Raw genomic sequence first — 70,134 nt, 5'->3', positions numbered from 1 at the left:
GCTTGGCAAGTCTCGGTCCAATCCGGAAATGTTTAATCCCCACACACGAAAGAAAGGTAGAATTGACCACCGGAGGAGAACGAAGCGCCGGAATGCAAAACGGACAACGGGGAAAATGCTCGAATGCATGAGATGAACACGTATGCAAATGCAATGCACAAGATGACATGATATGAGATGCATGACAACGATACAACACACGGAGACAAAGAACCCGAACCCGAGAAAATAAAATAACTTAACGCCGGAAACGGCAAGAGTTGGAGTACAAATTGGGAAAGTTACATCCGGGGTGTTACAACACTCCACCACTACGAAAGGATATCGTCCCGAGATCTAGGACTGAAAGAACGCCGGGTACTCAGAACGGAGGTGATCCTCGCGTTCCCAGGTAGCTTCACGGTCGGAATGGTGTGACCACTTGACTTTGAGAAATTTGATTGACTTGTTGCGAGTCTTGCGTTCAGTCTCTTCAAGAATAGCAACTGGGTGCTCACGATAAGATAGATCTTCTTGGAGCTCAATATCCTCGAAGTTGATAGTGCGGTCAGGAGTCTTGAAGCACTTTCGAAGCTGAGAGACATGAAACACATCATGAACATTTGCGAAGTTTGAAGGAAGCTCGAGTTGATAGGCGAGGTCGCCTCTCTTGCTGACAATCTTGAAAGGTCCCACGTATCTAGGGGCAAGCTTCCCTTTGATACCGAAGCGACGAGTACCTTTCATAGGAGAGACGCGGAGATAAACATGATCTCCGATCTCGAAAGCCAAATCACGGTGCTTACTATCATAGTAGCTCTTCTGGCGGGATTGGGCTGCTTTGAGGTTATCACGAATGACTTTGCACATTTCTTCTGCCTCTGTGATTAAGTCATTACCCAAAAGCTGACGTTCACCGGTTTCAAACCAGTTGAGAGGGGTACGGCACTTCCTTCCATACAGAATTTCAAATGGGGCCTTGCCCGAACTTGCTTGAAAAATGTTGTTGTAGGAGAATTCAGCATAAGGAAGACAATCCTCCCACTTCATGCCTAAGGAGACCACACAAGCCCTGAGCATATCTTCAAGAATCTGGTTGACACGCTCGACTTGACCGCTAGTTTGAGAATGGAAAGCTGTGCTGAAGCGGATGTTGGTGCCCATGGCCTTCTGAAAAGAATCCCAAAACTTGGATGCAAAGATGCTTCCACGGTCTGAAGAGATCACTTGAGGAATACCGTGCAGAGAGACAATACGAGAGGTATAGAGTTCTGCCAATTGAGCTGCAGTGATCGACTCTTTGATAGGCAGAAAGTGAGCCACTTTAGTGAGTTTGTCGATGACAACGAATATAGCATCATTGCCACACTTGGACTTTGGAAACCCAGTCACGAAGTCCATTTCAATGTGGTCAAACTTCCATTCTGGAATGGCAAGAGGTTGGAGGAGACAAGATGGCCTTTCGTGTTCTGCCTTCACTCTTCTGCAGACATGACATTCATTCATGAATTGAGCGATCTCGCGCTTCATTCGAGTCCACCAATAAGCTTGCTTAAGGTCCTGATACATCTTCGTACTCCCAGGGTGGATGGAGAGGAGAGAATTGTGAGCCTCGTTCATGGTCACCTTACGAAGTTCACCTTTGGGTACAACAATACGATCCTCGAAGAAGAGAGTGTCCTTGTCATCAAGGCGGTAGCACTTGTACTTGGGTTGACTCTTGGCAATCCCAATCTTCACCTTTTTCACCATAGCATCAAGTAGTTGGGCTTGGCGAATCTGGTCTTCCAAGGTAGGAGAGACTTGAAGGTTGGCGAGGAAACCTTGAGGAACAACTTGCAGATTAAGTTTGCGGAAAGCTTCACAAAGCTCAGGTTCATAAGGCTTAAGAATCAGACTATTGCAGTAAGCTTTCCTGCTCAATGCGCCAGCAATCACATTGGCCTTGCCTGGAGTATACTCGATACTCGGATTATACTCTTGAATCATTTCGACCCATCGAGTTTGCCTGAGGTTGAGATTAGGCTGAGTGAAGATGTACTTGAGACTCTTGTGATCAGTGAAAATGTCCACTTTTCTTCCCAATAAAAGATGTCTCCAAGTCAAAAGAGCATGCACAACTGCCGCCAATCTCGAGATCATGAGTGGGGTAGTTCTTCTCATTAGGCTTCAACTGGCGAGAGGTATAAGCAACAACTTTCTTCTCTTGCATCAATACTGCGCCAAGACCTTGGAGAGAGGCATCACAAAAGACCTCGTACGGCTTGGATTCATCAGGCGGAGTTAGAACTGGAGCGGTGATCAATTTCTCTTTCAAAGTGTTGAAAGCAATATTACACTCCGGAGACCAAACGTACTTGACGTGCTTCTGAAGAAGATTTGAGAGAGGATTCGCGATCTTGGAAAAGTTTTCAACGAATCTTCGGCAGTAGCATGCGAGACCGAGGAAGATACGGAGTTGCTTCACGTTCTGAGGAGGTTCCCAATTCACAATTGCAGACACCTTCTTAGGATTCACGGCAATGCCCTTGGCAGAGATGATATGACCAAGATAAAGAACCTCATCGAGCCAAAATTCACACTTGGAGAACTTGGCGTAGAACTGGTGTTCCCTGAGCTTATCAAGAACCAAAAGCAAGTGCTTGGCATGATCTTCCTTGTTCTTCAAGAAAACCAGAATGTCGTTGAGATAGACCAAAACGAAGTCATTGGTGTAGGCGTTGAAGATGAAGTTCATCATGCGAGAGAACGTCGGAGGAGCGTTGACGAGACCAAAAGACATGACAGTGTATTCATATGAACCAAAGCTTGTCCTGAAAGCCGTCTTGGGAATATCTTGCTCACGGATACGAATCTGATGATAACCCATACGGAGATTAAGCTTGGAGAATACTTGGGCACCTTTGAGTTGTTCGAACAGCTCATTGATGTTGGGAAGTGGGTATTTGTTCTTGATGGTCTTCTTGTTCACTGGACGGTAATCAACACAAAGTCGGTCCGTTCCATCCTTCTTCTTCACAAAAAGAACACCACAACCCCATGGAGAAGAACTAGGCTGGATGAGACCCATTTTCTCTTGAGTATCGAGTTGCTTCTTTAGCTCCTTCAACTCTTCAGGTCCGAGCTTGTAAGGACGCTTGCACACAGGTTCCGTGCCAGGCTCAAGATCAATAACGAATTCAACTGGCCGGTGCGGAGGCATTCCTGGAAGCTCTTCTGGAAAGACGTCTTGATATTCACAAACGACTGAAATTTGCGAGATGGCATCCAATTCACCCTTCTCATTGAGAGAAAACAGACGGATGGTATCATCACGAGTGGCAAAGACAATTACATCCTCGGACGAATGAGTCAATTGAATCTGCCTGGCTGCACAATCAAGCTGAGCCTTGTGCTTAGAAAGCCAATCCATTCCGAGAATAAGATCAATATCCGAGTTGCCAAGAACCACCGGAGAAGAGAGAAACTTGTAATCACCCAACGTGATAGAGACATCCGGAACGCAATTGTTAGAAGTCATTTGCTTGCCTGGAGACACAATCTTCAACGGAACAGGAATCCTTTCGGTCACAAAATCATGCTTGGCTACAAATGGAGTTGAAATAAAAGAAAGTGATGCACCAGTGTCAAAAAGAACTTTTGCAGGAACATCGTTAACAGGAAGGTTACCCATGATCACATCCGACGAGTCCTCTGCCTGAGCTGCATTCATCAAATTGACCTTGGCGTGCTTGGGATTATGCTTGACCACAGCTGTACTTGCCGATCTGACAGGAGGAGGAGGAGGAAGACGCCTCTGGTTGAAACACTTGTTGGCATAGTGACCCTTCTGTTGGCACTTGTTGCACGTGACCTCTGAAAGCGAACGGTGATATGGAGCACTCGATCTTGGAGCTTGAGATGAAGTCTTGTTCTGAAAGCCAGGGTTGGGTGGGTGGGAAGAACCACTGCCACCTTTGCTCTTCTACTGATACGGCTGACGAAACGGAGGAGGAGGAAGCCAATACTTCTGCTGCTTGGCCAGTTGGGTAGAAGAAGGAGTAACATCTCTGACTCGCTTCTTGGAAGCATCACACTTCAACTGAGCAGCCTCTTGCTTCAACGCCATGTTGTAGAACTCATCGTATCTCAAGGGCTCAAAGAGAACAAGAGCTAGCTGAATTTCTTCTCTGAGACCACCCCTGAACTGGTATATCATGCTCTTCTCATCAGGGACGTCCTGCTTGGCAAAGCGGGCGAGCTTCTGGAACAACTTGTTGTAGTCATAGACAGACAAAGAGCCTTGCTTCAGGTTGCGGAATTCCTCACGCTTGCTTTCAACCACGCTCTGGGGAATATGATGAGCTCGGAAATCTCGACGGAATTCATCCCAAGTGATAACACGTCCACCTCTGGAGTCCTTGTACTGCTGGAACCATTCTGCAGCTTGATCTTTGAGTTGGAAGGAAGCGAACTTGACAAAGTCCTCAGGCCTGACGTTACTGCACTCGAAATGCTTGCATAGATCCACTAGCCAATCGTCAGCATCGGTTGCCTCAACACAATTGCTGAATGTCTTTGGCCCGTTAGTAAGGAACTGGTTGAGTGTAGCAAAGTGATTCTGATTGCTGCCTTGATTCCCTTGGTTGCCTTGATAGCGCTCTTGAAGAATTTGCATGATCAACTATGTGTTTGCATTGGTTGTGGCCATCATAGATTGCCATGCCTCCGGAGGAGGTGGAGGTGGTGGCGGATCAGGATTCAGAGTCGTGCGCGTTGGAGGAGCCATCCTGAAGAGGTTGACATCCATTAGCACATTGACAGATAAATATTGAAGCTGAATCCAACGGAATGACAATTGCAACATATAGTCTTCACATCCGAACAAAATGAACGAATGCATTCCTCTTGAAATGGTCACATATCCATAAATTGAGAAGCCACGTAGAATTAAGATAGAGAAATAAATCAACAAGGTACGGATGAAGAACGAATAATCAGTAAGAAATCCCAATCTCAAACCAATATCCATGGAAGAAGAACTAGAGCTACAAGAATTCCCACCTATGAAACTCCCGAACCTTTCTGGTTATGCAATCAGGTGTTGGGGATACAGGGGAAGCATAGTATCTCACCCAAACTAGCAAATCCTACATCCAGCTGTATCCATCCTTTAACACATAACCAAGAAACCTTCGGAAACCATCTACCTCAACCTTCGAAAAGCATCCGTTATACAAGTTATGGCGATACTCTCGAACTCCCGCCCCAGTACTAGGTGGCGTCGAGGTTATCTCACCAACGAACTTCATAAAAGAGATTTTCGATGTCGGCGTACTAAACTCAGGTATTCCAGAACTGCAACGATAAAATTATGATGACAACACCTCAGAGCTCAACTCCCTGGGACACTTCCACTAAACCCCTGACAGGAGGCCCCAAGACAATGTTATCATCATAAAACCATCGGAATGATTCCAAGACACCCGCGTGATCCTAAAAAAAATTTAGTGAAATTTGAGAAGAGAAGAGTCAAAACTCTACGTCAGGATGCCTTACCAGAGCGATGAGGAGACTGGGAAGTAAAAAGAATTCCTAAACTCTCCGATATATAATTCCTAAATGACTCAAAACATTTTTCTAGACACAACTCGGCCGCTAAAAACGATCAAGCAATGGGGCTCCTAAGGTCGGGGAAGGCTCTGATTACCAACTTGTAACACCCTCGATGCGACTATATCTCCCACATGTCGAGGCACGACTTAGAGGCATAATTGCATTGAAGGCATATGTCGCAAGTTAGGCAATCTTCACAACATCCCATGTAATATATAATAAAAGGGGAGATAACATAGTTGGCTTACACTCGACACGTCAATCAAGTACATAAATAACATTACATCATCCAAACACTCATGGCCCGACTACGGTGCCAAAATAAAAGATAACCCAACATGCGACATGGTCCCAATCACCCCCAACTGGGCACCACTACTGATCATCAGGAAAGGAAACATAGTAACGTTGAGAGTCTTCGTCGAACTCCCACTTGAGCTCATACGCGTCTGCTGGAGCGGAATCATCAGGCCCTGCATCTGGTGTAATAGTAATCTGTGAGCCACAGGGACTCAGCAATCCCGCACCCTCACGATCAAGACTATTTAAGCTTATAGGTAAAGGCAAGGTGAAAAAATATGTGGAGCTACAGCAAGCGACTAGCAAAATATGGTGGCTAACTTATTCGCAAAAGAGAGCGAGAAGAGGAGGCAAAGCGCGAGCGAGAAACTAGAGAACAACCTGCGCAAACATTACTCCAACACCGTGTCCACTTCCCGGACTCCGCCGAGAAGAGGCCATCATGGTAACAAACTCAGTTGATTCATTTTAATAAAGTTAAGGTTCAAGTTATCTACAACCGGACATTAAAAAATTCCCATCTGCCCATAACTGCGGGCACGGCTTTCGAAAGTTCAAATCCCTGCAGGGGAGTCCCAACTTAGCCCATGACAAGCTCTCACGGTCAACGAAGGAATAGACATCCTCCCAAGACGTTTCGATCAGACCCGGTATCTCGGTTCTTCAAGACACTTCGACAGGTTAAAACAAGACCAGCAACACCGCCCGACTGTGCCGACAAATCCCGATAGGAGCTGCACATATCTCTTTCTCAGGGCACACTCAGATGAACACTATGTACAACTAAAACCAACCCTCAAGTTGCCCCGAGGTGGCGCTGCAAGTGGCTCTATTTGGACCAACACTCAGAGGAGCACTGGCCCGGGGGGTTTAAATAAGATGACCCTCGGGCTCCCGAAACCCAAGGGAAAAAGAGGCTCGGTGGCAAATGGTAAAACCAAGGTTGGGCATTGCTGGAAAAGCTTTAAACAAGGCGAAATATCAAGGGGTTCCCATTATAACCCAACCGCGTAAGGAACGCAAAATCCGGGAACATAACACCGATATGACGGAAACTAGGGTGGCAAGAGTGGAACAAAACACTAGGCGACAGGCTCAGCCTTCCACCCTTTACCAAGTATATAGATGCATTAAGATAACATGGCAATATAATGATATCCCATCAAGTAAATAAATGTTCCAACGAGGAACGGCCTCCAATCTTCACCTGCAACTAGCAAAGCTATAAGAGGGGCTGAGCAAAGCGGTAACATAGCCAATCAACGGTTTGCTAGGACATGATGGGTTAGAGGTATGACATGGCAATTTGGGAGGCTTGAAAGCAAGTGGTAGGCATCATAGCAATGGCACTGCAAAAGAGCGAGCAAACTAGCATAGCAAAGATAGTAGTGATTTCGAGGGTATGATCATCTTGCCTGCACAGTTGTCAGAGTTGACTGGATCCTCGAAAGAAAACTCAATGGGATCCTCGTTAGAGAACTCGTCTCCCGGCTCTACCCAAACAAGACAACAAGCAACAAGGGCACCATCAACCACGTGCAAACTCAAACAACACGATGCGAAGATGATATGCTATGCGGGATGCGATGCGGGATGCAAAATGCAAGATATGACAGGAAATGCAAGAACCTGGCCTCAACTTGGAAATCCAAGTGTGCCACTGGAAAGATGAGATGAAATCACTTGAAAACGATATAAAGAACGCCGGAATCGGAGTTACGGTTTGGAAATGGCAAGCGATTCAAATATGACAGCGGTCTGCGATTTACAGCAAGTAGCCATCTAAATGCAACGAGATGAACATGCTACAGCACCCAAACATGACAACAAAATACATGGCAGGGATGCATTCAAGATGCTTAACAAAAGTCTAGCACTGAGCTACAGCCAATTCATCCATTAACAGGTTCAAACAATCATGGCAAAAATGCATATGACAAACGGATCTCAGACTTAGTGAAATTAACACTTGTCTGGAATTTCAGATCAGGTAGCCCACTTCGGAGCAGTAAAACTACATGCTACAAGACCTGAACATGGCAAAGTAAAGCATGTCATGGAGCTATTCAAAGAGCTTAACAAAAGTCCCTTAGTGACCTTGAGCCAAAAGGGATCAGAAAATACAATTGCAAGCATATGAACATAGCAAAAACATAATCAGTTTTCAGACTTAGTGAAAACTGGCACATGCTGAAACATATCTCAAGTGGGCATGTTTACGAGCTCGATGCACTCACTACGGAGCAATTCATGGCAAGACAAGCATACACCCATCAAGAACACACAAAATGCAAGCTAGACATGGCAAGAACAATAACATAGCATGCTCGGATCAACTACAACATCATCGGCAAAATTGCAAACAAGTTGACAATCTGCCCAGATTCACAAAGTAGCAAAAGTAGAGCTCGATTGACTCAAGTTAGGGTGCTCCATAATTGCAAATAAAGGCATGAATGGATAGAGCACTACAAGATTAATAAAACTCCCTTACTGATCATCCTAAAAAGAGGCAGGGATCACTAGGAAACAACATGAACATATGGCAATATGAGATAAACAGATCAAGGACTTAGTGGAAATGCTAAGTCCCTGAAGACAGTATTACTGAGTGCCTCACTTTGTAAGCTTGCACTAGTCACCACACTCATCACAAAAATGCGTGGGTTGCACGTCTGGAAAGATGACAAAACCCTTAACAAAACATATGTAGAACTCATGGGCATAGCATGCACACATTAATCATGGAAAAAATGACAAAAAGCTAAATGGAGTAGCAGATCTAACAATTAACTCAAGTAGCCCTCTTCTAACAGCATTTAGGGAATCAAGATGAACTCAAATGAAAATGATGCAATGGAATGAAATGATGTACTCTCTGAGATGAACATTTTGATATGCTATATGCATGAATCGGAGCTACATATGCAAAGTTACGGTGCTATGAACATGAGCACTTGGACTAGAAAATCTCCGGGACTTGGTGAAAAAAAATCACCCCGAGATCTAGGGTTTGACCCGGCGCGGTCGGGGCACTGTAGCCGGCCGGATCCGAAGCTCGCCGGAGGAGGGCGCAGGGCGGCGCCGGAGTAGGAGGGAGAGGCCGAGGCGAGGGAGCGGCCGGGCCCGGCGTCGGGGAGGCAAGGGCGGCGCGGCCGCGGCGTTGGGGAGGCAGGGGCGGCGTGGCCGCGGCATTGGCGGACGGCGACGATGGCGGGCGGCGGCGCTCGTGGTGGAGGCGGCGGGGCGCGGCGCCGGCTCGGGAGGAGACGGCGGCGGGGCGACGCGGGTGCGGGCGGCGGCGACTGGGCCCGTGGGGCCGGCCTTGGGCTTCTCGGGCCGCGCGGTGGGAGGCGGCGGCGTGGACACGTGGCGGCGTCTGATAGGCGCGGGCGGGCGGCGGCGGCATGTCCGGCCGGAACGGACACGTCCGGCGCGGCGCGAGGTGGATTTTTAGGGTTTCGGGGAGGGGGGTCCGAGATTTTCGAGGAGGACCTATTTATAGGTATAGAGGGAGCTAGGAGAGTCCAAATGAGGTGCGGTTTTCGGCCACGCGATCGTGATCGAACGCTCTAGATGATGCAGAAAGCTTAGGTGTGTTTTGGGTCAAATTGGAGGGGTGTTGGGCTGCAACACACACGAGGCCTTTTCGGTCCCTCGGTTAACCGTTGGAGTATCAAACGAAGTCCAAATGGTACAAAACTTGACAGGAGGTCTACCGGTAGTAAATCAAGGCCGCTTGGCAAGTCTCGGTCCAATCTGGAAATGTTTAATCCCCACACATGAAATAAAGGTAGAATTGACCACCGGAGAAGAACGAAGCGCCGGAATGCAAAACGGACAACGGGGAAAATGCTCGAATGCATGAGATGAACACGTATGCAAATGCAATGCACAAGATGACATGATATGAGATGCATGGCAACGATACAACACACGGAGACAAAGAACCCGAACCCGAGAAAATAAAATAACTTAACGCCGGAAACGGCAAGAGTTTGAGTACAAATTGGGAAAGTTACATCCGGGGTGTTACAGCTGGCTTGCTGCAATAACTCCACCACCTTCTTGATAATGAGCATGTATAGTAGGTTTTGTTGTAAGACTTGCTGAGTACCTTTGTACTCATGTTGCTTTAATTACTGTTTTCAGACGACAACACCGCCCCCTCCGATGGGTTTTATGTAGACGTCGATGTCGATGAGTAACTTGCCTCCCAGGTGGTGATTCTGGCCATGGAGGGCCCTATGTAGATAGTCAGGCTTCGCAAGCCTTCTTTCTTTCTAGTGTCTGTACTCAGACTATTTGCTTCCGCATGTGCTTGTATTCTTGTATGCTTGTATGACTTGAGTGTCGGGTCATGTGACCCCTACCTGTATGAACATGTTATGTATGGCTCTCCGGAGCCTTTAAATAAAGTACTTGAGTTATAGAGTTTTGTTGTGATGCCATGTTGTATTTGCACATATCGAGCATATTGTGTGTATGATTGAAATGCTTGGTATGTGTGGGATCCGACAATCTAGTAGTTTATCCTTGGCAGCCTCTCTTATGGGGAAATGTAGTCTAGTGCTCCTTGAGCCATAGTAGTCCGCTACAGCCCGGTTCACCGGAGTCCTGCTAGCCCAGCACTACTGCTCAAGACACTTGACTGGCTGGCATGTGTTTCACTTCGTTCCTATGTCTGTCCCTTCGAGGAAATGTCACGCGGTGACATACGGAGTCTTGCCTAGCCTGCTACAGCCCGGGTTCCCCGGAGTCCTGTTAGCCCAGTGCTACAGCCCAGATTCACTCGCTGATGACCGGCATGCTTGATGTGATTCATGTATTCCTGTCCCCGTAGGTTAGTGCCGCTTTGGGTTCACGACTAGCCATGTCGGCCCGGGTTCTCTGTCATATGGATGCTAACGACACTATCATATACGTGAGCCAAAAGGCACAAATGGTCCCAGGCCATGGTAAGGCGACACCCATGGGGATACCGTGCGTGAGGCCGCAAAGTGATATGAGGTGTTACCGGCTAGATCGATGTGACTTGGAATCAGGGTCCTGACAGCGTTGGCATCAGAGCTGGACTGCCTGTAGGTTCGTTGAGCCAAACTGGTCGATGTCGAGTCTAGAAATGCTTTAGTTATATGTAGGGGAATTGATTGTGGGAGGGAACGTAAGGCTCTTTTACTCCTTTACCTTATGCCCTCTGATCTAAGTCATTCTCTTCTTTTTCTACATGGGTTAAGGACTAGGCTCTCTTCCTTCTATCAGGTTCACGTGTTACTATTCCGTAGTAGCTTATAGGATTGTTGTTACAAGCCTCAGTACAGTTTCTACTACTTTTAGTATGTTGTCAGTGAACCAGAACCTTGATATGATGTTGTTGAGTGGTATTGCAAACTGTTGTGGATGTCTCAAATATTTTTTCTGAGCATTTACAACCGTTATGCTGTCCGATTTCTCCTAGGAAATTCTAATGCCTTTGCATTATTCTGTGCTTTCAGATGGCCACCCGTTCCCAGAACCAAGTGGTTCGTCTGACCCGGTGCCTCGATGTACCCGGTCATACGGCCATGTTGGTTCGAGTGATGGTCGAGTCAGGCTATCGGTGGTATCCGGAATATACCGTCGAGGAGCAGTTCCGAGACTTCAACCAGAGCCAGTACCTTTGTACTGTTAGGATATATCCCTCTTATCCTGGAGCCACTGAGCCCGTTCACTTTTCCTATGGACTTGGGGTCACTATTGAGATGTCTGTGCAGGATGCAGCTTACTCAATGATGACTATCATTTGAGCCAGGACTACCTTGCTTCAGAACACCGATTTCCGCTACATGCCAGCCTCACTTCCTGGAGCACAGGGGTACTATCAGGCTTTGTACTATGACTCTACACATGAGGAGTCACTACTCCGCACCACTGCCGAGATGCTAGAGTATAAGGACCACGAACATTGGGCTTTGCGTATGGAGCTTTTCAACTCTCGTGCTGATCACTGGGCCACTTTGACTCGGTTTGCACCTGCGGTGCAGGCATGATACATGGACCTGAGGGACCTATACCCTATACGGTCTGGATTGCTAAATTGTATTGAGTGGCATGATGTAGGAGGCATCACCCCTCCTCGTGGTCCCCGTCTGCCACCGTCTGTGGGACCAAGGCCACATCCGAGTCCCTATTGTCCGCAGACTCCGCAGGACCATCTGTTCCCAGATGATCATGTTCCACTTCCAGGCTTTGGTGGTGAATTTTATGAGGATTACTACGGAGCTGTCTGAGCTAGTAGTAGTTTCACTAGTACTGTAATAAACTAATAGTTGTATCCTCCACAGTCCCGCGTGACCGTGGGATACGACTTGGTGTGTATCACGCTCCGGGGGTGTAGAAAAATAATGTATAGGAGCTTGGAATGCCTCCGATGAGATGTAATGTCTTTCACCGTAGTTGTACTCTAGCCTGGGCTTGTACTAAACTATGTACGGTGTGTATGACCAATGGTATATATATGGCAGTTTCTATATTACCATGTCGTGTAATGAACATCTTAGCATTCCATGTTATCCATTACATTCTGCACTTCCTTGCCAAGTTTGTGCCATCCTTGTCTAAACCGTTGTCTTGTTTTTCCTAGGATGGTCAACACCCGCAGCAACCCTGCTGCCCCAGAGCAGGGAGAAGCCAGTGCAGCTAGGGGTGAAAATCTGCCTCACCCGCCTTCTCCGGCCGAAGTTTGTTGGGGAATGTAGTAATTTCAAAAAAATTCCTACGCACACGCAAGATCATGGTGATGCATAGCAATGAGAGGGGAGAGTGTGATCTACGTACCCTTGTAGATCGACAGCGGAAGCGTTGTGACAACGCGGTTGATGTAGTCGTACGTCTTTACGATCCGACCGATCCAAGCACCGTTACTCCGGCACCTCCGAGTTCTTGGCACACGTTCAGCTCGATGACGATCCCCGGGCTCCAATCCAGCAAAGCATCGGGGAGGAGTTCCGTCAGCACGACGGCGTGGTGACGATTTTGACGTACTACTGCTGCAGGGCTTCGCCTAAGCACCGCTACAATATTATCGAGGACTATGGTGGCTGGGGGCGCCGCACACGGCTAAGGAATAGATCACGTGGATCAACTTGTGTGTCTCTGGGGTGCCCCTGCCTCCGTATATAAAGGACTAAAGGGGGGAAGCGGCCGGCCAAGGAGGGTGCGCCAGGAGAGTCCTACTCCCTCTAGGAGTAGGATTCCCCCCCCCCCCCCAATCCTAGTTGGAATAGGATTCGCGGAGGGGGGAAAAGAGAGAGAGGGGCCGGCCCCCTCTCCTTGTCCTATTCGGACCAAGGGAGGGGAGGGGCGCGCGGCCCATGTAGGGCTGCCTCTTCTCTTTTCCACTAAGGCCCATCATGGCCCATTTAGCTCCCGGGGGGTTCCGGTAACCTCCCGGTACTCCGGTAAAATCCTGATTTCACCCGGAACACTTCCGGTATCCAAACATAGGCTTCCAATATATCAATCTTTATGTCTCAACCATTTCGAGACTCCTCGTCATGTCCGTGATCACATCCAGGACTCCGAACAAACTTCGGTACATCAAAATGTATAAACTCATAATATAACTGTCATCGTAACCTTAAGCGTGCGGATCCTACGGGTTCGAGAACAATGTAGACATGACCGAGACATGTCTCCGGTCAATAACCAATAGTGGAACCTGGATGCTCATATTGGCTCCTACATATTCTACGAAGATCTTTATTGGTCAGACCGCATAACAACATACATTGTTCCCTTTGTCATCGGTATGTTACTTGCCCGAGATTCGATCGTCGGTATTCCAAATACCTAGTTCAATCTCATTACCGGCAAGTCTCTTTACTCATTCCATAATACATCATATCACAACTAACTCATTAGTTGCAATGCTTGCAAGGCTTATGTGATGTGCATTACCGAGAGGGCCCAGAGATACCTCTTCGACAATCGGAGTGAGAAATCCTAATCTCGAAATACGCCAACCCAACATGTACCTTTTGGAGACACCTGTAGAGCTCCTTTATAATCACCTAGTTACATTGTGACGTTTGGTAGCACACAAAGTGTTCCTCCGGCAAATGGGAGTTGCATAATCTCATAGTCATAGGAACATGTATAAGTCATGAAGAAAGTAATAGCAACATACTAAACGATCGGGTGCTAAGCTAATGGAATGGGTCATGTCAATCAGATCATTCAACTAATGATGTGATCCCGTTAATCAAATAACAACTCTTTGTCCATGGTTAGGAAACATAACCATCTTTGATTAACGAGCTAGTCAAGTAGAGGCATACTAGTGACACTCTGTTTGTCTATGTATTCACACATGTATTATGTTTCCGGTTAATACAATTCTAGCATGAATAATAAACATTTATCATGAAATAAGGAAATAAATAATAACTTTATTATTGCCTCTAGGGCATATTTCCTTCAAAGTTATATTGGAGGTGGAAAGAAACAAGCGTGAGACTAACCGCTTGCTGGAGCGGATTGAGCAGAACACTGCACGTCAACAGCGAAATGACTTGGTGTCAATCAATGACTTTATCAAGTTGTACCCACCAAAGTTTAATCATTCCGTTGAGCCCCTCGACGCGGATGACTGGCTTCGCAGCATCACCCACAAGCTACGTTCTGCCAACGTGGCCGAAGCTGATAAGGTTACCTATGCTGCCTACCACCTCGAAGGCCCTGCTAGCCTTTGGTGGGAAAACTTTGAGGCTATGCGCCCGGTCGGTCAAATCACTACTTGGGCTGAATTCAGTGAGGCTTTCCGTGAGCACCACATCCCGGAAGGTCTCATAGATCGCAAGAGGGAAGAGTTATGCAATTTTACCCAAGGCATACTGACTGTGGATGCATATAGTTGTGAATTTGGGAATCTGGCACGATATGCTCCTGAAGAGGTATCCACCGACGCTAAGAAGCAGGCAAGGTTCCGCAAGGGACTTAGCCCCGAGCTTCGCCGCGATCTTCGTCTGCACGAGTGCACCTCCTTCCAGAAGTTGGTCAATAAGGCAATCAGTGCTGAGACAGGCCAGTCTGACTATGACGCTTCATGCAAGCAGTCTCATGATTTTGGCTCTTCATCCGGCTCTCGATCTCAGAAGCGCCGGGTGTGGATTCCAAGCACAACGCTGCCAACCAGGTTCATTCTGAGGCCATCCTTTGAGTCGCCTCGCCCCAACCAGTAGTTTGCACCGCCTAAACCCTATGGTGGCCCCGCTGCTAGTGCTGCTCCACACCCCAACGTTGTGACATGTTTCAAGTGTGGAGAGCCGGGTCACTACAGCCGAGAGTGTCCCCGGAACAACAACCCCAATCAGTCTGGAAAGTCCGTTGGCCGTGGTAAGCCAGCGGGAAAGACATTCTACGCCAAGCCAGCCACCACTGCACGTGGCCATGTCAACTATGTCTCAGTTGAGGAGGCTCATGATGATCCTAACATCGTCCTTGGTACGCTCCTTGTTAATTGCCATCCGGCATCTGTTCTTTTCGATATTGGAGCATCTCATTCATTCATATCTGAGAGCTATGCTCGATTGCATAACACGACATTCTGTGACATGCCCACTTCCATGGTAATTCAAACTTCGGGTTCCAAATGGCAAACTTCTAGAGTAAGCCATGGGAATGAAATTCTTGTCGATAGACTTGTCTTCCTTGCATCTTTAATAGCTCTCAAGTCCACGGACATAAACATCATCTTGGGTATGGACTGGATGTCAGCTCATTATGCTAAGATTGATTGTGCCACTAGAACCGTTCAACTTACTCACCCATCGGGCAACACAGTCAATGTCTTAACTCGAGTGGCCAAGCGCCAGCTTTACTCCCTAAATGCCAACCCCCTTCCAGACCTTGAAGATATTCCGGTAGTCCGAGACTTTCCGGATGTCTTTCCAGAAGAACTGCCAGGTGTTCCACCTGACAGGGATGTTGAGTTTGTGATAGACCTTGTTCCAGGAACCGTCCCAATTTCTAGAAGACCCTATAAGATGGCACCCTTAGAACTAGCCGAGCTTAAGAACCAACTCGATGAGTCCTTGAAAAAGGGTTTCATCCGTCCTAGTTCCTCTCCTTGGGCTTGCCCCGTCCTCTTCATCAAGAAGAAGATGGAATGGATCGAATGGTTGTAGATTACCGACCTGTCAACTTGGTCACTATCAAGAACAAGTATCCGCTCCCCAGGATCAACGATCTGTATGACCAGCTCGTTGGATCCTCAGTCTTTTCCAAGATGGATTTGAGGTTGGGCTACCATCAAATCAAAATCAGAAACGGGGACATTCGCAAAACGGCCTTTCTTACTCGCTATGGCCAATACGACTACACCATCATGTCCTTCGGTTTAACCAATGCCCCAGCCACCTTCTCTTGGTTAATGAACTCGGTCTTCATGGAGTATTTGGATAAATTCGTTGTGGTATACCTTGATGATATACTCATCTACTCCAAGAATGAGGAGGAACATGCCGAACATCTAAGGCTGGTATTGACGAAACTTCGAGAGCATCGCCTTCATGCCAAATTCTCCAAGTGTGAATTTTGGTTGCCAGAAGTGACCTATCTAGGCCATGTAATCTCTGGTAAGGGTATTGCTGTCAATCCCGAGCGAGTTCAAGCCGTCCTTGATTGGACTCCACCTGAAACGGTCAAGCAAGTTCGGAGCTTCCTTGGCTTAGCGAGCTATTGCCGCCGCTTCGTCGAGAATTTCTCCAAGGTTGCTAAACCCCTAACTGAACTCCTCAAGAAAGATAAAAAGTTCAAGTGGACCCCATAGTGCGAGTTCAGCTTTCAGGAACTGAAAAGACGCCTGACATCTGCTCCCGTACTGGTACCACCAGATTTCTCCAAGGACTTTATTATCTATTGCGACGCCTCGCGACAAGGACTAGGTTGCATACTCATGCAAGATCGTCAGGTAATTGCCTATGCCTCACGAAAATTACACCCCCATGAGGAAAACTATCCCACACATGATCTAGAGCTTGCAGGTGTAGTCCATGCACTTAAAACTTGGTGACATTACCTTCTCGGTAATCGTTGCGAGATCTTCACCGATCACCAAAGTTGAAAATATATCTTCACCCAACCAGATTTGAATCTGAGGCAAAGACGTTGGGTTGAGTTGATCTCAGATTACGACTTAGGAATAACTTACACCCCGGGCAAAGCCAATGTCATGGCTGATGCGCTAAGTCGTAAATCTTATTGTAACAGCCTGATGTTACAACAAAGTCAACCACTTCTCCATGAGGAATTTCGTAAGCTTAACCTTCACATTGTTCCTCGAGGATTCCTATCCACCCTGGTGGCGAAGCCTAACCTTACGAATCAAATCATAGCTGCCTAGAAGCGTGATAAGGGCATATCCCAGATTAAGGAAAACATCGCTAGCGGAGTTGCTAAATGTTTTTCCATGGATGAGCGAGGTGTTGTTTTCTTTGAGAACCGCTTGGTGGTTCCCAAGAAACAACATCTACGCTAGTTGATTCTTAAGGAAGCTCATGATTCCCCTCTGACCATTCATCCCGGTAGCACTAAAATGTATCAAGACCTACGCCAGAGGTTTTGGTGGACTAGGATGAAGAGAGAAATTGATCAATACATTGCTAGTTGCGACGTCTGTCGTCGTGTTAAAGCAGAGCATCAATGGCCTGCTGGCACCCTTCAACCTTTGGCTATTCTTGAGTGGAAATGGGTTAAAATCAGTATGGATTTCATTACTGGGTTTCCCAGGACCAAGAGAGGGAATAATGCCATCCTCGTCGTGATCGATCGTCTCTCCAAGGTGGCCCACTTTCTACCTGTTCGTGAGAGTATCACCGCTAGCCAGCTAGCTGACTTATACATCTCCCGAATAGTGTCTCTTCATGGTGTCCCATTGGAAATTAACTCAGACCGTGGGAGTCTCTTCACCTCTCGATTTTGGGAAAGTTTCCAAAATGCTATGGGAACTCGTCTCTCTTTTAGCACCGCCTTCCACCCCCAATCAAGTGGTCAAGTAGAGCGAGTAAATCAAATTCTGGAAGACATGCTCCGAGCTTCTGTCATCTCATTCGGAATGGATTGGGAGAAATGCCTTCCATTCGCGGAGTTCGCTTATAACAATAGTTATCAAGCTAGCTTGGGCAAAGCTCCTTTCGAAGTTCTCTATGGACGAAAATGTCGAACACCCCTTAACTGGTCAGAAACGGGGGAAAGACAACTCTTTGGCCCGGATATGATTCAGGAAGTAGAAGAGCAGGTTCGCGTTATTCGTGAGAAATTGAAAACAACCCAATCTCGTCAAAAGAGCCAATATGACCGTAAACATAAGCTCATGACTTATGAAGTCGGCGAGAAGGCTTACCTTCGGGTCACTCCGTTAAAGCGAACCCATTGATTTGGTATCAAAGGCAAATTGGCTCCTCGTTACATTGGACCCTTTCGCATTCTTGCCAAACGAGGAGAAGTTGCCTACCAATTGGAACTACCTCCACATCTTTCCAGAGTTCACGATGTCTTCCACGTTTCTCAACTCAGGTGTTGCTTCGCGGATCCTATCCATGGAGTGGACCACGAAACGCTTGATCTACAAGATAATCTCTCTTATCGGGAATATCCCGTTCGTATCCTTGATCAAGACGAGCGTACCACTCGACGCCATAACATCAAGTTTCTCAAGGTTCAATGGTCACACCATTCCGAAAAGGAAGCCACTTGCGAAAGGGAGGATCGTCTTCGACTCGAGTACCCCACCTTCTTCCCAACAGATCCTAAATCTCGGGACGAGATTCTTTTGAGTGGGGGTGAGTTGTCACACCCTAGCTAGTTCATGCATTAGAGTGTTGCATCATGTTTAAATTTCCAGAAAACTGAAATGGGGATGAAAAAACCCCCAGCACCCCCCTGGAACAACTAGGGTTACTAAAAACTTTTCCAATGAACCTGAAATGCCCTTCTAAAAAGTCCACCCTTTTTGTTTTGGGTTAAAACCTTTGACCAAAATAGTGCACATTTTTCTAGGACATCCTAAGGTCATTGGATTAATCCATATAGTATTTGCATTTGGGCATTTAAATGCTATAAAATAATTTAAATGCCCAAATAATCTTGAAAGTAATTTTAGGCTGTTGAGAATATTTTCAAATGTGCCTCTGATTATTTCCAGGGTTTTTCTAAATGAAATAGTATTTTTACTATTCCAAAACACAAAACAGAATAAATAAAAAGAGAAAAGAGAGAGAAAGGGACTAACCTGGCTAAACCCCCCAGCCGGCCCACTTGGCGGCCCAGCACTGTGCTGGCCCATGGCCAGTCAGCTGCTTCCTCTCGCCAGGCACGCAGGCAGGGAGGTGAGCACCGGCGTGCCTGCGCTCGCCACGGCGCCACCTGCTTGCCGCCCGCGCCCCTGGATGCCTGGACGACCTCCACGTCGTCGCCCCGACCCCGCAGACCTCTCCATTCACCCCCAACGCCTCTCCCTCGCCCTCTCCCACCATGGCCGACACCTCTGCCGCCGCACCCTCGCCGTAGCCGCGCCCTCCGTCATCCTTGCGTCGCGCCGTCGTGTCCACAAGCTCCATCGTCGTCGACTACGTCGAGCAGGCCGAGCCCCAAGAGCTTGCCCGCTCTGGAATCGCCCCGACCTCGTCTTCCCCAACTCCGGCCACCGAAGATCCCCTTCGCCGTCCCCGCCGCATCAGCTCGCCCCCGACCTCGCTGACTGCCTCGTCGTGACCCCCATGAGCTCAGCCATCTCCCCATCCTCTCTATTTCCTCTTTTGCACTCTGTAGCTACTGCACCATGCTCACCCGCACGCGCCACCGCCCGCGCTCGTCGCCGGCGATGCTCCGGTGACCATTTGGTCCCGGGCATGCGCCCAACGTGCTCCCCGCATAGCGTAGAGCCCCCGTAGCACCTCGTTGCGCTCATTTGCGCACCACAACCTCATCCCCACCTGCACCCGAGCTTCGGTCACCGCCAAGCTCGTCACCGGCGCCACTCCGGCCACTTCCTGGCTGCGCCACCACCCTGGTTGGATGCTGACGAGCGTCGGCGTCTCGTAGCTATGCTCCGCGCGCCGAACGGTGCCTTGTAGGTGAAACCCACGCTGCTCCGCCGCGTCTGGCCTCACCGGCGGCTAAATGCCGGCGAGTTTGACCCTGTTTGACCCCGTGTGGGCCCAGGTTGACCTCCCCTGAGTCGCTGACGTGTGGGCCATGCGCCCGTCTAATTAGAATTAGTTTAGTTAACACTAATTATTTTAGTTAACAGTTTGACTCACTGACATGTGGGCCCAGGGCCTAACTAACCTAGTTTAGTGCTAACGAAACACTAACTAACTCTATTAGTTAGTTGTGACACTGACAGATGGGGCCCACCAGTCAGGTTTGACCTGGGCTGGCGCCTTTGACCCACTGACGTCACACTGACGCCAGGCTGATGCAGTAAATCCTTTTCTGGATTTATTCTTATATAGGAAATTCCAGAAAATAACCAAAACTTCTAAAATTCATAACTTTTAATCTATAACTCCAAATGCAAAGATTTATATATGAAATTTGATCAGAAAAATTCAGTCTTTCCATATGTAATGGTTTCATGCATGACAAAACACTTTAACCTTGCTGTTTAGGTGAAACAAGATAATACACTTATAATGCTTAATAACATAAGCTCCCATTTGAATCTTTGATTCAAATGGACCCAATTCAACTTGTTTCACATTGCATTAGGCAGGACACCTCATTTTGCCATGTCATAGCATGCATCATATTGTTGCATATTGCCATGTGATGATTGTATTATGTGGTGTCTTTCATGGTAGGTTCTGCCTCCGAGTATCCAACTGAAGGGCAGTACCCTACTACTACTCCATCAGGCAAGCAGCCCCATTGATCATATCGATACAATCCCATGTTCTCGCTTCTGCTCTCACTTACTGCATTAAGACAACAACGTTTCAAACTGTTGTGTGCTGCGGTAGTTGAACCCTTATCCTCTGCATGACCTATCATTGCCACAGTAACTAGATGAAACCCACTAGCATGTGTGGGAGTTGATTGAGCCATGTATGTGTTTCCTACCTTGCTATGCCTGTTATGCTTAGAGTTGTGTCAGGTCTGGTTCATCTGGGTGATGGGCTAGAGTGAAATGATTATGTCGGTAATGTGAGGGATGTGTTGAACATGCCTTGGTAAAGGCATCGATGAGAGGCCATATAGGAGTACATGGTGGGTTGTTTCATTGAGGCCGTCCATAAGAACTGAGATCTGTATGCGTGATTTAAGATTCAGCTACTACCACACATTGGGCCCTGAAATATGACCCCGCTCGACTTGCTGACCCCTCTCGTCCTCTGACCAGGAGTTGCAACTAGTTTCTGGTGTTTTTAGGTTATGTGTTGGCGGCCATGCGTAGCGCTGACCCTAGGGGTGGGCTATGATGCGGTAGATACACCGTGGCACGGTGTACCGAGTCACCCGTTTGGTATCTCGGGAACCCTGCACACATCATTTGGGGCCGTTGAGGACACGCCGGCCAGATTTCCTTGCGGATGGAACCCGAATAGGCGATAAACCTGGACTAGAGACTTGTGCGGTTAGTCAGGTCGTGGTCTACACCCACGTCGGCTTTCGCTTGAAGTCTGCCGAGCACATGCCGTGTGCAGACGCTAAGTGGTGGAAACATGTGTGACGAAGTACACCCCTGCAGGGTATAAAACTATTCGAATAGCCGCGTCCGCGGTAAAGGGCTACTTGGTTGCCTATACAGTTCATAGACAAGTTAATGGTTACTACTAAAAAGACTCAAGATAAGTGTGAGTACCGAGGATGGCCCTCTCGTAGGATGACGAGGGAGGATCCCCGATGGAGTATTGTGTTGGTGATTAGTGGACTCGTGTGCGGAAACTATTTTACAGTGGTGTCTCGTAGGATAGCTTAGCTAAGAGTCAAAGCTGGCTTGCTGCAATAACTCCACCACCTTCTTGAGAATGAGCATGTATAGTAGGTTCTATTGTAAGACTTGCTGAGTACCTTTGTACTCATGTTGCTTTAGTTACTGTTTTCAGACGACAACACCGCCCCCTCCGATGGGTTTTATGCAGACCTCGACGTCGATGAGTAACTTGCCTCCCAGGTGGTGATTCTGGCCATGGAGGGCCCTATGTAGATAGTCAGGCTTCGACAAGCCTTCTTTCTTTCTAGTGTCTGTACTCAGACTATTTGCTTCCGCATGTGCTTGTATGCTTGTATGCTTGTATGACTTGAGTGTCGGGTCATGTGACCCCTACCTGTATGAACATGTTATGTATGGCTCTCCGGAGCCTTTAAATAAAGTACTTGAGTTATAGAGTTTTGTTGTGATGCCATGTTGTATTTGCACATATCGAGCATATTGTGTGTATGATTGAAATGCTTGGTATGTGTGGGATCCGACAATCTAGTAGTTTATCCTTGGCAGCCTCTCTTATGGGGAAATGTAGTCTAGTGCTCCTTGAGCCATAGTAGTCCGCTACAGCCCGGTTCACCGGAGTCCTGCTAGCCTGGTTCACCGGAGTCCTGCTAGCCCAGCACTACTGCTCAGGACACTTGACTGGCCGGCATGTGTTTCACTTCATTCCTATGTCTGTCCCTTCGGGGAAATGTCACATGGTGACATCCAGAGTCCGGCCTAGCCTGCTACAGCCCGGGTTCCCCGGAGTCCTGTTAGCCCAGTGCTACAACCCGGATTCACTCGCTGATGACCGACATGCTCGATGTGATTCATGTATGCCTGTCCCCATAGGTTAGTGCCGCTTTTGGTTCACGACTAGCCATGTCGGCCCGGGTTCTCTGTCATATGGATGCTAGCGACACTATCATATACGTGAGACAAAAGGCGCAAACGGTCCAGGGCCATGGTAAGGCGACACCCGTGGGGATACCGTGCGTGAGGCCGCAAAGTGATATGAGGTGTTACCGGCTAGATCGATGTGACTTGGAATCGGGGTCCTGACAATACTTGTTCTAGGTAAAGTGAACATCAAGCATGCGTAGAGTTGTATCGGTGGTGATAGAACTTGAGGGAATATTTGTTCTGCCTTTAGCTCCTCGTTGGGTTCGACACTCTTACTTATCGAGAACTGTTGCGATCCCCTATACTTGTGGGTTATCATTCAGGAGGAGATGGGAACGGTCTTTAGGAAACCTCCTGAGGCTCAGGGTCCCGGTGGCTCATGAGAAGCCATTCCTTCAACGCGTGGCTTCAGCTGCACCAACTCTACTTCGTCTACAGAACCAGGTGACATCTTCCAAGTTCATTTAAGCTGGGAGCGCCCCTCGGGCTGCATTATTCCCAGGCCACACGGGCCCGTCCCTGTGTCATGTATCCCTTTTCCTTATGTCTTTAGCTTACCTTATTGGGAGCGCCCCTCGGGCTGCATCATCCCCACGCCGTCTGGGCCAGACACAGTGGCATGTATCTTCCTGCATTTATCCAAGTCGACCTGCTCTTCATGCTTAACCTGCCAACTGCTATCACCTGCTCGATCATTACCTCCCTCGGGGCCTCTACACAGGCACGACGCTGGTGCATGGGTCCGTCCCTGCCACGACCGATAAATCTGAGTGGTCGAGCTCTGGCTCGCGGCACGCGCCGTGCACGTCACCTCACCAGGCCCTCAGTGCCTTCACATCATCCGGACCAACCAGCGGCAGGCAGGCGGCAGTAATGGCAAACCATGTTTCTTTTTGTGCCTATCCACAGGGACCCCGCGGGAAGGATAGCAGGCGGCACCGTGAGTCTCCTTTTCTCTCGTGCGATTCGCTTGCGCGTTAAAAGGGGAGCTCCTGAGCATCGCGACTCAGGAGCTCTTACTGGCTCTCTAGCCCTCACCCCCTGGCCTTGACCATGGCATCGCGACCTGGCATACCAGTGGCGGCCGAGCTCGCTCAAGGGCCGGGACCTGAGGACGTAGAGCACTAAGAAGAGCTCGGGAGAGGGAAAACTCATATGAACCGGCCTAGCTATGTCGCATAAGTTGGCGCGCAGCCCTAGCGCAACATCAGGAATCACCGCGAAGTCAGCAAAATAAGTCTTGCCCTCGATCGGCTAAATATTTGGGCTTAGTAGTCGCTCACACCATGCCGCAACTCCGTTGCGACCAAGTCATCTTCCTTTATTTCCTTACCATGGCTGCTTGGGCGCTAAGGGGGACTCCTGAGCATCCCGACTCAGGAGCCTAACTGGTCACATAACCCCTCACTCCTTGGTCCGTCCTGGTCTCTGGTCGGCCCAATGGCGGTTGAGGTACGCGCGGGACCGGGCTCTGCTGACGTAGAACATTAATCTATCCTCATGAACTCTTCCTATATGTTGTTCGCACGTCAAGGGGGACTCCTGAGCATCGCGACTCGGGAGCCTAACTAGTCATGTAGCCCCTCACTCCTTGGACCGTCCTGGTCTCCGGTCGGTCCAATGGCGGTTGAGGTATGCGCGGGGCCAGGCTCTACCGACGTAGAACAAAGCAAATAGGAAGGAAAACGCGAAATCTCGAAGCAAATATTACAAGCATATCGTTCTCACAATACCAATGAAAAGTCTAAACGCCTCCACGAGGCCTGATGTATGTCGCAGGAATGAAACAAGAAGAATAGGTCATCCCTGGATGTCGCCATCGCCTGCGGAAGGTGCTCCCCTCAGGCTCTGGCTCGTCGGAGGCAAGCCGGAGCTCCGTCTTCCCCCACTCGTTGCTCTCTCCCACCGTCAACAAGTGCACGGAGGCAAGGCTCTTCTCCGTGACAGTGGGCGCCTCAAGAGCGGGCTCATACCAAGCCGGAGCCGAGGAAGTCTTGACCTTGCGCGGCGCCATGGGCGCCAGAGGCAGAGCAAGGCCGGAGCAGATCTGTAGGTAGCGGCGGCGAAGAGTGAGAAAGGGGATCTGGAGCGAGGCAAGGAAGAAGCAATGAAGGCAAGTGCCACCTGCACCGGCCTTTTGTCAGGTCAAGAAGTTGCCAAGGCAGCGTGGGGAAGCAGAGACGCCCACGTCCAATCAAACCGCCACGCGTCAACCAAGGTTGTAGGCTTTGGGGGCCCGCGGTGCTCCGAACTTGACCCTTGGCTTCGCCGTGAAGCCAAACCCGAGCGCATCTTGGGCCCGGGGCTACTGTCGGCGTTCTGGGAACGGGGGTGCCCAGACTTGCCTGCCTGCGGCCCGCGACATGGTCAAGCAGCAGGCCGTACAGCCCATCTTCACCAACAAGGCACCCAAGACCCTCGCGAGGGGCCAAGCCTCGCAAGGCGGATGACGCAAGACCTCCTCTAGAGTGGCCTAGCTAGGCAGGCTCACGAGGAGCGGAGATATCAAGGCAAGGTGAACCTCAGGAGGCTCTCGTGACATGAGCCATGACGATCGACACTAGGCGGGCGCCAGCGTGCGCAGTGTCCTTATTTTCTCTTTGGTGCAAGGGAGGCAAGCGTAACCACGGAGTACCAAGACCTTAGGCAAAGGTTGCCATTTCGGTGCAACAAGACCATGACCACGCGGACGGCAAGGCGGAGGTCATCGTGGAGCCCAAGACGGCGTCACCCTAGAGCCTTCCATAGGCGCAGACTACCTTTTGTCAGGATAGCTCGTACTAGTTGTCCCCCTTCAAATTAGCCCGCCATTGTTGGCTCCCTTCCCGCTCAATATTTGGGAAGAGGACCAGGGCCTCTATAAATAGGACTAACCACCACCATAGTAGAGGGGGATGAGAAAGAGAGAAAGAGAGAGAGGCCGAGAGAGAAAGGGGATCAGACCCAGAGATACACACAAGTCCACACGCACAAGAACACCTCAACCTCAGGAGGTTGTTCTTCCCCTTGTACTGTTCATCATCAGCCCAAGAGGCAATCTACCACCACCACACTGGAGTAGGGTATTACACCACAACGGTGGCCCGAACCAGTATAAACCCTGTGTCTTTCTGTGTTGTGACTCCGTCGAGTTCGTCCGTAAGATCTTAGCGAGCTAGAGCGTAGATCGGTAGGAGGGAAAGACTTCGCGCGCACCCCAGTGTTCGAACCTTAAGGGTTTGCCGGAACCCCGCATCCGACACATACACGTATCTTTATGAACACGTGCCCACACATCCTATTCCTACGAGCACCTTCAAGATGCTGAGTCGGCACAACATTTTGAGATTGATGAAATCATCCAAAAACTCACAGGGCACGCACCTGCTAAGCCCTGCTTCACCATTCAATCACATTGTGATCCGTGCACTCGTTTGCACCCAAAAATGCCTAAAAATCACATGTAGCTGTGTACAGTGGCGCATTGACTGCTTGTTCTGGCAGCGGTAGCAGCCGTTCGATGGTAGAGACCTTGATGTAGTTTTATTATGGTTGATGTTAGCACCGTGGGTCGATTAGGTGCTAAGATGAACTCATTCCTCTCGATGGTATGAATCAAGACATACACACATTTGGTTTGGGAGAAGGGCTAGCTCTCACGTGGGAGAGAAAGGGGAATCGGGTAGGTAGCGTCCGTGCCTTGCCACCGTGATCCTCTGGATACCTCTGGCTTCATCGCGCTGTGCTTAAGTAGGGTGGCTGATTGCCTGCAAGTGCACATGTTTTAGTTGTAACCTTTTTAAAGTAAGAGTATCGATCCCACAGGGAGCACATGAATCAGACTTTTGCCTGTTGTAGAGAATTATGTACTTTTGTGCCCGCAAACAATTGTAGACTCAAAGCAGAGTGAGGGCGAATGAAAAGGATTGTTGAGTAGTGTTTGGAACTTGTAACTAAATAACATAAAAAGTAAATAAAGTGTGAGGATTGTGATGACTAGTGAAACAACAGAACAGAATGGCGCTCTCGGGGAGTTTGGAATCCCCATTGGTATGTTTCTAACGCACATATGCATAAGCATAGTATATACCAGATATTCGAGTCACTGTTAACGACTATGCTGGGCGGAGCCGGGTACAGTACATGTTCTACTCATGGTAGACTTCGTGCCACGCACTCCAATATCATAGTCTCCCCTAGAGGGTTACAGCTCATGATAATTAAAGGTCTCCCCATGGATGCGACCTCTCTAGGGTTCTCCATTATTCCCCTGTCAATTGCAAATACTAAGAGCGATAGGCTTTTACTGTCACCTCGAATTACCTCCGCATCCTAAACCTTAACAACGACAGTGATATACTTCGTGGCCGTAGATGAATGCCATAGATGCTCACCTGACTCTGCCTTCCTTCACACAACCCAAACGCAAATTGTAGATGAATGCCCTAGATGCTCACCAACTTGCCGAGATTATTTACTACTACGTACTTAACTGGTGACTGTTTGTTTCCCTCACAACGTACCTCAATTAGGAACTCATGGGTCCATGCAACCATTGTGATCATCTTTTTTTAAAGCTCCATTGTGACAATCTTGGCTTCCTGGATATGTCATTTTTGCTTGATAGGATATTCCCTTTCTCCTTCAAAAAACTATTTATTTTTTATTTATAGCCCTTTTACTCCCTAATTTCTTGATTAGGGGACAAGAGAGGGGTGCGGTATTTGCACATATATCCAGGATACACTGGAATTTGCAGAAAGTGTACGTCATTTGGTGTTCGTGGTAACCATGATACTCTACTCTTGTGCAAGTTCTTGCAATTCTTGTTACAGGAGTAATTTTTTATATATAAAGAGTTGAGAAAATCGAGGCTTTGAGAAAGGCATTGCATTGCCTTGTACTTGACAATCAAGCTTTCTCTTACAATTTTCGGTTTCAGTTCATAAAATGATAATTCAGTTGTGTACTTATTTTTGGGAAAATGCTTCTCCTCAATTGACTGATCGTTCACGCGCGTGAACCACCTCCATGAGACCGCAACTGTCCGATCAGCACTTGATCTTGCGGCGCACAACACCCTACCCACCACACGTGTTTGCAACATTGGCGATGTTGCAAATAGCCGAGCGCAACGTAGGGCGTGTTGCGGACCGACCAGCCGAGTGCCACACATCCCATTTCCCCCAAATTTATTACCCCCCCCCCCCCGAAAAAAATCTTCTCGAGCCATCGACGCATCCCCCCTTTCCCCATATTTTTCCTTGCACGTCGCGCCCATCCAATTTCTCTCCAAGTTGTCACCGTGCATGATGCTTCCGAAGATGTTGCCACTGTTGCATAGCATCTCCTTGGAGCCACGCGCCATCACTGTGAAGTTTGCACAAAGGCGCTACACCACCACTGTCAGAGAAGACGGTCAGCCAAAGATGCGAAGGAGCTCCGGTCGCAACACCGACCACTCCGCCGCTATGAGCGAGGAACGACCGACCGAAGTTGCGAGCTAAGGTTGTGAGCAGGAACAACTCACTTTTTTAATACATCTAAGGTGTTGCGGGAGGTGCTGATGATGCCAGCTCATCGGAGATGTTTCTGTGGGCAACGACCTCAGGACGAGAAATGTTGCGCGGTGGCGACGACTGAGCGCAACATGAGTAATGTTGCAAACCTCCGAACGCAACATGGCTCATGTTGCAAAACACTCATTAGTGCAAATATGATTGCAACATGAACGATGTTTCAACCTCCGATCGCAACATAACTCATGTTGCAAAGCTCATCAATTGGATCGAGTGGCTACGACGCGGTGGATCCCGGCTAATCTTTTGAGAGATCTACAGGGTGACATGTAGCTTTGCCCTTATGATCAAGCTATAGGAGCAGTGTTGTTTGGCAAGTTGCCCAAGTCAAAATATGTAGAAGCACCTCGAATCCTATATACTCTCTTTGTCCATGAATAAGTATAAGTTTGACAATCGAAATTTGTTCATAAAAGAGTGTGTACGCTTTAAGAGCAAAGCTAATAGAAGAGTCTGCAGCCGGCTATGTAGTAGTGCCACGCGAGCTATATAGCCTACTCATATAATAAACTAGTTGTACGTTAGCTATAGACTTTAGAGCATCTCCAGCCGCGCCCTTAGAAAGGCCTTCCCAGGTGTTTTTTTCGCGCCGGCGCAGAAAAATCGGCCCAGTCGCGTCCCCAGGAGCCCGATTTTTGCCGGCCTGGGTCGAATTTAGCGCCGGCGGACCCCTAGGCCGAACCTAGCACGATGGGGGGCGCTCGAGGGCGCCATGGCGAGCGGTTTTGGCGCGAAAGAGCCGCGGGTCCGCTGCGTCAGCGACACCGCGCGTCTTCTTCCCCGAACGCCTCGGTTTCCCGCGGGGAATCAATGGAAAGGATGCCGCCGGTCAGCCTTACCAGTGATTCCTCACGGGCGGCGCGTCATGGGGCGGCGTGTCGACGCCTCCCCTCCCTCACACGCGTACACACGGGGCGGCGCCGCTATATAAGCCGGTGGCCTCCCTCGCCTCTGGCCACACCAGCCCTAGCCTGCCATCTACATCTCCCGAGCCCCGCCGCCGAGCCCTCCCTCTCCCTCCCTCCCTCTCCCGATGGCCGAGCGATTCCCCGGCGATGAGGCCGCGACCAACGGCTTCGGCCGCCGATCGCTCCGCGAACAGGAGTCTTGGCTCCTGTTCTAGGCGAACATCCCGGCGCCGACGCACATGCGCGTCGGGCCAACGGGGTGGAGACTCAGCAACGGGGGAGTGCCCATTCCCCCGTTGCCCGACGCCGTGGCGAAACTGGGCTACTTCGCCGACGAGGTCGACGTCGTGCGCGCCTCCTTCACCGACGCCCAGCTCGCCCTCCCCGAGTATGCCGTCGACAACATAACGGTGTGGACGGCGTACTTCCAGCGCCGGCAGCAGCAGAGGATGGCGTCCATCAACGAGGCGCCGGTGGTGGGCGGACCGAAGAACAGCGAGGGACGCCACCTGCGGTGGGGTGTCCCCGGCCGCACCCTCGAGGGCGTTCTGACGTACCTCGAGGGCGGCAACGACCCGCCGTTGGCATACCCCCCGGCGAAGGCGGCCGCCACGGCCACGGCTCACCGTCGACGCGACGGGCAATGGTTGCCCAGGAGGTTCGGCGCCTCCTCTTCTTCCTCCTCCCGCTCTTCCTCACACTCGTCCGGCGCTCCGGCGCTGCTCAGCGTCAAGGACGAGCCCGCGGCGGAGACGCCGCTCGACCGGCGCACTCGCAGCGCTGGCATCGTCATCAATGAGGGCGGCCGGCGCGCCCCCTCGTCGGCTCCTCCGTGTTTCGTCAAGCCCAAGACGGAGCCGGGCCTGGCGCCGGTGAAGACAGAGCCGGGCCTCCCCGCGGTGAAGACGGAGCACGGCGGCGACGTCGAGCTCGACGATGACGCTGCCCTAGAATAGGCGCGCGCGGACTCCCTGAAGATGGCGAGGGAGCGCCAGTGTGCCGCCCTGCGGCGATTCGCACAGCGCCGCCGGGGCTGCGCCGAGGGAGGAATCGTCGTCATCGAGGACAGCGACGACGACACCGCGTCGCCGCCACCAGCCCGCATAGGCGACGCTGGTCAGGGGTCCACCAGGGACGGCCGCGTCAAGGAGAAGCCGGACGACGACGACGGCGGCGACGACGGCGACTACTCCGCTTTTAACCAGTTCTTTTTTAATTATATATATTATGTAATAAAAACCCGCTTTTTAAATGTAATATATGCCGAACTTCGCCAAACTTTGAACTTTGCTATATTGTTTTTTTTAAACGCGCATGAAGACGGCGGCTGGGGACCAACTCGGCCCTAGGCCGAGTTTTTGCGCCGGCTCACCCCCAGGGGATGATTTTAGGCGCTCCCTGGGAGGCCAACGGCTGGAGATGCTCTTAGTGCTTCCGTGGCGAGAGATGCAACGAAGGGCATAGTGATTGGCTGGCACCTGCCTTTAGTCCTTGCGCAGGCTGCATGCAGCTCCATTTCATCGAAGCTTGTGCTATTGTCGGGCGCTTGATGAAGCGCCGGCTCCCTTCTCTTTTATTTTCTCTTTTCTTCACGTAAGATTGCTGACGTGGAACATCTTATAGTCTGCTGACTAGGACTTATTATACTTGCTCTAAAGTAGAAAAAATTGCTCTCACATCACACAGTGATCAAGACCAATAACATTCAACACATGGTTTACTCACTTCATACATGTACTTAACTCACCGAGGTTGAGGTAGTTAAAGAGGAGAAAGATGGTGGATTGCACCTTTTCACTGCATTTTTTTACCCCACTCCATAATGTGTCATAATTTTTTTTATAATGTGCACTTATTTATCGAACAAGTACTTCAGGTAAAAGCGGGCTACCAAATAAATCAGTGAAACACGGAGGTAGATTATGCCGGAGGATACGCAGGCTGTGTGCTGATCAAGTGAAACACGTTGGCAACAGTAAAGGCGATCACTACCATCAGAAGCGCCATGACCGGTCTTGTTTCGGCATTATCGCAGGCGCTATAATCTTTCCTCATCTGATTCACCATGAACAGCCACACAACGGCCAAGAACCCCTGCAGAATTCAGTTAGTTATATACACACCGGGAAAATTCAGTTTCAGGTAGCACATCGAACGCATCACGACTTGCTATTTTTTGTGGGGGGGCTTCGTGGTTAGTTACCTGGAAAAAGCGCCGGCAGCCGGACGTTTCCACGCCCCCATCGTCCGCCGGCGACGCCGTGCCGTGTGATGTCCCTAGCAGCAGCTAGAGAATCACAGGATAGAAATAGAAAATGGCAAAGGGATTGACCGAGAAGGAAGGAGCTGGAGCAGCTCAGTTCATTCATTAATTCGATAATTTGCCCAAAAGGCTACAGGGAGTTTATATCCACACGCTTACAGCCGGTCTGTCCAGTCAACACACGCAACACAAAACCAACGCACGCCTACCTTTCCGTCACGGTCCCAGCCGTGTCTGGGACCTGCCTGTCAGACACACACGCAGTTGGTGGGGGTGTGACAATCGCCCCCCCTTGAGTTGGAGGCTCATCCCAGATTGCAGCATTAGGAAAATGATTCTTGAGTACATAGAAATCTTCCCAGGTAGCACATTCCACTGGAAGAGATGACCACTGAACCAAAATTTGCACAGTTGCAGCATTACCTTTCTTGACCATACGGCGATCCAAAATTGCTTCTGGCTGCGGGGCATTTTCTTGTAGTGTGTCTGGAGCTGGTAAAGTAGTGAAGACAGGAGTATACTTTGCCAAGAAGGGTTTCAGCTGTGACACATGAAACACAGGGTGAATGGCACTAGCTGCAGGCATCTCCAATTTGTAGGCGACCTCGCCTATTCGTTCCAGCACGTTGAACGGGCCAAAAAATTTGAAAGCCAGCTTTGGGTAAGGTCGATTTGCTACTGAAGACTGTGCATAGGGTTGTAGTTTCAATAAAACAGGGTCACCAACAGAGAATGACCGGTCTGTGCGACCCCGATCAGCATAAGACTTCATCCTGTTTTGTGCTTTGAGCAAATTTTCTTTGAGCATGTTAGTAACTTGTTGGCGCTTAGCAGCAACATTATGGGCAGCGGAAGCTTGATCCACAGATAGGTGAGGCAGTGCACCAAAATTGGGATCCATTCCATACAATGCCTTGAAAGGGGAGCATTTGATGGAAGCATGGTGGGAGCAATTATACCAGAATTCGGCCATTGGAAGCCATTGGCGCCATTTTCCTGGGCAATCATGAATAGCACAACGCAAGTACTGCTCCAAACATTGGTTGACGCGTTCACTCTGCCCATCAGTGGCTGGATGATTAGCAGTACTGTAATTGAGCTTGGGGCCCACAGCCTGAATTAGTGCTCTCCAAAAATTACTTATGAAAATAGGATCTTGATCAGAGACTATCGTTTCTGGAATGCCATGCAATTTCACCACTTGATCAAGAAAAAGCTTTGCCACAGAGGGAGCGGTATAAGGGTGTCGGAGAGGCATGAAGTGTGCATATTTAGTCAAACGGTCCACCACTACCAGTATGACATTCATGCCCTCCGACATAGGCAAGCCCTCTATAAAGTCCATGGTGATGTCATTCCATGGCTTGGTGGGAATAGGAAGAGGTTGTAATGTTCCAGCAGGGTGACATCGTTCACTCTTTGCTTTCTGGCATGTGGGGCATTGCTTCACAAAATCCTCCACTGCCATTTTGAGTCCAGGCCAAAAGAACACCTTACGCACCCGCTGATAGGTGGCATGAATGCCGGAATGCCCCCCCCCCCCCACTGGGCTGTCATGCAAAGCACTGAGAAGCTTTGTTTGCAAGGACAACAGGTTGCCAATATACAACCGCCCATTGTAGCGAATCAAGCCCTTGTCCAACGAATATCCACGTGCATCAGGGCTCTTCACGGCTAGCTGAGCAAGTAACTCGGTGGCTTCAGAGTCCATATCATAAGAACTCAAGATTTCTTGTGCCCATTCAGGTTGACAAATTGACAGGGCATTCATCTGTAGTAAGTGACCCACTCTGGATAAAGAGTCAGCAGCATTGTTCTCGCTGCCCTTGCGATACTTTATCGAGAATTGCAAGCCCAACAACTTTGACATTGCCTTTTTCTGTAGTTCAGTAGTGAGGTGTTGATCCGTAAGGGAGCACAAACTCTGATGATCCGTGAGTATAGTAAAGGGTCCCCGCTGGAGGTAAGCACGCCACTTGTCAATTGCCATAATTACAGCCATGAACTCCTTTTCATAAATTGACAATTTACTATTTTGCATTCCCAATGCTTTACTCATATAGGCCACTGGATGCCCTTCTTGTGCCAATACAGCCCCAACACCCGTATCACAAGCATCGGTCTCCACAACAAATGGCAGTTTAAAATGAGGTAACGCCAGTACCGGAGTGTTAGCCATGGCGTCCTTCAACAATTTAAAAGCCACCATAGCTTGGTCCGTCCAGATGAACCCTTTTTTAGTTAGAAGGTTCGTGAGAGGCTTGGCGATGATGCCATAGTTCTTCACAAACTTTCTGTAGTAACCGGTTAACCCCAAAAAACCTCGCAGCTCGGTTGTGTTGGTCGGGATGGGCCATTTGACCATGACCGATGTTTTTTCTGGATCGGTGGCCACTCCCTTATGAGATATAATATGTCCAAGATACTCTATACTGTTTGTGGCAAAAGAACATTTTGTCATCTTGGCATACAATTTATGTTCCCGCAGAATAGCTAGCACGAGCCGCAAATGTTGAAGATGTGTGTCCAGATCAGGGCTGTACACTAGGATATCATCTAGGAAGACAATGACAAACTTCCGAATATAGATGGCAAAAACTAAATTCATTAGGCACTGAAACGTGGCCGAAGAATTTGTTAAACCAAAAGGCATCACCCTAAATTGGTAGTGGCCATGATGGGTTTTGAAAGCTGTCTTGGGTTCATCCTCCTCCAACATCCGGATCTGGTGATATCCCGCACGCAAGTCCAATTTTGAGAAAAATTTAGTACCTCCCAACTCATCCATTAGTTCATCTGCAATTGGCATTGGGAACTTGTTTTTGATAGTCACTTCATTTAAATTGCGGTAATCTACACAGAAGCGCCAAGTGTTGTCTTTCTTTTTTACCAGCAACACCGGGGATGCAAAAGGACTAAAACTAAGTTTGATTAGTCCTGCATTGAGCATTTCCTTGACCTGCCTCTCAATCTCATCCTTCTGCAATGGAGAGTAGAGATATGGCCTAGAATTCACAGGTGGTGCATCTTTCTGCAGAGTAATTGCATGATCAAAATCCCTATGAGGCGGTAAGGTTTTTGGCTCTTGGAACACATCATCAAATTCATCTAGCAATTTCAACACATCAGGAGAATTAGATCCTGTCACTTGGTCTGTCGGAGCAGGCTCAATCAGTGCCAGCGCCCATACATCGTTACCAGCTAAAGATTTCCGAAGCTGGTCAATTTCCATGACCTGTAATTGTTGTTGTTTTTCAGTGAGAATACCCTGCAAATGCACTTCCTTGTCACCGTACGGGAAGGAAATGTGCTTGTTACGCCAGTGACAAGTCATGGGACTAAAACTGTCCAACCAGTCCATCCCCAACACGGCATCATAAGCGCCCAAGTCCAGAATTCGCATGTTGTGACAGAAAGTTGCCCCTTGACACCACCATGTGAGTTGCGAAACTGTTGTGGTGGAGTATATATGAGAGCCATCAGCAAGTCTCACGGCAATACTTTTGTCTTCTTGGACAGGGAGTTGTGCCCGATGCACAAAATCTGAGTTGACAAAACTGCCCGTGCTACCGGAGTCGACAAGGATTAGCATGACCTTGTTACCCACCAATGTTCGGAGACGCAAAGTGTTCACGTCCTCTGTACCAGCCAAGGCGTGACTGGAAAGCATCGAACATGCTTGGTCTGTAGTTGGTTCCTCCAGCAGCTCCAGAGCATGCACGGTGTCATCAGAAAAGACTTCCCCAAATTCACCCAATTCAATCATCATGAGTTGAGCTCCTGGTTTACACTTGTGCTCTTTAGTGTATTTGTCTCCACAGCGAAAACAGAGGCCATTGGCCTTACGAAAATCCCGCAATTGACGTTCCCGAGCATAATCATCTGTATTTTTTCGGCCTCCATCTGTTCGAACAACAGCACCGGTACCCTGAGGGGCCACATAAGTCACCGCAGTGGTAGGGTGTTTGATGGAAGCTGTCGGTCGTGTACGAGGACGCTGGTGATCATGCTCTTCCTCCTGTATGTGTGCCAATGCCGCAGCCCTGGTAACACTAGCTGGGTAGTGTAATCTGACTGCAGCACGAAGCTCATCACGTAGGCCATGAATAAAATGAGACACAAACCATTTGGAGGGTAGTGCGGCATCAGTAGATAACAAGTGATACATGCAGTTTTCAAAAGACCTCTTGTATTCAGCTACTGTGCCTGTTTGCCTAAGTTGCAGCAACATCGACATCTGCCCATCATACTCATCAGACCCAAATTCAGCAACCACTGCCGTGATGAAAGAATCCCAATTAATCTGGCGATGAGTGCGCTTGTAGGCTTGCAACCATAGAGCAGCATGATCCTCAAAATACAGTATAGCAGTGCCAATCCAATTTCGGACAGGAACATTGTACATCTCAAAATAGGTATAGCAATTATCAATCCAGAGCAGAGGAAACTGCCCTCTGAAGACTAGAAATGCGTGTTTGGGCGGCTTCAGGTGAAATCCCTCGTGGCGCTCATAGTAGTTGCCCCGGACACGGCGGCGCTCGTAGTGGTTGCCGGCGTCGCGGCGGCGCTCGTAGTGGTCGCCGGCGTCGCGGCGGCGCTCGTAGTGGTCGCCGGCGTCGCGGCGGCGCTCGTAGTGGTCGCCCGCGTCGCGGTGGTCGGCGTCGCGGCGGTCCTCGCATCGCCCGCGTGGAAGCGGCTCGCCGCAAGGTACGGACCGCAGGTTGTACGGCTCGTCGGCGTGACCCTGGAGGTGACCCTCGGGGTCGTCCGCGTAGGGTACCGACGCGCGCAGCTGGGGGGCGCCGTTGCCTCCGCCGTCGAGCTGATTTTGGGCGGGCTCGCGGGGAGGAACAGCCGGGGAGCGCGCTCGCTTGACCTCCTCCAAATCCGAGCGAAGCTCACGGAGCTCGGCCGTCACCGGAGCGAGCTTCTCGTCAAGCGCTTTGGTAAAGAATTCCTGCAGGGATTTCTGCATCTCCTCCATCTCGAGCAGGATGAATCTGGTCTGGGCGTTTAGGATTGGTGATGTACGCGGTGCCGTTGTGTGGAGTAGAACGACCTAGTCTGATACCAATTGTGATGTCCCTAGCAGCAGCTAGAGAATCACAGGATAGAAATAGAAAATGGCAAAGGGATTGACCGAGAACGAAGGAGCTGGAGCAGCTCAGTTCATTCATTAATTCGATAATTTGCCCAAAAGGCTACAGGGAGTTTATATCCACACGCTTACAGCCGGTCTGTCCGGTCAACACACGCAACACAAAACCAACGCACGCCTACCTTTCCGTCACGGTCCCAGCCGTGTCTGGGACCTGCCTGTCAGACACACACACAGTTGGTGGGGGTGTGACATGCCGTGTTCTTTGGGTACGCCCTTCTCGACGTCCAGCAGCGGCGCCGCCTCGCAGCCGGACGCGTCGCACGGCGTCGAGGAGATCCGCTGTGCCATTGGGGGAAGAGAGACGGCGACGAGCGAGGCTTTACCCTAACTCTTTTCTTTCCGCCACACGCGCGAGTTTACTCTGGAAACCTAAATCGACGTGACGTGCGAGTTTTTTTTTTGTGTGTGTCGAAGGAAACGTGGCGTGCGAGTTGGTATTTGAGAGGTATGCGCCGTGTGTCCGTGTAAATAATCCCTGTATTTCTCAATCATAGGGCTTTAAAATTTAAAATACACACGCATGCGAAGAGATAAGAGGCAGCTCGCAGGGGCAAACCAGGAAAGTTGAGATAATCAAGGAAATCGCGCAGAACATATATAAGGGATAATAAAACAGAACCTTGGTTCAGTTTTTTTTTTCTCTGAACACTGTACAATACAATGACAGATGCTCATATACACCCCATGAACACGCATACGCACACACTATTCCTACATGCACCTTCGAGATGTTGGGCCGGCACAACATCTTAAGATTGATGAGCACGCACCTGCTCAGCCCTACTTCACCATTCATTCACAACGTGATCTGTGCGTTCATTTGCACCCGAAAATGCCTAAAAATCACACGTAAGCTGTGCACATCGGCGCGTTGATGGCTGTAAAAGCCGTTCAACAGTCTAGTGACCTCGACGTAGCTTTTATTATGGTTGAGGTGCTTCGTATTTTTGATGAACTTTTATACTCCCCCGCACATGCGTCGGATATTTTTCCAAAGAAAAGGTGCGCATGGCCTGTAAGAAAACGATGTGCTTTGTTACCATCCTTGAGGACCGAGCGATCGACTTGAATGAAGGATCCATGAACGATGATCCATTGCTGCTCGTTTAGTACGTGTGGGTGCTCGTGCGGTTCTGAAGGAGCCGACATACGTTTTTCAGGGCTACAGCCACACTCCCATTTTTGTTGGTGCCTTCTCGTCCTGCTCAGACGGTGACCGATGACCGTCTTTTCCTTCATGGATCTTCGCCACAAATTTGCCCTGTCGCTGGCCGCCGTCTGCATCAACCCCGCAAAACAACGTTTGACGAAGACCGCCGTCCGCATCAACCTCCGCCGTCCGCTGGCTTCCTAGCATTTTCGCCCCACCTGCGCCCCTCTCCCTCCATTCGCGAGCTCTCCTCCCCTCCCTCCCTCGTCCCGTGCTTCGGTCTCTAGTTCGCCGGTGAACTGAAGAGCTGTGTTGGCCAAGAAGGCGGCACAAGAGAGACCAGGGTATTTCTTTCAAACTTCCAAACATCTGGCAGACAAAAGTGGCTGCATACTGGTGTTTTTTTGCTTCTTGATGTGTTTGTTGGAATGTGCAAGAACAGGGGTTTGAGTGTATGCAACAACAAAAAATTCGACAACGGTATATACGCGACAAATGATGCTATCCTCGTTTGCGGCAATCTCCTCATCCTCTGGAAATGACTTATCAGGGTTGGGTGCCCGACAGTCCCGACGATGGCACCGGAGACGCGTCCGCAGCCGAGTTCGGTCCGCGCAGGAACCGGCGAAGTTGCAGTACAGGAAGCTGGGAGATTCAGATCTCCTTATCAGCGAGATAACTCTTGGAACAGTATGTGCATAGTTGAACTATCATGTTTCTAATGTTGTCGTTGTTGTCACATTTCTCTTTACATCCTAGTCTGAATATTACTTCTTTTAGATGACCTTTGGAGAACAAAGCACAGAGAAGGAATCACATGATATGATATCTTATTCTTTTGATCAGGGCATCAACATACTCGACACCGCAGAAATTGTCAGTCGACATTCCTTGCTTCCCTTCAACCACTGTCTCATTTTCTGAAGTTGATCCCAATTGTAATTGAAATATTTTCATTGCCTTTTAGTACCCAATTCAACCCAAGGAGGAGACTCAAGGAAGGACTGATCTATATGTAGGCAGGTGGATGAAATCCAAGCCACGAGATAAAGTAACCTAAAACAACCTAGAACAGCCTTATAATTTGTTTGTAGTTTCCGAATCCATTTGTAGTCCCCTGATTTCCTCTTCAGATAGCATGTTTGAATGGTGTCACTGAAACACGGCACCTGCCCAATTTATATTCTGTTTCTGACCAGGTAATTTTGGCCACCAAAGTTTCTGGTTATTCAGATCGCACTTTTCTTCGGGACAATGCAGAAATGGTGCGTGTTGATGCTCCAAATATAAAGGAAAGTGTCGAAAAGAGCCTTTCACGCTTATCTACAGACTACATTGATTTGCTTCACATACACTGGTAAGTGTTTATTTTGAAGATTATTCTTGATCAGAATAACTTCCACATCTTGTTCCAGATTGATCCATACACAATCATATTGCATACTTTGCATTTCCTTATATAACTTGGAAAATTGTACATCTGAGTTCTATTTTCCATCCTTTGGGAGTCTTTTTGTCGTCTTATATAGACTGTTTTCAGCACACATCCTTCATTTAAGCATAATTGTGTTAGTTCTTTCATTATTCACATACAATTTTTTCAGGTAGGATATTATTTTGTTTGTAGTACTAATATGTTTTCATTATTATTTTACTTGAAAAAAAGACAACCTTAGCTCCAAAGGTTTGCTTCATGTCTTCAGGCCAGATAGGTATGTGGCACTATATGGCGAATTCAGTTATGATTCAACTAAATGGAGGCCAAGCGTCCCATTTGAGGATCAGTTGAAAGCTCTTCAGGAACTAATTGATGAAGGAAAGGTAATACTTTTTTTTTTGAAACAACAAAATAATTAACTGAACACAACCTTAGTATGGATTCATCTTCCCCTAGGATTTGGTGCATGTATTTTGCACTTTTATAAAAAAACATGTGTATTTTTTATTGTAATAATAGCCTAGATTTATTCTAGATTATGACCATATATGATTGACGCGTTCATGGGCGCACATTTTGAATATGCAGAAGACAGCCAAAGATAGCAGATTGGTAACCGCAGACCAGTATATAATTCCCTGTTGGTCTCTTCTAATATAGGTACGATACATCGGCGTTTCCAATGAAACCTCGTACGGGGTAATGCGGTTTGTACAGGCTGCAAAGCTTCATGGACTTCCGAAGATTGTGAGCATCCAGAACGGTTACAGTCTACTTGTGAGATGCAGCTTCGAAGGTGAGGCAGAGATGTCGACCAAGATCTATTCATTTTCAGTCACTTGAACCCTATGGTATAATGGAGTCTGCACGCTTTGTTTTGTCGCAGTTGATCTTGCTGAGGTTTGCCACCCAAACAACTGCAACATTGGGCTGCTCGCCTACTCCCCGCTCGGCAGCGGTGTTCTGACCGGAAAGTATCTGGATGATAGCTGTGGCAACAGCAAGAGTTTCAGGCTAAATCTCTTCCCTGGATACATGCAGCGCTACAACGCCCCTCTGGCTAAGGTACACACACACACACTCTGGACCACTACAACCAAGTACTCCCTCTTATAGTGACCTAAAACGTCTTACATTTGTGTGTTTACAGAGGGAGTAGTATATTGCCATTCGAAATTATGTGCAAATAATTTTCTTGTGTTGTTTTGACAGGAAGCAACGAAGGAATACCTCAAGGTCGCGAAGAAGCATCGGCTAACTCCGGTCCAGCTTGCCCTGGGCTTCGTCCGTGACCGCCCATTCACAGCTAGCACCATCATCGGAGCGACCACCATGGATCAGCTGAAGGAGAACATCGAAGCGTTCACCAGCGCTCCACGGCCTCTGCCGCCACAAGTTCTTGATGACATTGCGACTGTTTTCAAGAGATACAGAGACCCAGCAGTCCTCTAGATGGTTTTTCAGCTTTCTCTGAAGCAAATAACAGCAACCCTCAGTGGATACAGACCAAGGGAACAGTTTGCTATCATGCAATTTCATATAGCAATTAGCTGTTAGCGTATATTATTGTTCTGGATAAACATTACTAGCTAAGAGTTAATAAAGTGCATCGGATGTCCAGATTCCCTCCATTGCAGCACTGAATGCACACGAGTTACAACCCACACTATTCAGCATTTGCACACAAGGACCAAATCCCATAGTCCGACGAGTCATGCGATTGAGTTCTCTACCATCTATACACACACACACTTCCATTCAGTTTTACAGTCAAGCATAATCAGTGCAGGAGACCCGCCTTATCAGTCATCTTGCAGAATTCAGTCATCCATTCGCCTGCCTTTGTGTGTCCTGCTCATCATCGTCACATTCGTCAGAGTAGTTGAAGTCTTGAGCGTTCCATCTTGGGTTTGTCAAGCGCCCTCTGCCATCCCTGCGACCACTCTCTGCTGTTTGCTGGTCAATCAATTCGAGCTGCTTTCTTACCCAAGGAGGGTCATCTGGATGAAGCCATAGCTGCTCACGGGTGTCCTTGTGCTTAAAATCAGGGCAACTGGCATATGGTTTGTATTGCCGGTTATCCCACCACTCGTAAGGGCTGGCAAAGAAGACCTGCCACAGACGAAGCCTTTCTCTGTACTTGATTTCTTCAAGTGTTTGACCTAATTGATACAACAGAAGACAGTAAGAGATTAGATAAGAGACAAAAGGACTACAATACAGAACAGGTATGAACAAAGTCAACTGAGAAGTACATACTATCCGCAGATGGTGTCGATGCCGGATCTACCGAGTCTTTATCATTCCTAGGCTTCTTGGGATCATGAACGTAATTCAGTTCCTTGACGTGGATCTATGGAATAATGGATTTCGTATTAGGAAAGTATAGACGATACAAAACATACAAAAGTATTTTCAAGACCAACAATAACACATAGCAACACAGGGAAACAATTGTTACTCCCTCCGATCCAAATTAATTGTCGCAGTTTTAGTACAAGTCTGTACTAAAGCTACGACAATTAATTTGGATCAGAGGGAGTAACATATTTTGTAGTTATTGAAGTAGAAACAATTTTGTATGCGTCGTATATGGTCAAAGATAGTGGAAGTAACTAGGACTACACAAGTATACACAAGAGGAAGGATGTGGTAACATAAAATCAGGGCTAGGACAGGACCACTAATGGTAAGAGCACCAAACCGATCTTCTAAATGATCTCTAGAAGAAAGCTGTATATCTCAGAATGGTACAGCATCATCTGTTCGTAAGAAGTTGCAATCGCTCAACAACTGACTAACCTTATAGCACATATACTTCTCACCAGTTCCACTGACTTTATGATAAGAGTTCAGAAGACCAGATACATGTACAAGGTCATTGTACTTCAAATGCTTCAGGCACACATTTGCCATAGCGCCCTTCATCTGCAATGTCACACTGTTCAAATTGTTTACACTGTAAGTATGGTGATAGAAATTTGAGACCACAAAATTACAATAATCATGAGTTGGAACAATCATATAACATTGCGAAGATGTAATTAAGTTTACAGGCTCTATGAAAACATGATCTTTGTACTATTAGATTAATGTTTTGCTTGGTGGATATAGCTAGAGTTACATCCCGAGGTGCTTCTATGTTTCACCTCTCAAGAGTTGCACAAATTTTTGACGGAGTGAAGCACGTAAGTCATCCCAAGCTCCAAAAGATACCGTGCATGAATATGTCTCTCTTAATATAGTCCTTGCAGATTACATTTTGGAAATACAACTTTCTACCTGCGCTGTTTCTACCACCACAAGCATTGAATTTGCTCCCTGACAGGATGGACCTAAGTTAAGTACATCCTACTAACTTGGGTATGACAATGTCCAACAGTCTACTCATACACCTGTGTTTCCTTTTCTTTCATATAAGAAGGTTACTCTGTTGTGCCTACATGGAGCAATACGCCTACCGCAATTGGACAATGAAAACTTTTCTGCTTGATACTGCAGTAGACATTTGTGCTAACCCGAGAATACCACAAAGCTGTATGTTTCTACCATGTTTAGAACCAATAATCCTCAGTTGAAGCAACAGATAGTTATTACTTATTACTACTATCTACAAAATACAGTTAACCAGGCAAGAACATAGTAATATAAAGCAGAATATAATCCAATCGATCAGACATGGTAATGAAGGCTACCATTTTTTCTCCCCCGCAAAGATCAAGATCTTCTGCACCAAAACAGCGAGCATGAACAAGAGAAAGCCGCGACCTATTTGGGTGGGGGGAGGTGGGGAGTATGAGAGGGAACAGTAACTGGAAGTTGGCAGAGGTCGACGAGGACGCGGAAGAGGGCGTAACGCAGAGGAAGGTGTAAGCCTTCGGGTCCTCCTCGGAGCTGTTCCGGTGCAGGCGCACCGGCGCGTTGAGGCGGCCGATGAGGCTGCACGAGTTGGAGCTGACAATATCCTTCTTACGCGCGACAGGAGGAGCCCGCAGCATCGACATGCGGTACGCCATGCTCTCCGCCTCCTCCCCTCCGCCGATGCCTCTGCCATGGTGGAGGAGGCGCCGCCACGCGGCGGCCGCCGGCGAGCGCGCGGCGGCGGCGGCGAGGGATCGCAGCATACCTGTCCAGCCGGCCGGATTGGGGAATGCCCGATTGGTTTCTGGACTTTTAGAGTGCGAGGCCTTGTGGGCCTTTTGCTTTACCGGGCCTTCCATGATTTTTTTTTGTTGAAACTTCTGATGAATAAGGAGTGGGCCGAATTCTAAAAAAACATGTTAAACTCAGACCCTCTTTTTTTTCAGAACCTTTTTGGGAAAAGAGTGGGCCTTTCAGAACAAAGAAAAACAAAAATCTCAACTCCTCTCTCTTCCTCTTTTTGTGTGACTGTATGCGGGTTCATCATTGGCCTTTTAAAACTAGCATCAGGTGCATCAGGGGCGGACCTATATAGTGCTGAGTGGGTGCCAGGCCACAAATTAATTTTTTAAATTTCAATAGGAATTGTTTGTATCCTAAAAGATTTTTTTGGAAATTCTTCAAATTTGTACAATAAGTGCTCCCGCCCCAATGATTTATCCCACTCCACAAAATTTCTAGGTCGGCCCTTGAGGTGCATACACATAGACCTGCGTTTGGGCTTTTCTTACCAAGTACCTCCATTTTTTCCATAAAAAAAAGACCTCCATTTTTTGGGAGGAGCCAGTTATAAGGGCAAACAAAGATAAGTAGATAACTAAGCGCCAAACTCAAAAAATAAGATATCTAAGCGCCATATGCTATGTATGGATGTCCCAAATTCCCCTACAATCCTTTTGCTAGGCGCGAAAAATCCCCAGAAAATAGGGAGGAGTGAGAATAAACACCTCAAGGTGACGTGTCAGACCGAAGCAACCAACATTCAAAAGATACTACCCTCTAAATAATATGGACATCTGTAAAGAGAAAACACATCATTAAGAAATTTCATTTGCGAGTATAAGGTGATAAATATTTGGAAAGGTCCATGAACACCGGCTACTCAAAATAGGAAGATTATGATGGAGAAGGTAGATGTGTTGATTAACCTAGAAATGGTATAATGGATGATATTACTTTGTGATTTATTCTTGCCAATTGATGCGAACTATATTTTAGTTGCATCCCTAGGAGGATTTGTGGAACGGTATTACATGAAGTTTGACTTGTTCTCATTGTCAAAAAAAGTTTCACTTGTTTTTGGTGCGATAGATGTACCCCATAGAATGAAACCACCAATTTGGTTGAAGAGACCGTGATTGATGAAAATGAGGAGTGAGATGCTTGTGATATGCTACGAAACCATAACAAGTAAAGTGGACAATACTTTATTCAATTTATATTTCAAATTGATTCATTCTCTTTCTTTTGAACTATAGGTGATGTTGTAGCTAATATTATGTGCAACAGTGCATGGCGAATTGAGATGATGTATATAGACTAGATGGACCTTGGTTGGTTGCAAAGGTTCGTTCTCGAGCTTTGACACCACTAAAGGTGGCTATTGTTGAATTTGAATTTTGAACCGGTTTGTTGGAGACTGGAGATCACATGAGAGACATTGGATAGTGGGAGGCAATAGGAAGGGAGACATAGGAATTAGGATGACACGGTAGATGGTTGTTTGTTGTTAGCTCATAGGTTTGGTGGTTTGGATGAAACAAGAAAGGTCAGAAAAATGAATGGACAGACAATCACCGACTTAAATATTTACAAGGCGGCGGGCTCATAGGTTTGGTGGTTTGGATGAAACAAGAAAGGTCGGAAAAATGAGTGGATAGACAATCACCGACTTAAATATTTACAAGGCGGCGGGCGGTGCGGTGACAGTGGGTGCGCTTTGGCGGGGCTCGTGGAGGTGGTGATGGAGGGTTGGATCCGGATCTGGCCGTGGGGGCTCGCAGGTGGGTTTATGGATACATGGTGCGTGGCTTGGGAGGTTGACCAGGGTGAAAGTCATTTCTCCGGTCATGACTGGAGTCGACGATGATGACGCTTGCGAGCGTCTTTTCCTTTTGTTGGCAACTTCGAGGTGTTACCCTCAGCCACAGCCTTTACAGTTTTGGGGGAAACCCTAGGTCTGTTCAATTAGACGATAGCGGCGCTATGGAGTTGTATCCTTCCTTGTGGTCATCGTCTTTGGAGATGTTGTTGGATCGTGGCAATGGTTGTGGAAGTTAGCTCTTCTTGGTGTGTCTGCGGAATCACCTTATATTGGTTGTTGCTATGAAGTCGGAGATGCAGGGGCAGAGTCCCTGTGACGATGATAAGACAAGCAGTAAGTGGTCTGATCGGTTGATCTTTAGTGGTGCCATAATTGCATAGTTCCTGTGCAAAGATCTCCGCTAGAATCGAAAACGTGTTATCCTCGGTGTCGGCGGCTTAGTGATTGACATGGACCTTCATGTGACTCGCGACGTGGGCTGTGTCGGCGGTCGTCTACGGCAAATAGGAGTCGCTTGCTCAGGAAGAAAGGGTGGCGATGACGTGTACTCGAGGATAAGTGATGACGATGGTGTTATTGTGCTATCTCGGTGAAGCTTTCTTCGTAGTGTTGCATACGAGGTATCTTATGTGTGACGCTTAGCATATCGTGACAATTTTTGCCGGATTCTCTCATTAATTAACTAGACAACTTTCTTTTTCTTCATTAATAGACGAGGCTACTCTGTCGCCTCCATTTCAGGAAAAACAAATAGGAGTACAAGTTAGAGTTGCCCCCGAAGTGTTGTGGTCAATTGATTTGCACTACTTGATTCCTCTTTAATTAGTCAAAACAATCATTACTTCCAATCAACCTAGCTACATCAACCGAATTAGTGGTCTTGCTCTCGCTCCGTGGCATGTGCAATGTGCCGCGTATCAAACTGGTGTAGGCTAACCTTTTTTTTTTTTATCGTACTAGTGTAGGCTAACCTTATTTGAATTGGACACATATTTGATCGCCGTAGTAATAATAATCTGAACTACGAGCAACACGTTTACTACCTCTTCCCTCCAATAAAAACACGTTACTACTAGTACTATGCAGGTGTGCAAGCAAGTCAAGACAAAATTTACTATAGTCGTTGTCAGGGATTGCACGTATACACCCAACCTGTCATATCGGTAATGATGATGATATACGGTGACATAAATCGAGGGTGCCTCAAACAATCATACGCGACATCGACGCCAGCTTCAGCACAGTAACAGGTAGCATGACCCGACAAGAATACGAATAACAGTGACCTTTTTTTGAATCACAAATGTGAATAATACAAAAATTAAAAGGTGTGGGATTTGAATTTTTACAGTTTTTTGAGTTTTTCTTACTAGAACAATTCAGATTTATCACAGCTTAACAGCTGTTTTGCTACAGTTTTTTAGAGGCAGATTGGGGTAAGCTCTCTCTTTTTTAGGACAGATTAGGGTAAGTTTTTTCGTGTGTGTCTTGATTATTTTGACAAGTTCGCCGTGATATTTTCTCGCCGTCGAATTAGATGCTTTGCGAAGCACCCGAGCCTCTTTCTCCTACCACTACGTCCTCCTCTCAAAATCCCTCTCCCTCTCTCTATCTCTCCCACGCGAAACAACACGAATATGACAACAGGGTCTCCCAGGTAATGGCAACACTGTCGGCAGCAGGAGCAAGCAAGTAGCATGGCGGGCTGCCCGGCTCCCGCTCCCCCGACCTCCCTTGACGGCATTGAGCCACGGCCTCTCCCCACCCCGTTGGCCCGGGCCGCCGCTCTATCCCATAGCCCTCATCTCTCTCTCACTCACTCTCTCTCTCTCTCTCTCTCTCTCTCTCTCTCACACACACACACACACACACACACACACACACACACAATCAATCAATTCCTCCCCTGAGCCGGCCGTCCCATCCCCTCCCTACGGTGCCCCTCTACTCCGTTCTCTCCATCCCAGTGAACACAATGCTTTTTGCAATAGCTTCTAGCTCATACCATGAGTCCGTTAGTGTAGGGGGAAGGACCTCTTGAATGTGAGTTTTAGAGTCTCACCATCCAAACCTGCCTAATGGTTTTCCCCTGCTCCCTACAGATATAGTAAAGGTCCCAAAACTAAATTGGAAGGGGGGAAGAACCAAATCAGCAATCTTCCCAAAACCTAATTTGTTCACCATTACCAAGAGACCACCCATAACCAAACTTAATAGCCTTAGAGGCCCAAAAAACTCCTTTCCAGAAGGTAGAAGCCTCGGCTCCTTGACGACAGAAGATATTAGGGTAAGGTTTGTATTTGTTATCTATAATAGTTTTCCAAATTTTGTCCTCCTTATGAAATTTGCTGCCAAAGCACTCTCCACTGCACAAACACCCTGGCTTGAGTGGCTTGATCTCCAACACCATAACGCTCTAGTCTCCTCATCCCCGTAAACCTCTTTTCTATGCCACACAATTTCACAGCAAATCCCTACTCTACAAAATATCTCTTTCGTGCTAACAAACAGTGGCTCACATACTTACTTCTGGCTAGACACTTGGCTGGTTCCACAACCCCTTGCCACCTCCTTCCCCCACCTAGTTTCACAGTCCACCTTAGAGCTGGTTAAAGTGGCTAACATTTTGTGTTTCGGTATCCAAGCTAACCTTCGTAATCGCCTCTCCCTCGCGGCAGAACAAGAGCTTGTGTCGCTTGTGGCTATTTTGCAGGATTTCATGCCCTCGGCGGGGGAAGATCAATGGTTCCTATGACATGGCATTAGCTTCTCCACCAAGCATGCATACGGTGCCCTCATGGCTCGGCCAGATAACGATCTCATTGCTCCTCTCATATGGAGTGCCAAGGTTCCTCGGAAGCTCAAAGTCTTCGCCTGGCTACTCTTCAAAGACCGCCTCAACACCAGGGTCAACCTTGCACACAAGCATATAAATCGATTCAGATATATGCCCCCGGTGTGCTAGGCTACCAGAAGACTCCAACCACCTCTTCATCACGTGCCCTCTGGCTAATAGGATTTGGCAACGACTTGGGCTCCTGCCACAAACCAACGACATCACGGACCTATGGGACGTCACTACTCCTCCTCACCTCTCCACCACGGCATGGCCTTCGGTCCTCTTGGCTTTACTATGGATGATTTGGGCAGCACGTAATGACATGGTATTTAGAACGGTCGATCAAAGCTCTGTAATAACCCTTAGGAACCTTATTTCTGCTTTGGACCTCTGGTCTCATCGTCTTGTCCAAACACAAGACAAGGAGGACGTTTTCTCGTGGCGTTCCTACCTCTCTACATGTTGCACCGTGCCTATGTAATTCTGTACTTACTGCCACGGCAGTCCTTTGAGCAATATATTCAGGTGGGGGAGCTCCCCCTCCGGTGATTCTCAAAAAAAAATTGTCCTCACTACATTCTCTTAATCCAAGCTCCCAGCAGGCAAATGTTAAGATCATGAATATTTCGAATACCTAGGCCCCCAAACTCTTTTTTTATAGAAACCAAAGGCCAATTAGCTAAGTGGAATTTCTTATGACCCTCAAGGCCATTCCATGAGCAATTGGCCATTTGAGTATTGATCATATCTACTGCCCACTTGGAAAACTTTTTAAAGAAGTAGTATATGGGAATGCTTGCTAGACAAGCTTAAGTCAAAGTAAGTCCAGCTGCATAGCACCGTAACTTGATAGGAGTATACAACGTTTTTTGACACTGTCACCTCAAAGTAAGAAATATTCAAAGTCCGTCCACAAGACCACAACACACACGCGCGTGACCAACCTATAGTTGGACGGTTAGGAGAACAATGGTATCCTGAGCAATCAATCCTTTTTCCATTCTTGTTCTGAGGTTGTCGGCTTCCTCCGATGGCACCACTTGCACTCTTTGTCGGGATCTGCAAGGCTTAAGTCCTAGACTTGACATTGGTGTTTGCATTTTTCTGGATTTATTTCAGACTTTCCTGGATGTCCGTTGAGTGTGAGGAGATATTCCCATTGATTACAAGGCGCATGTAGTGACTTCGTCGATATCAATCTCTCGAAGGTGCTCATAAAGGTAGGATGTACGAGTGTGCGTTCATAGGGTTGAGTGAATGCTCGTGTATGTGAGCGATTTCCATCGTACTGTGTAAACAAAAAAGACCTAGGCTGGGATGAACATGTGAGTATTGTATATTGTCATAACGAAAAGAAAAGGAAAGAAGGCCCCAATACAAACAGAAATCCCCTTGCCAATAATATGCCCGGGCGAGAAAGGGACGGCTCCCAACCTTTTGTCACATGCACACGGATACGATACAGAGCAGCCGATCCATCCATCGATCTTATAATCCCTCCCTCCGCGAATTAACTTGTGGTTGAGTTGGTTAGGTGGACAGTGGTATCCCCAATCTATCAAGGTTCAAATCCTGGTGCTCGCATTATTTCTGGATTTATTTCAGAATTTCCGGCGATGCGCTTTCAGTGGGAGGAGACGTTTCCGTCGACAACGAGGCGCCTACGGTGACTTCGTAAATCTCATAGGGGTAGGGTGTACGTGCGTGCGTTCATAGGGATGAGTGTATGCGCGTGTATATGAGCGCTTGTGTCTGTACTGATGTAAAAAAAAAATCCCTCCCTCCGATCCTCCTGCCCCTCTCCCTCCCTCCCTCCCCGCAATAGTAAAATTCGGTTCTGGAAGGCAAGCGAGGCACGCACGAGAGGAAGGAGGGAGAGCGAGCGAGCAGGAGATCTCTAAACAATTCCCTTCCCTCTCTCATTGGGATCTGAGTAGTCCTGCCTGCCGCCTCCTGTGCATTTCTCTCTCCCCCTCCTCCTCCTCCTCCCCCCAACCCGGCGCAAATCCATCGCCGAGATCCAAGTCCACCACACCGGACGAGGTGCGTGCGCCCGCCCCCCCATTTCCAAATCCCTTTTCTATTCCCCTCTCCCTCTCCCTCTCCCTCCCCCTGCTGAAAACGAGAACGGAACGGAACGCGCGCGAGAATCTCTCTCTCGCCCATTAATTTCCCGGCCGTCCCCTTGCGTCGATCGATCGGTCGATCGCGAGCCACGCGAGTACCGAGGGACGCTACAGCGCCTTTGGTTCCTGGTTTCGTCGTCTCGTTCCGTTAATGCTTGCGCCTATCCGATTCCTAACCGCGACTTGTCCTTCTGATGCAGCGGCAGCGGCATTGGTTGATCTCGCCGTCGACGTCGGACGAGGGCGGCGCCGCAGGCATGCGCCCGCAAGGCCAAGATCCGTCCGCCCGCGGCCGCGACGCCGCCGCCGGGATCTGATCCAGCCCGTCCCGCCGCCACTCGCTCGCGATCCTCTCCGGCCGCTCGCAGCAGCAGGTGCGTAATGTGTTCGCCGTTCGCTCTCGCCGGGCGGGCGCAAAGCCTCCGAAAAAGCGAAGGGGGATATTTATTTGTCGACGACGAGGGCGACGTATTAATAACGCTAGCCAACCCTTTTAATCTGCATTTCTGTTAGGATGCGTATCTGAGTTTGTTATTCCTTTTTCTGTTTCTGTTAAGCGTGGCAGGAGGCGAGGCGGAGGAGGAGGAGAAGATAGAGACGCAACCCACGCGCGGCTAGCTAGGGTTTGTTCCATCTCCCCCCTCTCTCGCTCGCTCCCTCTCTCTCCCGAGGAGCGGAGGAAGGCGGAGGGCCGGAGGAGGAAGAGAGGCGGGGGATGTCGTCGTCGAACTCGCCGTGCGCGGCGTGCAAGCTGCTGAGGCGCAAGTGCACGCAGGGGTGCGTGTTCGCGCCCTACTTCCCGCCGGACCAGCCGGCCAAGTTCGCCAACGTGCACAAGGTGTTCGGCGCCAGCAACGTCTCCAAGCTGCTCAACGAGATCCCCGTGGCGCAGCGGGAGGACGCCGTCAACTCGCTCGCCTACGAGGCCGAGGCGCGCCTGCGCGACCCCGTCTACGGCTGCGTCGCCTACATCTCCGTCCTCCAGCTCAAGATCAAGCAGGTGCGCGAGGAGATCGCCAACGCGCGCAAGGAGCTCGCCGGCTACATCGGCCAGGCAGCCTACGCGCCCGTCGTCCCCGTGCAGCACCCCCACGCGCAGTACGCCGCCGCCGGCATGGGCCTCGTCCAGCCCCACCCGCACCCGCACCAGCAGATGGCGATGCAGCAGCAGCAGCACCCGTACCACCAGCAGCAGATCGCCGAGGCGCAGCACCTGGCGGCCGTCGTCGAGGTGGCGCGCGCCGGGCAGCAGCAGCAGCAGCAGCAGCATCACCACCAGCACCAGCAGCACGAGATGATGATGATGCGCCAGACCTACGCCAACGTCCACGGCGGGGCCGCCGCCGGGCCAACGGTGGCCGTCGAGCCTCCCCAGCAGGCCGCGGCCTACGACGGCACCGCCCCGTTCCTCATCCAGCAGCAAGCGTCGCCTTCCGCCCTGACCTACCGCATGGAGGAGCCGTCCCCGCCGCCGCAGTCCTCGGGCCACTCCCACGTCGACATGTCCCACGCGTCGCAGCAGCAGCGTCATCAGCACACGGACGGCAGCGACGAGGGGAGCGGGGGCGCCCCGACGGCCTGATGGCCATGCTCCCGCCTCCTTCGCCTCCCTGTGTCGATATTTCCCCCCTAGCTTTTTTTCCACGGTTTCTTTGATGTTCGTTTGTTGGGCACGAGTCTTTTCGTCTTCTTGATCATATGATATCGAACTGGCATCGCCATGGCTCCCCGGAAAGCATATCCATGGCTCCCGGAGGCGGACAAGCTGGTGATCTTGCTCAAGCATATCCATGGCACACTCAGAACGATGTCACTGTTGCATTAGTTTGTGTTTGGATTCATTATTGCAACCATGTTAATTTCCTTGAAACGATTCATTACTCCATAAAATAGCAGAAAGAAATGCGGATTCTCGAAAGATAACGATGCAATTTTCGTGGTTCGTTATTTGTTAGTCAAAGTACTACTAGTACTCTCGATCGATCGAGTTGGTTGTGTGTGCGCACGCCAGTTACTTTGTTTACTTGTGTGCTAATTCCAAAGTTACTGCACATAGTATATATATGCTTAGATTACTGCTCTGACCTGTACATGTGGTGTGCTAGTCAACTCCACAGGATGGCAGAAATTTTGAGAAGAAAATAGTCTAGTCCCTAATTAACTTCCTACTATGCCCTAATGTTATACAAATGCTTCACCTGCCAAATTGGTTTAGCAGTAAACAAGGAGCGTAGTATAGCTAGTCCTATAGCGCTGATAATCCTTATACCACCGTTCAGAGATCTGGGTCAGGAAATTATGATTTATGAGTGCATTAAAAAAGTTACCCTTGATTTTTGGTGGGAAAATATATTATTAGCGTGATTATATTGAACATGGAGGTGGCGATTCATCACTGGATAAAAAATTATGTATGTACCAGAAATTAATGTTGATTTCGATGATGTATTAAGATTTGGATTGTTGGATGCTAATATACTCATTTACTGCATCTACACGATAATCATTTCCTGGTCTAGGTTTTGTCACAGAATCATGCATGCTTGTGTTTTTAATTAGTCAGCAATTGACAGGCACTGGAGAACACGCACAATGTAGTTGCCATGTTAAAAATCTGCAAGATCTAGAATTGCATCTCTTATTTATATATTTTGACTGTCAGACTCTGAATTTGCACATGCTGGTTTGTGTGTTTCTGTCAAATTAGAAGTAGACAAGTTGTCAAAGTACCAAGTAATTCACTCTGACATCTTAAATAAATAATAAGAGTGCATGCATGTTTTAAAAATAAGAATGCATGCAAACAAGTAGTAGTACGATTGGCATAACTGTATCAAACAAATGATCTCTCGGGCTGGCTGTAGCCTGTAGCTATGACCCACGCACGCGCGCGCACACACAAAAGCCCAGCTCTGCACATCTCAGAGATTTTGACATGAGCATATGCATAACTGCTAAACTCTAGTATCGATTTCAGCCACTGACATATCATACTCCTGGAAATGTGCTTTGTCAGGCTCTTCATCAGCTGCCTTTATCCCTCACAAGAGTGACAGCCAAATAAATGCAGACCAGAAACAGAGGTAGCAAAGAGAAACTTATGAAGGGAGGTGCAGATAGAGACAGTGAAACATGCATGCAAGGTGTGTGTGCAAAGGGGAGCAAATAGTGAAGCGAGCAGCATGCATGCAGCTGGGGCAAAGTCAGGGGAGAATTAGCAGCCAGCAAGCATAAGTTTTTTTTACTAGACCAGAGTTCAGGAAGAAAAACAGCAAAGGATTTCTAGTTCTTCTGCATTATGCTTTTCGACTAGTATAGTGGCTACTTCCTTACATACATTTCTTCTCTTCCGGCCGATTTGTTTCTATTCACTATATAGCATGCTGTTTCGTTTTGCGCTTCAATTTTTTGCTTGGTTCGTTTGTTCTAGGATATATTCTTTGAGTGGTAAATATTTGGGAACCATTACCTGAGCTAAAGAGTGGGGTCAGTTAGCCATTTTATCTTATACTCCCTCTGTTTCTAATATACGTCTTTCTAGAATTTCAATACAAACTACATACGGAATCTTGCATAGTATAAAATGTGGACTCATCTATTTTGCTTTGTATATAGTCCGTAGTGGAATCTCTAAAAAGACATATATTTAGGAAGAGAGGGGGTATTATATTACTGATTTAATACTGTGTGGAGTATACGTAGTGTTGCGTAGGCTCATGCGACTCATGCCTATGTTAATTATATGCAGTTTCCTTTGAATATCATAAGCTAGCTAGCATGGTTGTTATGGATGGCATGATTCTATAGGTGATCGAGTCCCTTTTTCAGAAAGATACAAATTAACCAAGCCAGATATTGTGTCTAGCTACATATGCCTACATCTCTAGCTAGCCGTGCTGCTGAAATCATGACCGTGCAACGTGCAACCAATGTTAAGCTTCGCATGCATGAGTGTTCGTGTGTGCCCCTCTTCGCCACAATCCAAAGCCTACTGATCATAGCTAGTCAGACCACTTTCATTACACATGCCCACCCAGCCTGTTCAGTCATCAATACACAAGACCCTCAACCCTCTCAAAAACATCTCTTTTAGCATGGGAAAGTTGTGGCTACGCCCAAGTTTATTCTTCCATAGATAACTACGTAGTATAAGTATTCTTCCATTTTTTTCCCCCATCTTGTAGAGAAATAAGGTATATCTCGTAATCTCAATCTCGTCGTCTAGTCTCATATACGTATATATCTCATTTTTTTAGGGACATGTCTCTATCTTACTCCACGTATAAAAGCTCCCACTAAAGAATTAGGCAATCCACATTCTAGAACAATGTCCAATATGTGAATCTTGGACTACTAATTCTTTTATAGAATAAATGCATAAAAATATTTATTACTCATCACCAATGTAATGGTATTGTACTACTGCAGGCATTACATTCACAAAACTAGGTTCATACTATTTTTGTGCTTATTGATAGTACCGGAGGCCGGCATGGTTGGTCTTCTGGTCCGGTGCAATGGCTCTAGGTGGTGTGCACCGTGACGGCAAAGCGGACGGTGCCATTGTATGGGTATGGTTATGCAATCTCGATCGTGAGGGCGACGAGGTATACAATATCATAAGTCGTCGCTGATGGCATAGTTCAGATCTAGGCGTCATCTTGACCCTTCCCCCTCCCCTACCCGATGTGCGGCGGCTGGTGTGCTAGATGATGTCGTTTATTGTGACGATGACGTTGGCCAACGTTGTTCCCCTCAGCGCCACCGTGCATCCCCCCCCCCCCCCCCCCCCACACACACACACCACCACTACCTTTGGTTCTGGGTGAAAACCCTTGGTTCGATCTTCTAAACCTTGGCCTCTTCAGCGAGTTGTCGTGTGGGTGTGGTTCGTGTATCAGTGAGGCGGTTCTCATGGCATGGCATGGCTTGAGAAGATGGTCATGCTCGGAGTCTCTTCTTCCTCGATGGTCTGGTTTCCAGTTACCATTTGTGTTCTAGCTTTCTATCGCCCGATGGATCAGTGCCCTTCGAGCTAGGGCGAAGGCACAGGAGGCCCTCTTCGGCGATGGACGGATGGTACCACGACGAGCTCCACCATTTGCAATGCAGAATAAGGCCTTCCTCGTGAGTTTGCTTTCTTCCACCTATATGCATTGCATTCGCATCTACCTAGATTAGACGGTGCTTCAATGGACAACAACTTCATCGTTGTCGAGAATCGTCTCTTTTTTGCGCATAGCCTTTTATAAGTGTGGCCTTGTATGCGTGCTCCTCAGTATTGTTATTCCCATTTGGGGTCTTGTCCCTGGCTCCTCCTTTAGTTTCGTTAGGCCTTGTCTATAAAACGAAGCGAAAGGCCATGATTTTGTACTACGCCTTCTGTTCCTAAATATAAGCCTTTGTAGAGATTTCAATAAAGACTACATACGTCCTTATTGAACATGAATAGATCAAAAGTTTCCCCGCAAAAAAAAAAAGAACGGAAGGAGTAGTTGGGAACTTGGGATATTCACATGATAGAATTTGGCTTGCATAATTCTGTGCATTGCGCTGAAACCTATGCATTTTCCATCAACTAGGATGAGTTCTCGTCTGTCCCAACCTAGTCATAGTTTTCTTAACTATATAGTATTAATTAGTATCCTAGTAAAAAAACTATATATTAATGAAAAATATCTCATGTGGCGTGTTTCGTTGTTCAATGATCCCATACAACAATCAACTACTCCTAGATCTACCCAATGCATGCACATCTCGTACGTGACCCGTGGGGCATGTATGCAAGCTTAATTTCATCTAGCTACTATCTCTTCTCAAATAAATAAAAATAAATTATCTACTATCTGTAGTGTGCGGACCAATAAAAAGTTATTTATTTATTTATGTTGGGTGTATGTACGTGCAATCATATTAAAATCAGGTGTCCCCATGTAAGGCCTTCAGCTAGCTGTGATGGGCTAGTTTGACCCATTATAGCGCTGTGGTGTGGTCGTACGTGCAGAAATCCTCAGAGCTCGGAAGCAGGGAAAGGCTGGTGCAAACAACGCATGAAGCGGCACAGTACTATCAGCACCAATTAATTGTCATTGCCAATATATGCGTGGCATCAACCGAGCAGGATCAGGTACCACGGCGGGCAGTACGGCTCGATTTGCATGGAAGGGAAAATTTACAGTGCTCCAAGGTCTAAAGATGCTAAGAATATTACATGGGCGTCGCATGATCCCACAAGGAAATGTTGTCAAGCATAAGCATGTAGACCTATGCAGAACAACTACGCATGGGAAAGTTTGGTTGCTAAACAATTAAATGAAGAAAGCTTAGCTACAAGAAGCTAAACGTCTATGCACTGAAAACTTTAGTTGTTAAACTCTTTCATACACATAGCATCTCATCTAAGCACCTACACACTCTAGGGGAGGCATAAAGGGATCAGACGATCTGTTGTAGCATTGGCGACAACAACCTGGAATAAGGTCTCTCCGGCTAACCCTTGTTGCAGCACGCTCGTGCTCTTCCTGCATGCCACAGATAGCCCCCCCCCCCCCCCCCCCCCAAAAAAAAAAGAAGAATCCTAAAACAATATGAGATGTGGAGGATCATGTGTCCTCAAATCTAGTTCTCTTGGTGTGACACTATCATGCAGAGCGGATAACATGGTTGTACATCTTGATTCTTCGGCTTCAATTCTAACCAACGAGGATTGGCGTGCCTAGGCCTAGTCAGATTTGTGTTTCTTGACTCTGTCTGGCCGGACCTGGGCGGTCTACAAGCCTTCTTCAATGTTTTCTTCTTTGAGACGATGATTCGCTAAGCAAACCGCGACCATCGCCGTCTTCTGATTTACATTGACGAATTTTTTACAGTTGCTTTTACAAATGAGTAAAATGCATCATAAATCCTAAAACTATTGGTGGTGTGTCAGTTCAGTCCTATAACTTTGAAATTGCAGTTTTGGATCCTGAAAGTATTGGAGATGTATCAGTTTAGTCCTATAACTTAGAAACTGCAGTTTTCGGTCCCAAAACTATGTAAGTCTGTCCATCTCAAGTCCTAATGTTGCATGGCTAGCATCTATGGTGCATTTTTTCAAATGAGTTCCTTCATATGTGTTTACTTCCCCAAAAGTGGTCCATACGCTTCCACGTTGCAGTGTTGCAACCTGCACGCCCATCACCTGTGTGGCCATGAGCTGCAGTGTAGCCTCGTCGAGGTTTGATGCGGCCGCCGAGGAGACCCCAAGCCAATCGGGATGGAGGACGCCATCCCACCTCTCTGTCTCTCTCTTCTCATGACTCTGTCTCATGTTTGGGCATGAGCATGGCCACCGGTGGGGGAATTATCGCTGATGTCGACGATGCGAAGGAGTGTGCGAAAACCGCAAAGCTGGCGCACAGGTCGATGAGAGTGATGCAACCCCAATAGCAGCCACATGTGGGTAGCAATTGGACGTTGTGCTGCGTATCATTCTATTACTACAGGGTGAGGCTGAGATGACCAGTCTACTCTCCTCGCTGGAGCTCAAACCATTATGCCATTGATGGCCTGCGGTTTCAAATTTATATGACTAAACTGACACACCTTTAATAGTTTTAAGACCTAAAACTGCAGTTTTGAAGTTATAGGACTAAACCGACACACCTCCATAAGTTTTAGGACATAAAACTGCAGTTTTGAAGTTATAGGACTAACCGACACACCTCCAATAGTTTTATGACATAAACTGCAATCTCGAAGTTATATGACTAAAGTGACACACCTCGAATAGTTTTAGGACTTATGATGCATTTTACTCTTTACAAATTCATGTGCTTCAACAAGGTTGCTCTGTTGAGACGGAGGTCCAGAGGCGGCAACAAGGATGCAGGAGGAATAAGACTTCAATACATAAAAAAACTGTAAAAGTGTATTTGTAAAGGTATGTGTTACTCAATATACTGTCTTTGTTTTGTTCGCCAAAAAAAGCTACTCCCTTAATTCACTTTTATAAGATGTTGTAAAACATTCGAGACAGTGCGTAAAACAGTTCAATCTTAGCTGTCCGAAACGTTTTATAAAAAATAAACGGAGGGAGTATTATCATATCTAGATTTATTTATTTATTGCGAAAACGTGTAGCATCTGTTGACTAGCTAGAAACCGTTGCCTCTACGTCAGATGACTTTGAACGCTAATTCTATATCTATACCAGAAAGTAGTACAGGTCTAGAGATGTGCGAGTGGCTGGCTGGCATTTTGGCGATGCATGACACACTATGCGCAGTAAAGAAATACTGGTAGCAAAATCCGCGAAATGAATTGATACGACTAGGACCGGCTAGCTTGGTCGCCTCCGGCGCGTGGTCCGGCCACCGTCCAGTCCACCACGGCGCCCTCTCTCGATGGCTCAGCGGTCTGGCGGGATCCACACCCCCGTCTTCACTGCGCCCCTCACCAGCCGCGGCAGCTGAATTACGCATGCATCACCCGGACAATCTACCTGAGGTCCTGGTGAAGCCACTCGAACAGCACTGCACCAGAGGGGCCGGCCGGCCGGGCAAGGCCCCCACGCGAGCTAGCTCCGGCGCTGGCCGGCCACCGCCCTCTCCCGATCTATCCCCAAGCTCCGACCGTCCGGCGTGGGGTGGGGGCTCGCTCGACCGACCGGCGAGCAAATCCAGTGGGGAGGAGAAAGAAATTCTTCGCCCACGTACGTACGCTGGCTGGGCTGGAGCAATCCGATGAATCTTGAATGCCGAGCTAGCGCGTAGCTCTATCTCTATCTGCCAATCCATGGTAACAGAGCCGGGGACCTCTGCCTGAACGTGGAGCATTGTGGTCGCTGCTAGCTCCTGGTCCTCCTCCTCGGCCCTGCCCGCGGCTTGGAGTTATTGCGAGCTACTCCTACCACTACCAGCACCAACCTTGCGCGACCGCCGAGGCAGTCGGAATTGTCTCGCTTTCTTCGCCCCCCTTGTCCTGCCTGCATGGCAATGGCGTCGAGATCTCATCTGACTCACGCCTGTGCGTGTGTGTGTGTGGAATGGATGGATGGATGGTAAATTCCAAGCATTCAAGATTTCAGTGCCGCGTACGTCAATCATTGGACTCACTCGTCCAAAGAGACAAAGCAGCGCTCTTTCCCGTCGCCCCCCTGCCTTGCTTTTGACGCCACACCATGCATTCACCTGAGTCCAAAGTACTTACCTGATACCTGATTGTCTGAAACTCACACCAAACTGTTGGATTCCCGTGAGAGCAAAGAAAACATATTATGCCTTCTGAACTAATCTCACGGGGACTTGCTTTGAAGGGAACATAGCTAGAGAGTAGTGAAGGGTCCAGCCTACGTACTGGCTTAATGCGAGAGGCCGCCACCGTAGACGCATGCATTCCAAACACTTTTCAATAAACCGGATGAAATTCATGCAAACATCACCGGATTTTATATAAACATGACGGATTTCGTACAAACCGGACGAAAACACTTACATTCTGGACATATTTTAACTAAAAAGGTAAAACTATGTGCACGCACGGTCGCGCGGAGCTCCACTCCCACAACACGGATACACTACACTAGTCTACGGCCGGCCGTGGCGGATCCCTTTGTCTTCCCCATGCCCGGTCGGTAGCCCACTCACCGGACTACCGGGAGCCCTGAAGGTATGTGATTCAACGAAAAGGGCGGCTCACTTCCCCACCACTCATCGGAGTGAAACCGTCGGCTGATGCTTTGGCCGGAGGGGAAGTGGCGCGCCTCTGCATCCGTGGAGCCCAAGCAGGGGTCGACAATGGTCTACGCTAAAGAACCAGGCAAGTCACCGTCTGTGCAAGCCGGCGACGCGCCAGCGGTGGCCTTCCTGGAGCCAAGCAGCGGCGGCCTCCCATGTTCTACTTTCCCTCGATGTTGCGTGGACACGGGGCGCGCTGGCCACTGACTCGTCGATCTCCGTGCAACTGTCTTCTTTCTCTGTCGGCTGGCGCGGTTACGCGTGTTTTGACGGCGAATGGCACAGTCGCAGGTATCGGGAGGGGGGGGGGCGTGGTACGAGCGGCGTCGTCGACGGCGGCGATGCTGCCCGTGCCACCGTGCTCCCCGCCATGCCAACTTGGAACAACTCGCCACTCCTCCACGAGCTGGCTTGGAGCGGTGAGTTGCTGAACCACGCGCCGGCTTGGGGCGCCAACTTTCTCCGGGGGGTAGGCGAGGAAGGTGGAGCAGCGAGCTGCCTCGTTCTTACCCCGCCGGCTCGGTTTGCGACCTAGCTGGCTTTTATGCCGGAGAACTGCTCTTCCTCCTCATCAGATGCCATCGAAAGGATGGAGAAAATGGTGGAAGGAGCAGATGGGAAGTGGCGGAGTGGTGCAATTCTTGCTCAGCGTCTGGTCTCGTTTAAATAGAGAGCAGACGAGAGGAGCTTGCCCAACGTTGCGTTTAATGTCGGCCCACTCGTGAAAGGACATGTGGTCGGAGTAGGTTTCTCGGCTTCCATGTTGGCTTAATGGAGGCGTTTGAATGCAGTGAGGAGGCGTGTTCAGTCGGGCATGCAGGCGCGCCGCTTCAATGGCAGAGACAGTGAGAGATCGCGTCCGTTCTGAGTCATCTTCAATGTGGAGTGACGCGCTCTACAGCGGCACGAATGTGGGTAGCTGGCGCCGGGCAAGAAGCGCGCGTGAGGGGAGGAGGGGTTTTGGGTAGGCCAGGGCGGTCAGAAGCGGGCGTGGCAACGGTCCAAACTCTCCCAAACCCCCCACGTTTGTCTCCAGTTTGCACGAGAAAGTACGTCCAAACCGTACCGCGGACCGATACAGTACCTATTGGATGACTTTCATGATCCAGACGGATGCAGAGATTTTTGGGTCGGTGAAGGAGATGTCCTAACGTTGGTTAGAAAGAAAAGAGGCTCCTAGCTAAAGTTGTCTTGACCTGATTCAAAATTACAGGGCGCAAACTACGGCTTTGACCTACCAGCCTCTGATTGCTGAAACAGGAATAGTTGAGAACAAAGTGGTGCGTAACGCGTGGTAATCTGCCGAACTGTTTGATGAGCCTGCGTAGTAGTATTAGGTACTTTGTGTTGCTATGCATTGCCCTGTGAATGTCTCTAGCTATATTTTTAATATGACCAAACGCCTGAAGATGCTAGTATCAACCTGTGAAGGAGGCTCAGCATGATCATATAACGCAGTGGTCCAAATGGCAGCAGGCCCAGAATGCAGAATAGGGTCGGTGACTGTAGATCCCACACATGTCGATCGTGAAGCACCTGGCCTGCTGGAGAACCAAACCCAGCCCATTCAATCCGAATCCCACCCAGGACCAGATAAATTCGAAAAGGTGGCCATACAGGCAAAGAAGAAACAACCACAGCCACCAATGATTCAGTGACACCACCATGATCTTCCCCGCTGTGCTCATCATCTTCTCACTCCAGTGGTTCAAGCATTCAATACGTGCAGACGCGCAAAGATTGATCATGACGCAGAGCTGTCTGTAACAGCCATGATTGGCAGCAAGAGGCCATGAATGGGCCAACCCTAGCATTCTAGCAGTTAAAAATCATCACCCAGCACACAGCAACCAAGAACCTACAAGAATGTCGCCTATGTCACAGAGCCAAGAAAACCAAGATATTATTTCTTGACATTACAGCAAAGATTGATCGTATCTTGAACACAATAAACTTGTTTGAATCTACTATGAGCAAAATGGAGCCTAGCAAGTAGATACCAAAAGCAAGCACACAGAGGGATTAAATTCTTAGGCCGACGTACCACCTATGGTAGGTAGGTGTCTCCAGCTCTAGACGGCTGCACGGCCTTCCTACTCGGCTGGCTTGGAGGACAGGACCTTGCAGACGGGCATCGTCTCGTTTTTACTCAGTAACTTGAGCGATGGATGGACATGGATATCTTGCATTAACACTCTATCCCCAATGTCAACATTTGTCAGGTCCACCTCGATTTTTGGAGGGATGTGCTCGGCCGGGCAGAGATACACCAAGCTGGTCCTGATTTTCTGCAAGAAGCCACCTGCTTTTTCGATTGGATTTGAGAGTTAGGTCAGCAATAGAATTAGTTCATCAAGACAAAAGTACATCAAAGAACACCAAAGCAAGAGCTAAATGGTCGATCTACAACAAAAGGAGTGCTGGCATGTTTTCTGCAACTATTGTCAGTTTGGCAGGAGATCTTCAAGCATAAGCATAAGCTGCTCGCTGTAAACTTATAAAATATAACCAGATTGCTAATGTAATGGTTTCTATAGGAACTTCGAGCCAAATTCCTAACGGCCGTAAGACAAGGGCCAAACTTCTTCAAAATGCCAGCTTAGTGGCTTTTGAAGCAATATGAGATAATTGAAGTTGGTATTTAGGCAAGTGGAAGTTGAGTAGAAACTTGCTGCTCTCTTAAACTGACCACACTTGCTGAACTGGAAACACATGTTGAATGTGTCATTTATCATTGCACAAGTACCAAAGTCATGGTTGTTTCCTTAGATCAGAGGTTTCAATACAAACAGTGCCAGATCAGGACCACATATCCACGGTTGATGCCTAGTAAATGATAGAGAACACATGTGCCCCTTGTTGTGATAAAAAGAATGAGAATCCCAAAAGCGTACTGTGTTATTAGAGTGCCTACACATAGTAATACATTGTTATGGAACTTCCAGACTGTTCAACATTCATTTGCTGGAATGCCCATGGAAAATGATGGTTATAATGGAACTTCCATAGTCATTTCTCACTAACCGTAACTATAAAGACAACATCTGTTTATATCCAGAAATCGATCCATTTATATTAAAAAATGTCAAATCAAACTTTAGAAATTATTCAGATTTTTCAACTGGTAATGGTATTAACAGAATTTTCATCAAAGGAACTCAATGCCATAATATTTTTATGATTTTCGACAAGACATGCTCCATAACAATGTCCTAAAGGTCACAAACGTGTGGATTGAATTGTCTCAATGTCCTAAAGGATATCTATTCAGATAAGGAGGGACCAATTTAGTATTTATAGGCAAACATCTCAACAAACTAAATAAATAAGGAGATTACAGGATACCAGACATTTGTACTTATCCATACTTAAGCACCTAACAGTGGAATAGTGATTTAAACACATACTCCCTCTGTTCCTAAATATAAGTCTTTTTAGAGATTTCAGTGCAGACATAGACGTACTTTAGAGTGTAGATTCACTCATTTTGCTCTGTATGTAGTCCATAGTGGAATCTCTAAAAAGACTTATATTTAGGAACGGAGGGAGTATATGTTAGGGCAATAGGAAATAAACCATTTGAATTAAGCTGAATATGGCCAGATTGAGCTTTAACTGGTTATGTTGCTATATAAAATAGGATTGAATCATATATGCACACCAAGTGCTTACTACTATAACTAATATGTATAACTAATATGAATATATGATCCGCACATGTGTGGTAATTTGCATCTAGTAGCTACCAAGATGATTATTCTTAGGATGCACTCCCTCCGTTCCAAAATATTTAAAGTTCTAGGTTTGTTCTAAGTCAAACTTGCTTAATTGACAAACTCTAGAAAAATGTGCTAAGATCTACAACATCAAATACAAATAGTATCAAAATATATTTCAAAAAGAATCTCAAGAGACTAATTTAGTGTTCTGTTAATATACTTTTCTATAGACTTGGCCAATAAATCCAGAACTTGAATTATTTCGTAACTATTTCAGTTTTGATGACAAATGAACATGCTTCGGTTCATATGTCATCTTACATTCTACACCCTCTGTTCACTCCTACATTAGTGAACAGAGGGTGTAGCTACCATCGGTTCATAACTACCGAGTATACCAAAGGAATGTTACCAAAAAATAGAAAAGAGAAGGGTCGCACCTTTCTTTAACCCAGGGCAGACATCCTCCCCTTTGAACACTACGGGCAAATTCACCTTCAGCATCGTTCCTTCATCTGCTTCCACCATCACCAAGTTCAATATATTCCCTGTGGATTCATCTGTCTGCACCTGCATACGCAAGAGCACAAACATCACCCACAATGCATAAATGGTACAAACCTTCACTAACAACCGATCCAACCAATTTCTCCAAAGGTTCTCGACACACATAATAGGGACAGGCTTAAAACTGATCTCCACAAGAGATTCCCTGAGATAGGAATACATTATGAGCAGGAAACAAGTAAGCTAAAAAGGGATGCAAGATACCTTACAAAGTTGAACTACACTTATGATCATCACAAGACAAAAAGATGAAAAGTACTCGTTGTTTGACCATCCAACAAATAAATGAGAGGGATATGATCAGGTGAGTGGGTATGTCCGAGCAATTTCTGCTAAGGAAGTACAATTAAGTACACACTGGTTTTGACTACCTATCATTTCGCAATCAGCAAACTACGAGCAGCATTACCCTAATGTGCATTTCATCGAACATAAGGTGGGCGAAGAACATCCCCGCCAGGAAGGAGCACAAAGATGCAGATCCTGCGTGCGTGCTCAACAAATGGATGCAATCTCAGCCGGAAAGGCGAGAAAAGCTGGTATACCTTGATTGGGAGTACGGTGCCAGAGTGCACGACGGCGGTGGACCGCTCGCCGGCGCGGACCTGGAGGCGGACCGGGGTGGATAGGAAGTACGGCGACTGCTTCAGCATCTCCGCGAGCTGATTCTTGTCGGTGGTGAGGAGCTTCCGGTGGGCGACCCCTTCTCCGGGTCCGGCGCCGGCCAGGGTGAGCAGCACGGCCGGGACATTGCCGTTGCGACGCTCGCGCGCCGCCGCGCGGGGTCCGGCCGTCTCCCGCGGCACCGCCTGGATCGTGTGGTGGTAGGACGCCGAGGCCTCCCGCCGCCACGGGGCCGCCTTGCGGAGCGCCTCCCCGACGGCGGCGGCGCCGCCCTTGCCCCGGAGACACTGCGCCATTCTTTGGGTTCTGGGTTTAGGGGAAGAAAGGTGGGCTTTGTCTGGTTGCCCGGGTGGTTTTTCTTCCCCCTAGACTTCGCTCTCGCATCCGGCCCGCGTGTCTTGGTGGCCCAAGCTTTTCTCCGTGGCCGGCCCAGTCCGACTCCATCTGGACCTCCTTCACAACAACGGAAAAATATTGCGGCTCCCCGACTCGGAAAACAGTCGCGAGCGGCTTTTCCTAAAAAAAAAAAGTCGCGAGCGGCACGGGTCCCTCCGTTATAAGAGCCCACGCTCCGAGAAGCTTAGCAACTTTCCAACAGAAGCCTCACAGTTTTCCCCTCGAAGAAAGAACCTAGCGACTACGCATAGGATCGGTCAAGCGATGAAGCAGGAGAGCGACCGGACAAAAGTGCTGCCCGACGATGTGCTCGCGGATGTCCTCGCCCGCCTCGCTCCACGCAGCCTTGCCACGTCCCGGTGCGTTTGCAAGACGTGGCGGGGCATAATCGACAGCCAGCACGCGTTGCGCAACATCTTCCTCCCGAATTCATTGGCCGGTATCTTCATCAACTTCAATGAGCTAACGCATTCAGAATTCTTCTCCCGCCCATCGCCCATCAAGATTGTTGGTGTCGGCGAAAGGCTCGCCAACCGTGTGAAGGATCACTGCAACGGTCTTCTCTTGCTTTACGATGCGGTGGCTAACCCAATAAGACGATGGGAGGCACCATTGCCACCGCCCCAAAGCCTATGGGCGGAGTGCTTCTTCGAGGATTCCTATCTTGTGTTTGATCCTACGGTGTCATCGGACTATCATGTGTTCTTGATACCTCGTATTCCGTATATCGAGCTTGACATAGAGCCATTTGAAGACCCCATGGTTGAGATTGACCCCGTGGTGTTAGAATCGGAATGGCCACCTACTTCATGGACCCTGCGGGTCTTCTCATCGTTGAATGGGCAATGGGAGGAAAGAATATTCATGCGACAAGGGGAGGCTGCGGGGATTGTGTCTGACTTGGCAACAGACTATTCATGGGATAAGCGTCACGCCGTCTATCGGTGTGGTGCATTATATGTGCATTGCGAAAAATATTTTGTTATAAGGTAACTACTTCTTAAGCATCATTATTAGTCCAAATATTTCATTGTAGTTCTTTTTTCACTTATTTGATTTGCCAGCGTGTTAGCTAATGATATGATTTCTTGCAGGTTGTCATTATCAGATAGCACATATCATGTCATTAAACCACCAAAAAGTCTTGAATCCGAGAGTTTCCCAAATTGTTATCTTGGGAATTCGAAGAAAGGGGTGTATTATGCCTTGCTACTTGAAAATGGATGCAAGTTGCAGGTGTGGGTCCTTAACGAATCACATGGACATAAGAAGTGGATCCTAGAGCATGATAGGGACCTCAAGTTACCATCGCCATGTCTAAACAATGGTCCATGGATTCTAGAAGATGTTAACTACAATGAACAAAAGAACATTCAGCATTACGATGAAACCAATGGAATAGAAGAGGATTTTGAATGGAACTCTGAAAACGATGTCTTAGATACAAAAGATACGATCAACAAGGGTGGCTATGATTCAATTCTTGGATTTCATCCTTTCAAAGAGATCGTCTTTCTGAGTAGAAAGTTGAGCAAAAATTTGAGCAGGGGATTGGCATACCATTTGAATACCTCGAAGATTGAAGACTTGGGTAACTTATGCCCAAAGGATTACGATGATATTACTGGCCAACATGGACGTATTGAAGCTTCTTTTATGTACACACCTTGTTGGGTGAAATAGTTCCCTACTAGAAAGGTCCCTATATAGAACAGAAAATTGTATTGGCTATTAGGTGCATACTATTTTGTACAACTAGATGATACCCCGCACGTTGTTGCGAAAATTTTGTATCAGCGCAAACGTTAATTCATAGTTGCAAACAGTGTAGAAAATTAAAAAAATATGGATCAAAGTGATTACCCTATAAACCAGAACAAATATGTTAAGGATTTGGTATGGCACAATTGCGAGTAGATGCTGCCCGAAGAGTACTAATGACATTTTTCTTGATTACAAATGAACGCAGTCGCTCTAGTGATAAAGCAATTCTAATTTTAGGCAACCTATAATTACTAATTTTTGGTAGAATCTGTAGTCTAGTTTGCAAGAAGCTGCATGCGTTGTTGATGATGTAGCATGTTAGGTTGTCTATAAGGAAATTCTCAAAGAAATAACAAAGGATACCGCATCTTGTATATGTGAGTTGAATATGAAACATTGGGATGACTTGATAACATCAGTGCCGAGGGGAGAGGAAGGGACAAAGCATGCTTGAGGGTGGCCTGTTGCCCGCTTAGATCAGTAGCCAACTGGCCGTCTGCCTCGCCGGTTTTGTCTACATGCACTGTGAGAGACGAAAGGTCAACTCTGCATGCAACTGGTGGCTTGTGGGAAGTAGTACGAAGCTATAGTGGCAGTAACTGCAGCGCTGGTGAGGACAACAACGAATGATGTGGCTTTACCATATGCGAGAAAAATTTAATAGTGGGAGGTACGTTGCTGATGTGGCAGGAATAATGATGTGGATAACTTGCATGTTTAGAGAAATAAGATAGTGAGGGTGAACTATTTATTTAGGTATTATAGATATGAAAAATATAAATTTTGCGACTCTAAATTCCCCTATTTTGTCCTTCTATCTTATCTTTCATATTATACAAAGTGATTTCTCTTACTCAATCTGACCGTTTATTTCATATATTTTGTCCTCTATTCTTTTTGCTAGTGCCATTGTGCATCTTTAACAACCCGTTGTTGCCCATTTTCTAAAACAGAATATAGATGAAGCCTGTATTAAAAAATACAAGTGGTATTGGCGTGCATCCAATCTACATGAGACGTTCATAATATAATATGCCCATCCAACATCTCTACTATTGAGGGGACTCCATACGTGCTTTCGTCCCCTCTAGGTATCCACCGCTGCATCTTCGCATTCCCTGCCCCAACGTTCTTCAAGCAAATACCCGCAAACCCGTTTTGATTCTTTATTAAGGGTTTTTCTGCCATAATGTTCCTTCGCCCCCTTCCCCCCCACCTACGCACCAAGGATCCAGAAAACCAGCCCCCCCTTAAGGAAATATGACCTAAAGGCAATAATAAATTTATTATTTTATATTTCCTTATATCATGATAAATGTTTATTATTCATGATAAAATTGTATTAACTGGAAACTTGATACATGTGTGGATACATAGACAAAACACTGTGTCCCTAGTAAACCTCTACTAGACTAGCTCGTTCAGATGGTTAAGTTTCCTAACCATAGACATATGTTGTCATTTGATGAACGGGATCACATCATTAGGAGAATGATGTGATTTACTAGATCCATTCGTTAGCTTAGCATATTGATCGTTCAGTTTTATTGCTATTATTTTTTTCATGTCAAATACATATTCCTTCGACTATGAGATTATGCAACTCCCGGATACCGGAGGAATACCTTGTGTGCTATCAAACATCACAACGTAACTGAGTGATTATAAAGATGCTCTACAGGTATCTCCGAAGGAGTTTGTTGGGTTGGCATATATCAAGATTAGGATTTGTCACTCCGAGTATCGGAGAGGTATCTCTGGGCCCTCTCGGTAATACACATCATAAGAAGCCTTGCAAGAAAAGTAACTAATAAGTTAGTTACAGGATGATGTATTATGGAACGAGTAAAGAGATTTTTTGATAAAGAGATTGAACTAGGTATGTAGATACCGACGATCGAATCTCAAGCAAGTAACATACTGATGGACAAAAGGAATAACGTATGTTGTCATAACGATTCGACCGATAAAGATCTTCGTAGAATATGTAGGAGCCAATATGGGCATCCAGGTTCCGCTATTGGTTATTGACCGGAGAGGTGTCTCGGTCATGTCTACATAGTTCTCGAACCCGTAGGGTCCGCACGCTTAACGTTCGATGACGATATAGTATTATATGAGTTATGTAATTTGGTGACCGAACGTTGTTCAAAATCCCGGATGAGATCACGGACATGATGAGGAGTCTCGAAATGGTCGAGAGGTAAAGATTGATATATAGGACGATGGTATTCGGACACCGGAAGTGTTCTGCAGGGTACCGGGTACTTATCGGGTCACTGAAAAAGGAGTTTCGGGCACCCCCGGCAAAGATATGGGCCTTATGGGCCAAGTGAGGGAACACACCAGCCCTGGTGCACCCCTATAGAGGCCAGCCCTATGAGGAGGAGAAGGAAAGAAGGGAGGGCAAGGAAAGTGTGGATTAGGATTCCTACTTCCTTCCCTATCCCCTCCTCTTTCCTTCCACCTCGGTTATATATGCACTACAAAAAAAAGACACATCCGTGACATTTTGGGCCAAACGATTTTTTTTTTCTGTCATACATATAACACTTCTATGACGATAATTGTGACAAAACTCGGTATCATCATAGATGTGGTGGGCTCCTACTTCTATGACAAAAAATCATGACAGAAAATGGGCTTTTCGTCCTGGGCGGGCCGGAGACGTAGCTGCATGACATTCTTTGGGCTGTCCATGACAGAAAAAACCATGGTAGAACCAAGGGCGAGGAAAATTTTGGGGAGTTCCCGGTTATGGTGGGAGGTCGGGGGCTGAGCGATGCGCGTTTCTCTTGTACACATACGCGCGTGTGTGCGAGGCGTTGGCTCTAACTGAACCCGAGCGAGGTGTTGGGCTCTAACTGAATCCGAGCGATTGCCCTACAGGCTACACGTTACTGAACCCGAGCGATCGATGGATGGCTGTTAACTGAACCCGATCGAGTGATTCCTTCGCTACTGCTGCTAACTGAAGCCGATCGATGCTGCCTCTGGATGAACAGTGAGTGTTGCAGGGGGGTGGATGAACAGTTCCCGGTGGGGGTGGATGAATAGGACCCCATGATGTTGCCTCTGTATGAATAGGACCCCGATCGATCGAGCCGGTTGGGGCTGGATGAACAGGACCCCGTGGAGGGCTGGATGAATAGGACCACCCCGTGGAGGGCATGATGAACAGTAGACGGTGGAGGGCAGGATGAACAGTAGC

General features: G+C 47.9%; 6 protein-coding genes across 7 annotated transcripts; 3 read left to right on the top strand and 3 right to left on the bottom strand.

Annotated features, from left to right (window-relative positions):
* Positions 1-30,956: 30,956 nt before the first annotated feature.
* On the bottom strand, positions 30,957-37,063 carry LOC123082257 (uncharacterized). The gene is made up of 3 exons (XM_044504627.1): positions 36,819-37,063; positions 31,399-31,465; positions 30,957-31,289 (listed from the first exon to the last, which is right to left on the bottom strand). The coding sequence occupies exons 1-3, from the start codon at positions 36,905-36,907 to the stop codon at positions 31,116-31,118; spliced, it is 330 nt and encodes a 109-aa protein (XP_044360562.1). The 5' UTR covers positions 36,908-37,063; the 3' UTR covers positions 30,957-31,115.
* An 852-nt stretch (positions 37,064-37,915) lies between these two features.
* Positions 37,916-40,827, top strand: LOC123086830 (protein tas). The gene is made up of 9 exons (XM_044508650.1): positions 37,916-38,113; positions 38,212-38,459; positions 38,550-38,645; positions 38,737-38,820; positions 38,969-39,126; positions 39,473-39,590; positions 39,868-40,003; positions 40,094-40,272; positions 40,420-40,827. The coding sequence occupies exons 2-9, from the start codon at positions 38,265-38,267 to the stop codon at positions 40,657-40,659; spliced, it is 1,206 nt and encodes a 401-aa protein (XP_044364585.1). The 5' UTR covers positions 37,916-38,113; positions 38,212-38,264; the 3' UTR covers positions 40,660-40,827.
* LOC123086829 (protein OSB1, mitochondrial) lies at positions 40,820-43,364 on the bottom strand. Its single transcript, XM_044508648.1, has 4 exons — positions 43,021-43,364; positions 42,010-42,148; positions 41,467-41,560; positions 40,820-41,369 (listed from the first exon to the last, which is right to left on the bottom strand). The coding sequence occupies exons 1-4, from the start codon at positions 43,329-43,331 to the stop codon at positions 41,032-41,034; spliced, it is 882 nt and encodes a 293-aa protein (XP_044364583.1). The 5' UTR covers positions 43,332-43,364; the 3' UTR covers positions 40,820-41,031.
* Positions 43,365-49,860: 6,496 nt separating this feature from the next.
* Positions 49,861-51,961, top strand: LOC123082256 (LOB domain-containing protein 36). 2 transcript variants are annotated; one of them, XM_044504625.1, is made up of 3 exons: positions 49,861-50,054; positions 50,338-50,511; positions 50,703-51,961. In XM_044504625.1, exon 3 carries the CDS (start codon positions 50,853-50,855, stop codon positions 51,717-51,719), a length of 867 nt encoding a protein of 288 aa, XP_044360560.1. In that variant the 5' UTR covers positions 49,861-50,054; positions 50,338-50,511; positions 50,703-50,852; the 3' UTR covers positions 51,720-51,961. The 2 variants fall into 2 exon arrangements, with proteins under 2 accessions (XP_044360560.1, XP_044360561.1); XM_044504626.1 differs by having other exon boundaries at positions 50,695-51,961.
* Positions 51,962-61,743: 9,782 nt separating this feature from the next.
* LOC123086828 (50S ribosomal protein L25) lies at positions 61,744-65,104 on the bottom strand. The gene is made up of 3 exons (XM_044508647.1): positions 64,685-65,104; positions 64,013-64,142; positions 61,744-62,155 (listed from the first exon to the last, which is right to left on the bottom strand). Exons 1-3 carry the CDS (start codon positions 65,057-65,059, stop codon positions 61,947-61,949), a joined length of 714 nt encoding a protein of 237 aa, XP_044364582.1. The 5' UTR covers positions 65,060-65,104; the 3' UTR covers positions 61,744-61,946.
* Positions 65,105-65,346: 242 nt separating this feature from the next.
* On the top strand, positions 65,347-66,883 carry LOC123082255 (uncharacterized). The gene is made up of 2 exons (XM_044504624.1): positions 65,347-66,148; positions 66,254-66,883. Exons 1-2 carry the CDS (start codon positions 65,424-65,426, stop codon positions 66,840-66,842), a joined length of 1,314 nt encoding a protein of 437 aa, XP_044360559.1. The 5' UTR covers positions 65,347-65,423; the 3' UTR covers positions 66,843-66,883.
* Positions 66,884-70,134: the final 3,251 nt, after the last annotated feature.

Source organism: Triticum aestivum, chromosome 4A, assembly GCF_018294505.1.
Source record: "Triticum aestivum cultivar Chinese Spring chromosome 4A, IWGSC CS RefSeq v2.1, whole genome shotgun sequence".
In the NCBI taxonomy this organism is placed as follows: domain Eukaryota; kingdom Viridiplantae; phylum Streptophyta; class Magnoliopsida; order Poales; family Poaceae; genus Triticum; species Triticum aestivum.
Note: the sequence above shows the minus strand (reverse complement) of the source record. Positions and strands in the feature narration are given on the sequence as shown.

Excerpts from the sequence above, each read along its gene's own strand:
- LOC123086828 (XM_044508647.1), bottom strand. The coding sequence starts at position 65,059 with ATGGCGCAGTGTCTCCGGGGCAAGGGCGGCGCCGCCGCCGTCGGGGAG. Across the intron at positions 64,143-64,684 it reads GCACCGTACTCCCAATCAAG|GTGCAGACAGATGAATCCAC; the intron begins GTATACCAGCTT and ends TTGCGTATGCAG. Across the intron at positions 62,156-64,012 it reads CTGCCCTGGGTTAAAGAAAG|GTGGCTTCTTGCAGAAAATC; the intron begins GTGCGACCCTTC and ends TCGAAAAAGCAG.
- LOC123082256 (XM_044504625.1), top strand. The coding sequence starts at position 50,853 with ATGTCGTCGTCGAACTCGCCGTGCGCGGCGTGCAAGCTGCTGAGGCGC.
- LOC123086829 (XM_044508648.1), bottom strand. The coding sequence starts at position 43,331 with ATGCTGCGATCCCTCGCCGCCGCCGCCGCGCGCTCGCCGGCGGCCGCC. Across the intron at positions 42,149-43,020 it reads TCGACCTCTGCCAACTTCCA|TGTGACATTGCAGATGAAGG; the intron begins GTTACTGTTCCC and ends CAATTTGAACAG. Across the intron at positions 41,561-42,009 it reads AGAAGTATATGTGCTATAAG|ATCCACGTCAAGGAACTGAA; the intron begins GTTAGTCAGTTG and ends ATTATTCCATAG.
- LOC123082255 (XM_044504624.1), top strand. The coding sequence starts at position 65,424 with ATGAAGCAGGAGAGCGACCGGACAAAAGTGCTGCCCGACGATGTGCTC. Across the intron at positions 66,149-66,253 it reads GAAAAATATTTTGTTATAAG|GTTGTCATTATCAGATAGCA; the intron begins GTAACTACTTCT and ends GATTTCTTGCAG.
- LOC123086830 (XM_044508650.1), top strand. The coding sequence starts at position 38,265 with ATGATGCTATCCTCGTTTGCGGCAATCTCCTCATCCTCTGGAAATGAC. Across the intron at positions 39,127-39,472 it reads GATTTGCTTCACATACACTG|GCCAGATAGGTATGTGGCAC; the intron begins GTAAGTGTTTAT and ends TCATGTCTTCAG. Across the intron at positions 40,273-40,419 it reads ACAACGCCCCTCTGGCTAAG|GAAGCAACGAAGGAATACCT; the intron begins GTACACACACAC and ends TTGTTTTGACAG.
- LOC123082257 (XM_044504627.1), bottom strand. The coding sequence starts at position 36,907 with ATGGCACAGCGGATCTCCTCGACGCCGTGCGACGCGTCCGGCTGCGAG. Across the intron at positions 31,466-36,818 it reads GAGAAGGGCGTACCCAAAGA|ACACGGCACGGCGTCGCCGG; the intron begins ACACGGCATGTC and ends GCTAGGGACATC. Across the intron at positions 31,290-31,398 it reads GCTGCCGGCGCTTTTTCCAG|GGGTTCTTGGCCGTTGTGTG; the intron begins GTAACTAACCAC and ends TGAATTCTGCAG.